The sequence below is a fragment of the Rhinoderma darwinii genome, chromosome 9 (assembly GCF_050947455.1).
Source record: "Rhinoderma darwinii isolate aRhiDar2 chromosome 9, aRhiDar2.hap1, whole genome shotgun sequence".
NCBI classification, from domain to species: domain Eukaryota; kingdom Metazoa; phylum Chordata; class Amphibia; order Anura; family Rhinodermatidae; genus Rhinoderma; species Rhinoderma darwinii.
This window is the reverse complement of record NC_134695.1, coordinates 15,754,683-15,826,771: the sequence shown is the minus strand read 5'-3', so window position 1 is coordinate 15,826,771 and position 72,089 is coordinate 15,754,683. Positions and strand designations below refer to the sequence as shown.

The 72,089-nt window shown below is 42.2% G+C and overlaps 2 long non-coding RNA genes and 5 other non-coding genes across 7 annotated transcripts in view; all 7 read right to left on the bottom strand.

The window, feature by feature from the left end:
• Positions 1-29,334: 29,334 nt before the first annotated feature.
• On the bottom strand, positions 29,335-32,171 carry LOC142660274 (uncharacterized). Its single transcript, XR_012850443.1, has 4 exons — positions 32,035-32,171; positions 30,847-30,977; positions 30,145-30,262; positions 29,335-29,575 (listed from the first exon to the last, which is right to left on the bottom strand). It is a non-coding gene; the product is annotated as an uncharacterized LOC142660274 (long non-coding RNA).
• A 34,142-nt stretch (positions 32,172-66,313) lies between these two features.
• Positions 66,314-72,089, bottom strand: part of LOC142660625 (uncharacterized) — a 12,712-nt gene continuing 6,936 nt past the window's right edge. Inside the window, exons 5-11 of the long non-coding RNA XR_012850540.1 lie at positions 69,953-69,997; positions 69,660-69,690; positions 69,451-69,489; positions 68,338-68,405; positions 67,327-67,371; positions 66,704-66,725; positions 66,314-66,505 (exon numbers count right to left, since the gene is read on the bottom strand). This is a non-coding gene — a long non-coding RNA (uncharacterized LOC142660625). The remainder of the gene's footprint in view (positions 66,506-66,703; positions 66,726-67,326; positions 67,372-68,337; positions 68,406-69,450; positions 69,490-69,659; positions 69,691-69,952; positions 69,998-72,089) is intronic.
• Positions 66,584-66,652, bottom strand: LOC142661331 (small nucleolar RNA SNORD31). Its single transcript, XR_012850698.1, has one exon. It is a non-coding gene; the product is annotated as a small nucleolar RNA SNORD31 (small nucleolar RNA).
• On the bottom strand, positions 67,436-67,508 carry LOC142661329 (small nucleolar RNA SNORD30). The gene has a single exon (XR_012850696.1). It is a non-coding gene; the product is annotated as a small nucleolar RNA SNORD30 (small nucleolar RNA).
• On the bottom strand, positions 69,352-69,417 carry LOC142661327 (small nucleolar RNA SNORD29). The gene has a single exon (XR_012850694.1). It is a non-coding gene; the product is annotated as a small nucleolar RNA SNORD29 (small nucleolar RNA).
• On the bottom strand, positions 69,553-69,620 carry LOC142661334 (small nucleolar RNA SNORD31). Its single transcript, XR_012850701.1, has one exon. It is a non-coding gene; the product is annotated as a small nucleolar RNA SNORD31 (small nucleolar RNA).
• LOC142661337 (small nucleolar RNA SNORD22) lies at positions 69,796-69,924 on the bottom strand. Its single transcript, XR_012850703.1, has one exon. It is a non-coding gene; the product is annotated as a small nucleolar RNA SNORD22 (small nucleolar RNA).

Genomic DNA, 72,089 nt, shown 5'->3' with positions numbered 1-72,089 from the left:
CACCTTAGCCGGAATTGCAGGGGAACAAATAGCTTGTTCTCAGGAAGGTTCTCGGGAGCAGAAGCTTGATCAGCCGCAATTTCGGAGACTAAGTCTGAATCCACAGACGATATGATTATACCTGGGGGCAAAATACAAGCGGGATCCTCCTCAGGAGGAGGGCTGGCCAGGAAGCTACGCAACAGAGCATCAGCTTTAAGATTTTTTGACCCAGTCCTATAGGTAACCACAAAGTTGAATCTCATAAAAAACAACGCCCATCGAGCTTGTCTCGGGTTTAGCCTCCAGGCAGATTCTAGGAAAACCAGATTCTTGTGGTCAAAAAGGACTGTTACCTGGTGCCTAGCCCCCTCCAGGAAGTGACGCCACTCTTCAAATGCCCATTTAATGGCTAAGAGTTCGCGGTTGCCAACGTCATAGTTTCTCTCAGTGAAGGAGAACTTCTGGAGAAGTAGGCACAGGGACGGAGATGGGTGAGAGACCTAGTACCCTGGGACAAGACAGCACCCACTCCCACCTTGGAGGCGTCAACCTCCATGATAAATGGCTCCATTTGGTTAGGCTGAATCAGCACAGAGACAGAGACAAAGCACCTCTTAAGGACCTCAAAAGCCTGGACCGCCTCCGGAGGCCAGTGGAGGAGATCAGCACCTTTACGAGTGAGGTCCGTAAGAGGCTTAGCGATGACGGAGAAGTTACCAATAAATCTCCTGTAATAATTAGCAAACCCCAGGAAACACTGTAAGGCCTTCAGGGAGGCAGGGCGGACCCATTCTGCCACGGCCTGAACCTTGGCAGGGTCCATACGAAATTCGTTAGGAGTGAGGGTTTGACCCAAAAATGGTATCTCCTGCACCCCAAACACACATTTTTCGGTTTTTGTAAAGAGTTTGTTTTTCCGAAGGGCCTGGAGCACCTTCCTGACATGCTCAATGTGGGAGGACCAGTCCTTGGAAAACACAAGTATATCATCAAGGTACACTACAAGAAATACCCCCAGATGGTCTTTTAAAATCTCATTTATGAAATTCTGGAAGACTGCGGGAGCATTACACAACCCAAAGGGCATGACGAGATATTCGAAATGACCTTCGGGTGTATTAAACGCAGTCTTCCACTCATCCCCCTCTCTGATTCGGATAAGGTTATAAGCCCCCCGAAGATCGAACTTAGAGAACCATTGGGCCCCCTGAACCTGACTGAAGAGATCAGAAATCAAAGGAAGGGGATATTGGTTCCTTACAGTGATCTTATTTAAATTTTGGTAATCGATGCACGGCCTAAGACCACCATCCTTCTTCCGCACAAAGAAGAAGCCAGCACCTACCGGAGAAGTAGAGGGGCGAATGGAACCCTTGGCCAGGCTTTCCTGGATATATTCTCTCATGGCTTCACGTTCAGGACAAGAGAGATTAAATATCCTACTTTTAGGGAGCTTAGCTCCTGGTACCAAATCGATTGCGCAATCATACTCTCTATGAGGAGATAACTCTTCGGAGGCCCTTTTAGAAAAGACATCAGCGAAGTCCTGAATAAACTCAGGTAGAGTGTTCACCTCCTCAACGAGAGAAACCAAATTAATAGAAAAACATGACGTCATGCATTCATTACCCCATTTAGTAAGATCCCCAGTATTCCAGTTAAACGTGGGATTATGCATCTGCAACCAAGGAAGGCCTAACATCAAATTGGACGATAACCCCTGCATCACTAACACAGAACACTGCTCCAAATGAATGGAGCCAACAATGAGTTAAAAAACAGGGGTATGCTGCATAAAATAACCATTAGCAAGCGGAGTGGAATCAATACCCACTACCGGGACAGGTTTAGGCAAATCAATTAATGGCATAGCTAGAGACATAGCAAATTCCACAGACATAATATTAGTAGCAGACCCTGAATCCTCAAAGGCACTGTCGGTGGCAGACCTTCCATCAAAAGAGCCGTGAAAGGGAAGCAAAATTTTATTAGGCTTTATGTTTGCGGGAAATACCTGTGCGCCCAAGTGACCTCCCCGATAGTCACTTAGGCGCGTAAGTTTTCCAGCTGCTTATTCTTGCGCCTAGGACAGGAGTTCAATAGATGCTTGTCATCCCCACAGTACAAGCAGAGACCATTCTTCCTGCGAAAATCTCTAAATTGTTGGGGAGACACTGAGGCCCCGGGTTTCATCTGTTCATCCGAGTTCTCCGTGGAAGAACGAAGCAACGGAACCTCTGGAGCCATCGTAGGGGAGCCAGAGGTGAAGGCACCAGACCGTTCAAGTCGTCGTTCCCTGAGACGTCGGTCAAGACGTACCGCTAAAGCCATAGCCTGATCTAGAGAGTCTGAAGTGGGATAGCTAACTAACAGGTCTTTCAGGGCGTTCGACAGACCCGATCTAAACTAGCACCTCAAGGCAGGGTCATTCCACCGAGAAGCTACACACCACCTCAACGGGTCTCTTACCCTGACATAAGGTCACCAGCTGACTCTCGGCAAAGGCAGTCTTATCAATCTCGTCATAGATAAGCCCGAGAGCAGAAAAAAATAGGTCAACAGAAGAAAGTTCAGGGGCGTCAGGAGCCAAGGAGAAGGCCCATTCCTGGGGGCCGTCCTGGAGCCGGGACCTAATTATACCCACCCGCTGGCTCTCAGAACCTGAGGAATGGGGTCTTAATTGGAAATAGAGTCTACAACTCTCCCGAAAAGAGAAAAAAGTCTTCCGGTCCCCTGAGAACCGGTCAGGCAACTTGAGGTGGGTTTCAAGAGGTGAGGTGAAGGGCACTACCTGGGTAGCATCACGATAATTGAACCTCTGAGCGAGGTCTTGGACTTGTAGGGAGAGACCCTGCATTTGCTGAGCCAGGGCCTCAAGGGGGTCCATAGTAGAGTCAGGGACCAGGGTAAGAAAAGGTATAGGGCCTGTGATTATATAATGAAACGGGGTAGGGAGACTGACAGGTGAGCCCTAATCTACCCGCAACTCTGCCTACTTGCACGGCCCGTACTAAGTGACGGCGTACAACTGGGCGACGGTCCCTACGCTCAATAAGTGCAAGACAGACAACACAAGACAAGGGTAGTATATTTCAGTGAAATATATATATAAAAACTGGATATTTATTGGAGAGCGCTACTTGATATGAAGAAAAGGCAGATGAGTAATCATGAGTTGATTTATTATGCAACGCGTTTCAACACAGGACATGCGTCTTCGTCAGGCAAAGAAATCGGTATCAAACCGGTACCTGGATACGGAAAGCTGCAACCTGGCTTCATCTAACAGACCTTTACATTAAGCTGTACCTGCCAGTACTAGCTTTTATGGTGAGCACTATCACCTATCTTTACTTGTCAGTACCCTATCCTTTAAGGTTTATCTTGCACCATGTGGCGCTGTGTACGTTTTTCTCTCTTCAGATAACACAAGACAAGGGCACACAGAAGAAAAAGGGGGAGGTAGGGGCAGTTGCCCACGGAAACACCGTGAGCAACAGGCAGTGGTGAACGAGCCGAGACAAACCAGGAGAGTACGAAGTAGCAAATCAGAGCAGGAGAATAGTCAGTCAAGCCAGGGTCAATAAGTAACAGCGGTCAATAAGGTAAATGGCAAGAATCGCAGAGCCAGGAAACCAGACAATCACAGGCAAGAAACATGCTGCAAGTGAGGGTAAAAATAGACCAAGGGCGGGAGCTAGTACCGTCAGGGCCGTTCTGTGATAGGTTCTCCCTCTCCGCAGCCTGCCAGCCTGAGTGGTAACAGATCGCATCACTCTAGCAGACCTTGGAGCTGATGAAGGCTGATTAACCCCGGGCGTCAACACAGAACCTGTGTCTGGCAAACCCTTTACACATAGTCTTAGGGTTCACACGCAAAGTCAAAAATGGCTGAAAATTACAGAGCTGTTTTCAGAGAACACAGCCTTTCATTTACAGCCGTTTTTGAAGTTGAAGACGTTTTTTGAGGTGTTTAGTTCTAGATGTTTTTGGAGCTGATTTTCCATTGACACAATGAAAAACATCTCCAAAAACGGCTCAAGAAGTGACATTCTCCTTTTTACGTGCCTTTTTAAAATTCAACAGGCAGTGTTTGTAGGCGTTGGGCTACCGATTTTTCAGGCAAATTTGGAGGCGTTTACCCCCCCCGAAATACGCCTGAAAACACAGCGTGTGAATATACCCTTAAAGATACACTGTCTCGGATATATATATATATTTTTATTTTTTTTTAGGGGGGTGGGCAAAACATGTCTTGTGGCACAAGACAGTCTGATTGGACAGTCTGATTAGTGGGGGAGATACGGGGTCTGGCTTAGGCCTTTTGTTACACACTCAATGTAAAATTGTACACTAGCTCGAAGCTGGCGTTGATTTCTTCTTTACATTACGCCTGTTACTGGCATAAATGATAGTAAAATTGTCGCCCCTTTCCGCAAAGCGCCACACACTTTTCAAAAAGTACCAAGCGCAGCATAAACTGCCCATAAACTTTCCCGCACTTTTGGGACTTTTCTATGCCAGATAAGAGACTTAGCAAGGTTAATAAATTCTCCTCTAAGGCTACAGACAGTAATACAATATTTTAATGCAAGGTTGTGTACACTCAGTGTCTGACTGAGGTACCTTGGACCCACCAAAGGAAATAATTATTGGGGGTCTACCCTTCAACTATATAGAAATAATGTGAACACTCTTAATTGTGTACTAAAAACGTGTGTAGTAAAACAAAGACCAATATTCCCACAATATAGTCACAGATATCAGTCCTACACAGGCATTCTGCAGACCATATACACTACCATTGAAAAGTTTAGGGTCACTTAGAAATGTCCTTATTTTTTAAAGAAAAGCCACAGTTTTTTTCATTGAAGATAACATTAAATTAATCAGAAATACACTCTCTATACATTCTTAATGTGCTAATTGACTATTCTAGCTGAAAACGTCTGGTTTTTAATGCAATATCTACATAGGTGTATAGAGGCCCATTTCCAGCAACCATCAATCCAGTGTTCTAATGGTACATTGTGTTTGCTAACTGTGTTAGAAGACTAATGGATGATTAGAAAACACTTGAAAACCCTTGTGCAATTATGTTAGCACCGCTGTAAACAGTTTTGCTGTTTTAGAGGAGCTATAAAACTGACCTTCCTTTGAGCTATTTGAGAATCTGGAGCATTACATTTGTGGGTTCGATTAAACTCTCCAATTGGCTAGAAAAAGAGAGCTTTCATGTAAAACTCGACACTCTATTCTTGTTCTTAGAAATGAAGGCTATTCCATGCGAGAAATTGCCAAGAAACTGAAGATTTCCTACAACGGTGTGTACTACTCCCTTCAGAGGACAGCACAAACAGGCTCTAACCAGAGTAGAAAGAGAAGTGGGAGGCCCCGCTACACAACTGAGCAACAAGACAAGTACATTAGAGTCTCTAGTTTGAGAAATAGACGCCTCACAGGTCCTCAACTGGCAGCTTCATTAAATAGTACCCGCAAAACGCCAGTGTCAACGTCTACAGTGAAGAGGCGACTCCGGGATGCTGGCCTTCAGGGCAGCGTGGCAAAGAAAAAGCCATATCTGAGACTGGCTAATAAAAGGAAAAGATTAATATGGGCAAAAGCACACAGACATTGGACAGAGGAAGATTGGAAAAAAGTGTTATGGACAGACGAATCGAAGTTTGAGGTGTTTGGATCACACAGAAGAACATTTGTGAGACGCAGAACAACTGAAAAGATGCTGGAAGAGTGCCTGACGCCATCTGTCAAGTATGGTGGAGGTAATGTGTTGGTCTGGGGTTGCTTTGGTGCTGGTAAAGTGGGAGATTTGTACAAGGTAAAAGGGATTTTGAATAAGGAAGGCTATCACTCCATTTTGCAACGCCATGCCATACCCTGTTGACAGCGCTTGATCGGAGCCAATTTCATCCTACAACAGGACAATGACCCAAAGCACACCTCCAAATTATGCAAGAACTATTTAGGGAAGAAGCAGGCAGCTGGTATTCTATCTATAATGGAGTGGCCAGCGCAGTCACCAGATCTCAACCCCATAGAGCTGTTGTGGGAGCAGCTTGACCATATGGTATGCAAGAAGTGCCCATGAAGCCAATCCAACTTGTGTGAGGGGCTTATGGAAGCATGGGGTGAAATTTCTCCCGATTACCTCAGCAAATTAACAGCTAGAATGCCAAAGGTCTGCAATGCTGTAATTGCTGCAAATGGAGCATTATTTGACGAAAGCAAAGTTTGAAGGAGAAAATTATTATTTGAAATAAAAATCATTATTTCTAACCTTGTCAATGTCTTGACTATATTTTATAGTCATTTTGCAACTCATTTGATAAATATAAGTGTGAGTTTTCATGGAAAGCACAAAATTGTCTGGGTGACCCCAAACTTTTGAACGGTAGTGTAAGTGAATACAGTGCAGTGAAATTCAGTGACTCACAGGTGACATCTTCTCAGATTGGAGTCGTTCATGTTCTCTTTTCTTCTTCATCCAGCCCAGAACGCCATGTTGACTTCTAGTCTTCTTGATCTCCAATGCCCAAGCGCGAACCACAAGATACGTCATGAAAGTGTTGATGTAACCTGTATACCACGTTCACGTGACCCAATGTGCCATGTCACAGCGTATTCAAATCATGGAAGCGTTCATTCTACATGACTACCGCCCGTCACGGCGCATACCTTAGATCAAAATTTCGACATATAACTAACTCTAAACCTCATAAGCTAATTTTCTTTAGCTATTATTCTAGGATGTACAATTCTATATTAAAATATTAGTCGTGTATACCCAAATCCAGCGATGGGTGAAACATAAAACAGTTATTTTTTTTATTTTCTTTTGGGAGATTGATGCCTCTTTCTCCAGGATAATGACATTGTATCTTATTTAAAGTTATTAATGAGGTCCAAATTTTTGGTCGTATTTGCTTTTGGCAACTCTGGCAATACTCTAATGAAAATTTTCCTTCCTTTTTTATGATTATTTTCTTAAAAATGGTTTAAGATGTATTGTACATTTGTTTAACCTGTATTTGCAGTTTATTCCCAATATTTTTTTGCATGTAAACGATTGAGTTATTAAAATTGATCATGTATCTTTAAATACCGGTGCTATATAAGCAGGTACTATCGTGAACATGATTTCCTGTCTCTGATGAAGTCCCAGCTGGGATGAAACGCGTAAGACATATGCACAGTGGTGAGAGACGTCATCACGTTTTCCTCAGGCGTGGTTACCTGTAACTCCAATATCAAGGCCCAAAAACTCTGAACTGGGCCTTATTGTTAGGGCTTATTCAGACGAACGTGTAATACGTCCGTGCAACGTGCGTGATTTTCACGCGCCTCGCACGGACCTATGTTACTCTATGGGGCCGTTCAGACTGTCAGTGATTTTCACGTAGCGTGTGTCCGTGTGTCCGCTGCGTAAAACTCATGACACGTCCGATATTTGTGCATTGTTCGCGCATCACGCACCCATTGAAGTCAATGGGTGCGTGAAAATCACGCCCAGCACTTCCGCAGCAGTATAGACTATGAATGAAAACAGAAAAGCACCACGTGCTACAAACATACAAACAGAGTGTCATAATGATGGTGGCTGCGCGAAAATCACGCAGCCGCGCATCATACGCTGCTGCCACACGGAGCTGTTATGGACACTAGGCATGAACGCTGCAGATTTTATGCAACACATTTTATTGTGGAAAATCCGTAGCGTATTACAGTGGCAGCAGAGGGGATGAGATTTTAACAAATCTCATCCAGACGCTGCAAAAATAATGGACCTGCAGTGCGGCTTTTTAAGCCGCAGCGTGTCAATTTATTCTGTGGGATCGCAGCTCCTCTGTTGCGGAAATGCTGCGGTTCTGCCGCAAAAATCACACATGAGAAAAAAAAAAAAGGCACTTTTTTTAAATTTATAAAAAAGTTTAGACTTACCCCGGCCGTAGTCCTGGTGACGCGATCCTCTATTCTTAGCGCAGCCCGGCCTCCTGTCATGACGTTTCATACCATGTGACTGCTGCAGCGGTCACATGGTCTACAGCGTCATCCCAGGAGGCGGGGCTACGTTCAGAAGAGAGAGATGCGTCACCAGGACTACGGCCGGGGTAAGTCTAAACTTTTTTTTCCCTGCAGGATTCCCGCAGCGGACATGCCTCACGAAACCTGCGCCACTATTTGGTGCGGTTTTGCTGTTGGAATTCCCTGCGGCTACCGGGGCGGATAAGCTGTGGAGTTTTACTCAGCATATCCGCCTAGTGTGTTCCTACCCTTATGATGTCGCTCCTGGAGCTGCTGCCGGTCTCTAAATAGGAAATTGGTCCAGTAGAATTTGGAATTATTTTTTTTTGTGAACCAGCTTAAAAAAATACAAAACTTTTGTGTTAGGGCCTGTTCACATCACCGTTCGCTTCCGCTCCGGGGTTCCGTCTGAGGTTTCCGTCGGGTGAACCCCGCAACGGAAAGTGATAGTGGACCAATTTCCTATTTAGAGAGCGGCAGCAGCTCCAGGAGCGACATCATAAGAGACACACTAGGCGGATATGCTGAGTAAAACTCCACAGCTTATCCGCCCCGGTAGCCGCAGGGAATTCTGGCAGCAAAACCGCACCAAATAGTGGCGCAGGTTTGGTGAGGCATGTCCGCTGCGGGAATCCTGCAGGGAAAAAAAAGTTTAGACTTACCCCGGCCGTAGTCCTGGTGACGCATCTCTCTCTTCTGAACGTAGCCCCGCCTCCTGGGATGACGCTATAGACCATGTGACCGCTGCAGCAGTCACATGGTATGAAATGTCATGACAGGAGGCCGAGCTGCGCTAAGAATAGAGGGCCGCGTCACCAGGACTACGGCCGGGGTAAGTCTAAACTTTTTTCTAAATGTAAAAAAGTACCTTTTTTTTTTTCTCATGTGTGATTTTTTGCGGCAGAACCGCAGCATTTCCGCAACAGAGGAGCAGCGATCCCACGGAATAAATTGACATGCTGCGGCTTAAAAAGCCGCACTGAAGGTACATTATTTTTGCAGCGTGTGGATGAGATTTGTTCAAATCTCATCCACTCTGCTGCGACTGTAATACGCTGCGGATTTTCCACAATAAAATGTGTTGCATAAAATCCGCAGTGTTCATGCCTAGTGTGTTCCTACCCTAAGGCCGGATTCACACGAGCGTGTGCTTTTTGTGTGCGCAAAAACGTGGCGTTTTGCGCATGCAAAAGGTCCATAACAGCTCCGTGTGGCAGCAGCGTGATTTTTGCGCAGCCGCCATCATTATGACACTCTGTAGCACGTGGTGCTTTTCTGTTTTCATTCATAGTTTATACTGCTGCGGAAGTGCTGGCCGTGATTTTCACACACCCATTGACTTCAATGGGTGCGTGATGCGCGAACAATGCACAAATATCGGACATGTTGTGAGTTTTACGCAGCGGACACACGGACACACGCTACGTGAAAATCACTGACAGTCTGAACGGCCCCATAGAGTAACATAGGTCCGTGCGAGGCGCGTGAAAATCACGCACGTTGCACCGATGTATTACACGTTCGTCTGAATAAGCCCTAACAATAAGGCCCAGTTCACAGAGTTTTTGGGCCTTGATATTGACTCGGACACTGCATCAGAATCAGCACCAAAAAACTTCCAAAACCGCCTCCCATTGATTTAATCTGAAATCAATGGGAGCCAGTCGCGGAAAAAAGAAAAAGCAGCACGTCCTTTCTTGCCGCGGTTCCGCCTCTGACCTCCCATCGAAATCAATGGGAGGCAGAAAATGCATTTTTCGCTGCGTTTTTTGTCTGCTGTCCTCAATCGCCGCAGGCAAAAAACGCAGCAAAAAACGCGGCAAGATAGTGTGGGCAGGTTAAAATCTGCCTCAAAATTCTTTAAGGAATTTTGAGGCAGATTTTTTTGGCCTGCAAAATACTCTGTGTGAACAGGGCCATACATAAACAGCACTTTGAGACATTTTACTCACTGTGTCAGAAGAGCTGCTCCCACTCCAGTCCTCGTCAGGCGATGTCTTCGGTCCATATGTCGTCCTTCACCTCCAGGCTCCAGAAAATGGCGGGGATCGAAGAACTCCTGCCGCCGCGCAAGAACTGGACTCCTCCCCCTCTCCTTACGCAGCTACGCTCTGGAGAAGAAGGAGGAGGCGGAGTCGGACGAGGAGGCGCTGGACGAGGAGGCCGAGGAGGAGGCGGAGGAGGAGGACGAGGAGGCGGAATCGGAGGCGGGCCAGCAGGTAATTAGACTGTGCGCCGCTGTCCTGGCTGTTCTTCGCAGTTGATTGGTCGCTGTACTTTTGGTGCGTGCGCACCGCATCCCTCTCGGTGGCGGGCATGAGCGGGTTGCTTTCCGGCGTGCCCGCTCGTTCGCGCGTGAGCGGTAATGAGCGCGATCGCGCGCGGTGTTTCGCGGCGGTGTTAGATGAGAGGGGGGCCCGCAGCTCACGGCGGTGTTTGACGAGAGGGGGGCCCGCAGCTAACGACATTGCTTTGGTGAAAAGAACCGGGCCCATTGCAGGGGCCTGTTTTTTTCTACCAAAGGCAAGTCGCGGCAGTTGCCGGGCCCCCCTTTCAATTAAGTTTGGCCGGGCCCCCTACAGTAGTACCCCTAATACCCCCCTGATGGCGGCCCTGCCTACTACCTACGAGGTATGAGACACAACACCTAGAGGATATTCATTGGCTGTTTTAAATCCGAAGCAAGGATTTTGCATGCACGCTACAACAGCCCTTACCTGTACCCGGGAATCAATTCATCCAGTTACGGATAAGGAAGCAAAGGAAAAATCCACTCGGTGTATGATCAGGGACCCGCCTGTTTGAAGGAATTGAAACGACCAACAGTTCGTTCCTTAAGTTCAGATGCACATGGCTGTTCAAGTTGTACTGAAAGTTCAATAAAGATAAAGACCATCCATGGACTGATCTGCACGCAATAGATGAGTATGCGAAAAATCTCTGTTGATCATCTATATTCTCATTGCTTATTCCTGGATGTGCCTAATTAATTTATTGTCTTGACCGGTCTGAATTTACCTGTGTTTCTTAGGTTGTAATTTGCTATATGCACCTTGCCGATATATCCTTTCTATATGTTTGATATATTCTTTTGTATTTTCTTGAGCATATTGATGCTTATATTTATATATATTCATTATTCTTCCTGGCCAGGTAGTTTTTAAATTGTTTTGCATTATTGTATATGCAATTGTGGGAATTGATTGTATTTCCTTTTCCCTCCCTCTCCCCCCCCCCCTTTTTTCTATGTATTAAACTTATTTTATATTACATCTATAGATATATTTATTATTTATATATCCATTATTTAATTTTCTTACCCAGATGAGTGCTGGTTTGTCCTGGATAGTGTTTTTGGTTTATTGTTCTTTGGTTTAGTTACTAGGACGGCACCTTGTGGCTCCCCAACCACAATATTCTGGGATTTTGGATATTTCCCTTTAATATATTCTTTGATAAAATAGTTTTCCATGAGTTTTGGACTGCGATGTGCTGCTGATCTCTCCTTTTGGGGGTAATATACAGGGAATATGGGGGTTATATAAGGGACTCCCATCATCCCTGTATATACCAGCCATCATCCCCATATATAACCTCCATTATCCGTGTATGTACCAGCCCACCATTATCTCGGTATAAAATCTCCATCACCCCTGTATATACCATTAGGGCGGGCACTGTCAGCTTGCTGTGGCGTGCGGGCATTGTGGCTAAACAAGAAGTAAATGGGGTGGGCATTGAGGACACAAGTGGACCAATAGGATGCCTGAAACTCCGGCATATGGGAGAAGTCCAGGAGAATCTGAAAATATGCCTCCTGATTGCTTAAAGGCTATGTACACCTTTGCACTGTTTGTTTTTTTAAAATTGCCTTGTATGTATTTTGCTAAATAAATCAAATTTCTAATTGGTCTACCATTTGTCTTCTGTACCTGCAGTGTATTTCAGTTTATGGCCAGCTGCTGTATTCAGTTATCTCTCTAAGGCCCTGTTCACACCTGCGTTGGTGTGTTTCGTTTGTTCTGCTCCGTCAATGGTACAGAACAAAGGAATAATGGAAGCAACGGTTCCGTCACACAACGGACACCGCCACCTGCCGACAGAACCCATTGACTTTAGTGGGTTCCATTGGCTTTCCGTCAGGCGGGGGGGGCCGTTATTTTACCAGAGACAATAGTGCAGATGTGAACGAGGCCTTATCCGTCAGTGATCACCCTAATGGCAAACTGAGCAGCTCCTCCTTTGCAGGCTAATGAACAAGCATTTACTGTGGAATGGTCCTAATTACTGCATACCTCCTAACTGTCCAGGATTCCGGGCGGTGTTACGCTGTCCCAAGCGGCCGGTGGTATCTCTTGGTGTCAACTGTATCTGCGTCCTCAGGATGCAGATACAGTTGAATCCAATGCTAATGTAAGGGATCGTCAGCTTCCTGCTTCTGTATTAGTACCGCTCGCTGAGGAATTCCCGGGCACAGCGCTACTTTAAGTGCGGAGCCCCTTGTCTCACTATCCATATATGAACATTGACGTCAGGGACTACTCCTGGAGAGGAATCCACTGCCTTTGCATTGCCGATGGTCTGGCCGTGGATTCCGCTCCTAGGCGGAACCCCTGATGTCACTGTCCATATATGTACAATTACATCAAGGGCTCCTCCTGGAGTGCAATCCCTGGCCACAGCGTGGCCGATGCTCTGTACAGGGATTCTGCTCCTATAGGGAATGCCTTACGTCACTGTCCATATATGGACAGTGACGGCAGGGGCTCCTCCTGGAGTGGATTCCCTGGCGGGGTGGCACCATCTACATGGGCACTGTGTGTGACACTATCTATATGGGCCCTGGCGCTTTATATGTGCGCACTAGTACTAGGGGTAGCTAAGGCGGCATTAAACTGTATGGGGGCAGCTATTTGTCATTATACTGTGTGGGGGGTCCTATGGGAACATAATACTGAGTGGGCTGAACCGGGTATGTGTGGGTGGAGATTATTTAGATTAGATACTTGAAAGTTGGTAGGTATGTTTACTGGTGTGTGCTGGGGCAGAGCGAGTGTGTCTACTCCAAATTTGCAGTATAAGGCAATGAGGTTGCTTTACCACATGCCAATGCTGCAATTTTGGGAATTGCTCCCTCTAGTGATCAGCACATGGAAATGTTATAAATTAGAATCTAATTTATAATATTTCCTGACTTGTGAAAAAATTTAAAAAATTAAAACAATGTGTAAACATTTATATACTAACCGTTTAACTGAAAAAAAAAATAAAATTCTAGCGACACATTGCCTTTAATACTGGCGTTTCATACACCAGTCCTATTAAACAGTTTGCCGGAGTAAGATGCAACACATTTATTAACAGGCGAACGACTCTTAATAAATGTGTCGCATCTTTTAGCTGCAACGCGGCCTGTCATCAGTACTTTCTACGTGCCGCGGCCTGCTGTACATTTAAAGTACATTTTTAAAATGTATTTTATTGTCTGATTGGGGGGCATACATTCTGATTGGGGGGAGGTATGGGTCTGGCACGGACCTTTGCCTTGTTACGCCCCCCAGAGATAAATCTGGGCTGCATTATACATATAGATTTCTGCTATAATTTACATCAGTTACTGGCGTAAATTATAGTAAAATTGTTGGCCATTTCTGCTATGCCCCGTTAATTTTTTGCCCCCCAAAATTTGGACATTTGCGCATTTTGTGCATTTTCTACGCTAGTAAACTGTTATAGAAAGGTTAATATATTCCCCCCAAAGGCTACAGACCGTAATACAATATCTTAATGTAAGGATGTGTACACTTAATTGTGCAGCAACGCTTGTTGTCTCCATTCTATGTCAGTGTGGGAAGTAGATGTCCGGCCTTATGATTTTGTGATAGACCCAGAATCCCAATCACCAAACCAAAGAATGCAAAATAAAGACACAAAACATTAGTGGGTGTTAAATGGTCAAAACTTTTATTATATTATATGACCAAACCCAAAATGGCAAACCTCCGACTCACGAAGAGTCACCCTCCAGCACGCAGGAAAGGAAAAACCCCCTGTGGGGGAAACCTCTAGGGAAACCATGGCTGGAGAATTGCCCTTCCTCTGGGCTTAGAAGGTGCCAAAATATAATTTGTAACAGAATTTGTACGTTTTCTCAGATTTTCAAGGAAAGACAATACAATGAACGAACAACATAAAACACATAAATCGGCTGATCTGGTTGGCTAGGCGGATATCTCTCTTCCTGGGCACCCATTAAAATTAATGGGCGATCCACGGATGAGACGGGTCCTCCAGATGCCTCCTTGTAGCATCTGTCTCCGCTTTGGCTAATAGAGGGGGATCTACTGCTGGAAACCCCCCTCTATTACAGACAACCCGTATGAAGAGGATGGCATCACTGTGATGAAGAAGTGGTCTGGAGTGAAGGGTTTCCCTGCTAGAACCTCCAAATTACATCAAGTCGGTATTGGTGGGGAAGTCAAGCTCAAGGTCCTCAGTCCCATCCAATATGGCGCTGAACGTGGCAGTAAAACCTTCTAATATGGAATCTTCTTTATGTCATAAACATTTGTATTTATGACATCATCACCTACATCATCATTACTACAGGAATTTATTACCACTGCACAACTCATACATTGTGACGTCACCCACAGTGGTCTGAAGTGTTAACCCTTTAATGACTGGCAATGTACTTAGTACAGATGCCATAAAGCTGAATAGAACATATCAGCGGCCATAAAGGAAAAGGGATAATGCAGGGAGCATCTCCGCACAAGAACAATCCATGACAAAGGGTTGTCCAGGATGAGATAACTTATCTGCTTTCTCCAAAAACCAGCACCACACCTTTCCATAGGTTGTGTGTGGTATTACAGCTCATTACCATTCACTTCAATGGAGCTAACCTGCAATACCAGATACAACCTGTGGATAGGTGTGGTGCTGTTTTTGGAAGAAAGCAGCCATATTTTTCTAATCCTGCACAGCTCCTGTTAGAAATAGTTAAAAAAAAGTGGTGGGGGGGGAGAAGGAGAAGAAGGGGAGAGGGAAAGAAGAAATTAAAAAAGGGAAAAAGAGGAACTCTGAGGTAAAAGAAATCAAACTAGACTGAAAGGAGTCTGCTGGAGGTGCCAGATGGAAAGACATATTTCTGCCATGGGGACCAGATTAGTTGAAATGTATCTTGAAGGGGGGCTTCAGAGAGTGGGTTTTAGCACCTTTCTGCCCTATGAAGTGCTGTTGCATTGAAAAACTATGCAGTTCTCCAAATCAGCGTCACAAAAACAAATTATTTTGTAAAAAATAAAACTATATAAATTTGGTATCGCCATAATCGTAACGACCCACAGAAACAAGTTATCATGCAATTCATGCCGCCCGATGAACACTGTAAAATCAAAACAGAAATGGCGGAATTACAGGTTTTTTTTCAAATCACCCCACAAAATGTAGGTTTTTTTAAATTTTTTTTAATACATTATATGGTACATTATAATTCACTGAGTATTGAAATATCTCATTTGTTTTCCCTAGTAGAATTAAATTTGTCACTGGTTCATATCATTAGTGATATATACTTTAAATATAACGATGCCACTATATTGTATTCAAACTACAACCTGCCTATGTGTTAATACACTGCAATAATGTCATTGCTCAATTCAAGTGCAAATGCACTAACATTGCCACTATAGACTCTGTGACTTGCTGGAGATCTAAGGTATGTGTACACATAAGCTCATAGTTTGCTTAGACCGGATATTATGCTGATTTTAGATACTTGGTTTTTATTTTGGATTTTACTATTTTTATATTTTTATTATAGATATTTTATAGTTTTTGTTAATCCAAATAATACAGCAGTAATCCGGATATGGGCTTTAAATACTCCCAGAGGTTTTCACACCCTTGGTATATTAGTTTAGCCTGGTAGATGCCGTTAGAGTATGTTCTCTCTCTGCTGCATCTATGTGTTATTGTTCTAGGACTAAATAGCTGCGCAGTATAAGAATGACAGGGCCCCCCATAGCAATCGCTTGGGGGACACATGGCATCACAGCCCCACATCATTTTTTATGATTCAAAAGGTTGGTGGTTTCTGGTTTGGTTTCTTCCTCCCCACCCCTCTTTTATTATTACAGTTGGTACTTACCTGCATGGGTCAGGTTGAGGTCAGCTGTACAGGAATGTACGAGCAGGTTCTGGAATTTTCCACCTTGCGCTCGTGAAGCCCGCGCTTTTTACTGATTGGATAATGAGCAGCAACGGCGGGAAGATTTCCTGTTTAAATTCTGGTGTCCGGCAGAGTTCCGGGCCGTTTGAAGAAGATCAAAACAAGCCATGGAGGACCTTATGCAACAGCTATTACAGAGAGCGGAGTCAGCGGGAGGTGAGGAATGGCTAAGAAGATGCCTTAATGTAGCAGAGCTGCCGCCGGAACAAGGAGGAAGACTACCACAGGATGTAACGGAGCGGAGTGAGGCGGTACTTACAGAGGAGGAGCCGGGCCTTACAGAGACTGACAGGAGGCCGACCAAGAGGACAAGGAGGAGCCGGGTAATTTACTCACCGCCTCCTCATGGCAGCAGGAGCAGAAGCAGTGGTCTTTAGTCGGCCAAAGGGCGGAGTTTTGCCTGTCAGCAGTCGGTGTCGTCAGAACGGCATGGGACAGTGACGAGGCAGAGTTTCCAGGGTCCTGCGGAGTCAGAAGGGCGGGAAAGCGCCTCACAGCAGCAGCGCAGTACAGCTTCCTCAGGACGAGCTGCACAGCCTAGAGAGGGATTTCGTCAGGACCAGCAGGGCTTAGCTCCACCTGCCGGTTCAAGGTCGGGAGAGAATCAGCCTGCAATGGACCCAGCGAGTGGTGAGATGAATGCTAACCAAAATGTCTATCTTTTTAATTTTATGAAGGTTTTATCAGATTTTATTACTAAAGCTGCAGCTCCTAGTACAGCAGCTGGAGTATGGAGTGAACAGAACAGCTCAGAGAGTAATGGTAATACTTCTGTCATTTTGCCACAGGTTTCTGAGTCTGTTAGTGTTGTTCCTTTATTAGACAGAGGTGCAGGAGTTGTAGAGACTTGTGTTAAGGAGGCAATTTCGTGTGAAGTGTCACCTTTAGGTTTTCATTTGTTGAAGAATATTAAAGAGCGCATTTGGCGTAATGAATTTATTGAAGTCTTAACACTATTGCCCTCAGCTAAGGAACATATTGTTCGTAGTGATAAGAAAGATGAAAAGTACGAGGATGATAGGAAGCGTAGTATGCCAAGATCTTTTAATAATTGGTTACTGGCGTTTTGTATTTATTCTGCAGTTTTAGGTGAGAAATATCCGGATAAGTGTTGTGGTTTATTTCAACATATTGACATTATTCTTGAGGCTTATCGCAATTTTGGCGGTATGGCATGGTACAACTATGATGAAATGTTTATACAGAAGTTGGCAATTTACCCATCCATTAATTGGGGGGTTAAAGATGTGGGTCTTTGGCTCAATCTAATGTTACCACAAAGAGCTGCGCCGGTTAAACAGCAAAATGCTGCTCAAGGTAACCTTAGGAAAGGGGTATGTTTCGCTTTTAATGAAACAACTTGCAAATGGTTTAGTAGTTGTAGGTATAAACACGAGTGTTCCTTTTGTGGGGGCGCTCACCCCATGTGTAGATGTTTCAAGAAAGCGAGTCAGTCAGCGCAGCAATAGCCAAGTACCAAGGAGTTGTTATCAAAAAGCATGGACGCCAGTGATGCTAATAAGAATGCGCCCATGGCTCGAGCGTTACCCAGACAGGGAGAAAGCGGAGCTCATTTTTAAGGGTTTCAATGAAGGTTTTGAAATCCCAATGTTTATTGGTCATGGCTGCTGCTGGGTTGAGAATTTGAAATCAGTAGATATGCATAAAGCTATTGTTAGGGAAAAGTTGTGTAAAGAATTAGAGTCAGGCAGGATCGCTGGCCCATTTAGTACTCCTCCATTTAGTAATTTCAGGTTATCACCTTTAGGTGTAGTTCCTAAAAAGGAGGCTTGGTCTTTTAGACTAATTCATCACCTTTCTTACCCGGAGAAGACGTCTTTAAATGACGAGATAGATAAAGGAAGAGCGTCAGTTACGTATGCTTCATTTGATGAGGCAGTGGCTTTATTAAGACAGTTTGGCCACAAAGCTCTATTAGCCAAGGCTGACATAAAATCAGCTTTTAGATTATTACCAGTTAAGCCTAGTGGCTTTAACTCTTTAGGTTTTCAGTTTGATGATGCATTTTATTTTGACAAATGCCTCCCGATGGGATTCTCAGTATCCTGTCATTATTTTGAAGCTTTTTCTACTTTTTTGCATTGGGTAGTTCATGAGCAGATGCCTGATGGAGGTATATTACATTATTTGGATGATTTCTTGTTTGTTGGTTACGCTGATTCGTTTTCATGTTTAGAGTTATTAGATACATTTATTGAAGTTGCTAGTTATTTTGGAGTTCCACTTGCTAAAGGAAAAACGGTTTTGCCCTGTTATTGTTTAGAGTTTTTAGGTATTGTTATAGATTCGGTTAATATGGAATTTAGATTACCAGTAGATAAGTTGTTAAAAATCAGAGTTTTGTTGGTTGAGCTGTTAGCAAAAAAGAAAACTACGCTACAGGAACTACAATCTTTACTTGGTTTATTAAATTTTGCTACCAGAGTTATTCCAATGGGACGCATTTTTTCTAAAAGACTTTATTTTGCTACGCGGGGTTTGAAGTCGCCTAGGGCTCATATCAGATTATCGAGATACTTGAAAGACGATCTGGGAATTTGGCTTGAATTTTTGAGCAAATTCAATGGTCACAGTTGCTGGCAGCAAGATTTTGAAGATTCAGATTCACTTTGTTTATTCACGGATGCAGCAGGTAGTAGTGGCTATGGAGCATACTGGTGTGGTAGATGGTCGGCAGAGACGTGGCCGGATTCTTGGATATTGAATAAAGTTAACAAGAATATAGTGTTACTCGAACTTTTTCCTGTGCGAGTTGCTATTGTAATTTGGGGTTTTGAATTTAAAAATAGAAGAATTTGTTTGTTTACAGACAACAAAGGAGTTGTATTTGCTATAAATACGTTGTCATCAAAATGTGATCTTACAACTAAGCTGTTAAGACATTTGGTACTGTGTTGTTTATCTTTTAAAGAGGCTCTGTCACCAGATTTTGCAACGCCTATCTGCTATTGCAGCAGATAGGCGCTGCAATGTAGATTACAGTAACGTTTTTATTTTTTAAAAACGAGCATTTTTGGCCAAGTTATGACCATTTTCGTATTTATGCAAATGAGGCTTGGAAAAGTACAACTGGGCGTGTATTATGTGAGTACATCGGGGCGTGTTTACTACTTTTACTAGCTGGGCTTTCTGACGAGAAGTATCATCCACTTCTCTTCAGAACGCCCAGCTTCTGGCAGTGCAGATCTGTGACGTCACTCACAGGTCCTGCATCGTGTCGGCCTCATCGGCACCAGAGGCTACAGTTGATTCTGCAGCAGCATCAGCATTTGCAGGTAAGTAGCTACATCGACTTACCTGCAAACGCCGATGCTGCTGCAGAATCATCTGTAGCCTCTGGTGCCGATGTGTCCTCGCTCGTCTGACACGATGCAGGACCTGTGAGTGACGACACAGCGTGATCTCTGTAGAACACGGCTGTGTCTGCACTGCCAGAAGCTGGGCGTTGTGAAGAGAAGTGGATGATACTTCTATACACAACGCCCAGCTAGTAAAAGTAGTAAACACGCCCCGATGTACGCACATAATACACGCCCAGTTGTACTTTTAATTTTCAACACGCCCAGTTGTACTTTTGCAAGCCTCATTTGCATAAATACGAAAATGGTCATAACTTGGCCAAAAATGCTCGTTTTTTAAAAATAAAAACATTACTGTAATCTACATTGCAGCGCCTATCTGCTGCAATAGCAGATAGGGGTTGCAAAATCTGGTGACAGAGCCTCTTTAATATATGGTTGAAAGCAAGTTATATTGAAGGAAGAAGTAATAATTTAGCAGATTCTCTGTCTCGTTGTCAGTGGCAGAAGTTTCGAGAGCTGGCTCCGGAGGCAGAGGAAGAAGGGATCCCATGCCCAATTCATTTGTGGGACTTGATCTGGGATTGATTTCTTCTAATATTAGAAATTCATTAGCACCTAGAACATGGGCTGAGTATTCAGCTGCATGGAATGATTGGCTTTCCTTTTGTGCAAATTTAGAGGTCGATTATTTACATGATGATGTTAGTTTATTTTTATTATTTATATGTGATTTAATTCAGAATGAATTTTCTGTGTCTTACATTTCAAAAATCCTGGCAGGAATCTAATTTTTTAGGAAATTGTTGGGTTCACAACAAATCAATTATTTTCCAGTCAAGCAATTACTGAAGGGTTATCGGAGGAATTTTTCTTGCTCAGATGGTAGGAGACCTATTTCTGTTGATCTTTTGAGTAAGTTGTGGTCTGTTTTGGAGCAGATTTGTTTTGACAGTTTTGAAGTTTGTTTATTTCGCACAGCGTTTGTAGTCGCCTTCTTTGCAGCATTAAGAATAGGTGAATTAGTATCAATTAATAAAAAAGTTAGTTCTGGTTGAGATTGTTAAGATGTTCAGTTGAGAAGTTCGTTGGTATCTATTTTCTTGAGAAAATCAAAAACGGATCAGTCTGGTCGTGGTTTCTGGATTCGTCTAAATAAGTTTGAAGGCTCTGAAATTTGTCCGGTACTAAATATTCAGGAATGGTTTAAAATTAGACCTGCAGTTACAGGCCCCTTTTTGTTACACCAGGATATGTCTCCATTGACTAGGTTCCTATTTACTTCAATTTTAAAGAAATTTTTAGTTTTGTTAGACTTGGGTGATTTTAAATTTTCATCCCATTCTTTTAGAATTGGGGCTGCTTCGGAAGCAGCCAGATTAGGTTTGGATGAATCAATAATTAAGCGTATAGGTAGATGGGAATCAAACAGATTTAGACTATATATTAGACCTGACTTGTTGATTATGAATTAATTATTATTTCCTTTAGGTAAAAAATTAGTGGTCTGGATAGTTGGCCACTCTTTTATCTTTTGGGCTCAGAAGAGAGCAAGCAAGCTAGCAAGCGGAGTTATTCAGAGAATTTATCTTTTGATCCGAATGTTTTTAATATTTTTTGGTGGGGTATAAGAGGATTACAATGGAAGAGAGTTATGGCTGAATTGAAGAAACTGAATTCGTCTTGGCCATGTCCGGACGTTTTAATAATTCATATCGGTGGTAATGACATTGGAAAAGTTAGGACATTAGAGCTAATTTGGGAAATGAGAAGGGATTTAGCTGTAATATAATGCATGTTTCCCAGTTCTGTTTTAAGTTTTTCTGAAATTGTTCCTCGATTATTATGGACAGGTAAGGTATGTTCATATTTAGAGAAAATAAGAAAGAGAGTCAATCGAGCAATGGAGAAGTATTTACCCTCTTTAGGGGTTTTTTCATACAGACATATTGATCTTGAGGGTTTTACATCAGGCCTTTATAGGTCAGATGGTATTCATCTTTCTGAAGTGGGGATTGATATTTTTAATTTAGGGCTGCAAAATATTGAAAAATGGCTGCGATGTTTGGGGGGCCATGTATCGATGATTCATGGCTTGTGGGGTTTAGTCTCCCAGCTAATGCTGGGGGGACTTGGTTCAATAATTTGATGATGATTGATTAATGAATTTTCAATAATTTTATGGTTATGTTGTATTGAATTATTTATTCTTGGGTAACCCTTAATAAACATCGCGGCCTATATTTCCAATTATAAAGTTGTGGTTGTCATTTATTTGTATGTTTATATGTTGGGGTTTGTGTTGCCATGTACAAGCAATGGAAGATAGTGAACTCGCTATACTCATTACCTTAGCGACACCAGTTGCATGTAGAAACCCAGTGAGGGAGGGAAATACATATTTCCCCTTAAGGCTTCATGCCCACTTCAGTCTTTTTCTTCAGGGTGCTGGCCGTTTTTCAGACGGCTAGCACACTGACCCATTCATTTCAATGGGGCCATGCACACTTCAGGTTTTTTGACGGTCCTGTTGCTCCGTTCCGACAAAAGTAGAGCATGTCCTACTTTGGTCCGAGAGTCTGTGACCGCAAGGTCCATGCAAGCCAATGGGGCCGTCAAAAAATCTGAAGGCACACGGAAGGCATCCGTGTGTGTGTGCAGAGGTACACATAGACAGATACTGCACTAATTGGCAGCCACTTCTCTCTGTCAGCACTGATAGAGAGAATATGTTGTCTTGGTGACGCGTCCCTCTTCTGACATCCAGTCTGACCTCCCTGGATGACGCGGTCTGAAACGTCATCTGAGGAGGCCGGACTTGAGGAAGAAGCACGCAAGCAGGGAGTTCTGGGTAAGTAGTAACTTTTTTTTTGTTGCAGGTTTTTTTTAATGAACCATTAATCTATATTGTGAGCGGTAGTCCCTGTCCAGGGTGCTGAAAGAGTTAAAGGGCTGCACTGATCGGCAATAACTCTTTCAGCACCCTGGACAGTGAGTACCGCTGGACAGGCAGTAGCATGTGCGGCACTCACAATATTGTGTTCATACACGGTACACGGAAGTGTACACGGAGCACACACGGGAAGCACACTGTTCCAATCACGGATAAACGGATCCGAGAAAAACGGCCGTGAAAACGGTGATGGAAGTGTGCATGAGGCCTAACAGCTATCACGTGACATGTCATTAACCCCTTCCCGCTCCTGGACGTACTATTAGGTCATGGTAGCTGTATCGTTCGCGCTCCATGACCTAATAGTACGTCTCGGGAGTAACGGCCATTTCGGCCGTCCTCCCGACACATACAGGAGCTGTGACAGCTGCTGTCTCGTACAGCAGCTGTCACAGCTCCTACAGCGGGAACCGATCGCTGTGTCACCGCTGATTAACCCCTTAAAAGCCGCGTTCAATAGAGATCGCGGCTTTTTAGGGGTTAAGCTGCCATCGCCAGCCTGCTGCACGATAGCGGCCGGCGATGGTGACTATGGCAACCGGACACCAAACAATGGCGTCCGGCTATGCCATCAACGGAAGCCTAGTGGGTCCTGACAAAGTCAGGACCCACTATGCTTGCTGTCAGTGAGTAGCTGACAGCTCTGATACACTGCACTACGCATGTAGTGCAGTGTATTACAATAGCGATCAGGGCCTCCTTCCCTCAAGTCCCCTAGTGGGACAAAGTAATAAAGTTTAAAAAAGTTTAAAAAAAAAGATGTGTGAAAATAAAAGTATTAAAAGTAAAAATCCCTCTTTTTACCTTATCAGTCCTTTATTATTAATAAAAATATATAAACAAACAAATAACTATACATAATTGGTATCGCCGCGTCCGTAACGGCCTGAACTACAAAATGATTTCATTATTTATCCCGCACGGTGAACGCCGTAAAAGAAAATAATAATAAACTGTACCAGAATCACAATTGTTTGGTCACTTCACCTCCCAAAAAATGGAATAAAAAGAGATCAAAAAGTCGCATGTACCTAAAAATGGTACTGATCGAAACTACAGTTCGTTGCGCAAAAAATAAGTCCTCGCACGGCTTTATTGATGGAAAAATAAAAAAGTTCTGGCTCTTAGAATATGGTAACACAAAAGTGAATGATTTTTTACAAAACGTATTTTATTGTGCAAACGCCATAAGACATAAAAAAATACTATAAACATCTGGTATCGCCGTAATCGTATCGCCCCGCAGAATAAAGTGAATATGTCATTTATAGCGCACGGTGAACGCTGTAAAAAAAAATAGAATAAAAAAAAATAGTAGAATTGCTGTTTTTTAGTCACCACGCCACCTAAAAATAGAATAAAAACTGATCAAAAAGCCGCATGCACCCCAAGAAAATACAATGAATTCCTTAAGGGGTCTAGTTTCCAAAATGGGGTCACTTTTGGGGGGTTTCCACTGTTTTGGCACCACAAGACCTCTTCAAACCGGACATGGTGCCTAATAAAAAAGAGGCCTCAAAATCCACTAGGTGCTCCTTTGCTTCGGAGGCCGGCGCTTCAGTCATTACCGCACTAGGGCCACATGTGGGATATTTCTCTAAACTGCAGAATCTGGGCAATACGTATTAAGTTGCGTTTCTCTGATAAAACTTTTGGTTTTATAAAAAAAATGGTATAGAGGATTTTCTGACAAAAAAAAAAATGTACATTTCATCTCTACTTTGCTCTAAATTTCTGTGAAACACCTAAAGGGTTCATAAACTTTCTAAATGCTGTTGTGAATACTTTGAGGGGTCTAGTTTCTAAAATGGGTTGTTTGATAGGTGTTTCTAATATATGGGCCCCTCAAAGCAACTTCAGAACTGAACTGTAACCTAAAAAAAAAAAAAAAATTAGGCAATACGTCGCTTCTTACATTATACTGATAATCAGCCGTGCCCACCCCGAGATGACCCCAGTTTTGACCGTTTGTATAAACGGACACCCCTATTAGACCGTTTCAGTGCCCGGTTTTCACAAGCATTCACCCCTGAGAAGTGTATTTCTATTGAGGAGTCCTTGGTACATTTTAAAGGGAGGGTTCAATTCCGCTAGTACCTGCCGGGTAAGAGGGCAAGGTATGGCGTGAAGATGTATAAGCTGTGCGAGAGTGCATCAGGCTATACCTACAAATTTAGGATATATGAAGGGAAGGACACCAGTATTCAGCCCCCAGAATGCCCCCCCTTACTGGGAGTTAATGCAAAAATTGTGTGGGATTTGGTGCACCCACTGCTGGACCAGGGTTACCACCTCTACCTGGATAATTTTTATACCAGCGTCCCACTCTTCAACTGCCTCGCTTCCAGAAGTCCTACGGCATGCGGCACTGCTAGAAGAAATCTGAGAGGCTTCCCTAAGACTCTGCTTGGGCAAACAAGAAGGGGTGAGAGCAGGGCACAATCTAGCAGCAACATATTGTGTGTCAAGTACAAGAGAGATGTCCTTGTATTGACAACAATACATGGCCACACCAGTACCCATGTACCAGTACGAGGTACCAGTACAGAGACCTCCAAACCAGACTGCATCCTGGACTACAATAGGTACATGGGAGAGGTGGACATGTCACATCAAGTCCTGAAGCCCTACAGCGCCATGCGGTGTGGTATAAGAAGCTGGGCGTGCACATCATACCGATGGCTTTGTAGAATGTGTATGTGCTACGTCGATGTGCAGGCCAGAGGGGAACTTTCCTGGAATTTCAAGAGGTGATTATCAAGAACCTAATCTTTAGGGACCAAGAAGGACCACCCAGTACTTCTGGAAGCGAGGCCACACGCATCGTACCAGGGCAACACTTTCCAGGAGAAGTTCCCCAAACTGGCAAGAAGGGAAAAAGTCAAAAGAGGTGCAAAGTCTGTTATAAGAGGGGGATAAGGGAGGACACAATATATCAATGTGACACGTGTCCCGAAAAACCAGAGCTCTGTATGAAAGAATATTTTTAAATTTATCATACATCCCTTGGTTTATAATTTACCCTGATGCACTCCGCACAGCTTATCCCCCCTCGTCTTTCCCCTCTGGGCCCTGCTGTGTGCCCAGGCAGCTGATAACAGACACACGTAGGGTTTTGCCGTACCCAGGAGAACCCACATTACAGTTTATGGGGTGTACGTCTCCGGTCAAAATGCTCACTACACCTCTAGATGAATGCCTGAAGGGTGTAGTTTTGAAAACGGGGTCACTTCTTGCGGGTTTCAACTGTACTGGTACCTCAGGGGCTTCTGCATATATGACTTCGCACCAGAAAATACCCAGTAGGCCAAATGGTGGTCCTTTCCTTCTGAGCCCTCCCATGGGCCCAAACCGCAGTTTATCACCACAAATGGGTTATTGCGGCACTCAGAACAAATTGCGCAACAGAATGGAGTATTTTGTTTCTTGTGAAAATAAGAATTTTTGATCACAAATGACATTTTATTGGAAAAAATGACATTTTTTTAATTTCACAGCCCAATTCAAATACGTGCTGTGAAAATACTGTGCGGTCAAAATGGTAACAACAACCATAAAATGGTCACTATTGGGGGATTCCTACTGTTTTGACACCTCAACACCTCTTCAAACCTGGCATGCTGCCTAAAATATATTCTAATAAAAAAAAGAGGCCTCAAAATCCACTAGGTGCTTCCTTGCTTCTAGGGCTTGTGTTTTATTCCACGAGCGCACTAGAGCCACATGTGGGACATTTCTAAAAACTGCAGAATCTGGACAATACATATTTAGTAGTGTTTCTCTGGTAAAACCTTCTGTGTTACAGAAAAAAAAATTAATAAAATTGAAATTCAGCAAGAAAAATTAGATTTGCAAATTTCCCCTCCACTTTGCTTTAATTCCTGTGAAATGCCTGAAGGGTTAAAAAACTTTCTAAATGCTGTTTTGAATACTTTGAGGGGGTCTAGTTTTTAAAATGGGGTGTTTTATCAGGGTTTCTAACACATAGGCCCCTCAAAGCCACTTCAGAACTGAACAGGTACCTTAAAAAAAAGGCTTTTGAAATTTTCTTAAAAATGAGAGAAATTACTGTTTATGTTCTAAGCCTTGTAACGTCCAAGAAAAATAAAAGAATGTTCAAAAAACGATGCCAATCTAAAGTAGACATATGGGAAATGTGAACTAGTAACTATTTTGGGTGGTATAACCGTCTGTTTTACAAGCAGATGCATTTAAATTCTGAAAAATGCTATTTTTATAAATTTTCTCTAAATTTTGCAATTTTTCACCAATAAACACTGAATATATCGACCAAATTTTACTACGAACATGAAGCCCAATGTGTCACGAGAAAACAATCTCAGAATCGCTTGGATAGGTTTAAGCATTCCGACGTTATTACCACATAAAGGGAAATATGTCAGATTTGAAAAAATGGGCTCTGAGCCTTATGGCCAAAACTAGGCTGTGTCCTTAAGAGGTTAATGTGTTTTAAACCTAACTCAAGAATCACAGATGCACCTTTCCAAGAGCAATCTAAACCGGTATATGAAATATGGATCAGGTTATATGGGCATGTTTTTGGGATCAAGTATTCAGTAACAACCCTCCACCTTTCACCAGTATGTGCCAATTTGTGCATGGACTTTGCAATATAGGATTCATATATATTGTAAACACAATGGGAGGGACTTATTAAAGAGAATTTGTCACCATGGTGTTATGCGGTCCTATCTGAGGCAGCATAAAGTGGTGTCAGACCCCAATTCCAGCGGTGCATCACTTAGGGTATGTTCACACGCTTAACAAAAAGCGGCTGAAAATACGGAGCTGTTCAAGGGAAAACAGCTCCTGAATTTCAGCAGTTTTTTGAGCAACTGGCGTTTTTGGAGCGGTTTTTCTATTGAGTCAATGAAAAATGGCTCAAGTAGTGACATGCACTTTACGCGGCCGTTTTTAAAAATAGCCATGTAAAAACCGCCCTGTAGGAACAGAACGCCGGTTTTTTCCATTGAAATCAATGGGCAGATATTTGGAGGCGTTCAGCCCCTGTATTTTTAGCAGTTTGGGGGGGGGGTTTACGGCCCGAATAACAGCTGAAAATAGCCCGTGTGAACATACACCTTACCTTGTAGTGTTCAGTCGTCTTCATAAAATCCATTTTCTACTGCAGCGCGAGCCGAGAACGTCCTGGGCTCGTGCTCAGGAGTCTGATATTCATGAGCTACAGCTAGCTCCGCCAACCCACCACTGATTAGCAGCTGTGGCAGAAAGCGGTCAACCAGCGGCCGGTGGGTGGGGGGATAGAATCAGCTCATGAATACGAGCTGCTGAAGTAAAGTTTATTTTAACAAAAACTACCGAACGCTCAAAAGTGAGTGATCGTGTTTGAATCAGGTTATGCTGACATCAGATAGGGCAACATAAACCTAGTCACAGATTCCATTTAAGACTAGGGTTTCATACACCAGTCTTAATAAATAAGGTACGTCTCACTCCAGCACACTTTGATTAAGATCTCTTAATAAATTCTCCCTAACTCTGTCCATCCGTGCGCCAGGAAGTCAAATTTACGCCATCTGGAGTAGACTTGCCATTCATTTATGCCAATTTCTGCCACAAATTATGATGAATTTGTCGTGCAGCGGTGGACTTGCCTGCTTCCACTATGTCCCTCCAACTTTTTTTCCTTTTTCACCTCTCGCTATTTTTCTGAAATGTTTGCACAAATAAGGTGTGCAACAAAATTAAAGTTTTTTTTCCCCCGCCACAATTCTGGTGCAGACATTAATAAATTCCCCCCATGGTATCCATACTATAACATATATGTTGTGTATGTTACATAATAATGAAATACCATGGCATCTGTGCTGCTCCTTTATACCTTATTCAGACGAACATTGAAATAGTCCGTGTGACAGCCGTCACACGGCCGTTCTTTTAACTGACCGCATGAAAGGTCATTGAAAAAAATAGGACATGTCCTATTTGTCAGTTCTCAGAGATCCCTCAATAGACTCAAGTCGTGTAGTTCAAACTCTGAATTATTGCCGGAAGTCCTGTAGCTTTTCTAATATTGAGGACTTGACTGAGAACTTTCTTCCTGTGCTGTTCGTGTCGGCGTGTTGTCAAGTGCATGACCGCAAGGGGCTGTCACATTGCCTATTGCTGGAATCCCCAAGCAGAGCGTCCGCTAACGCTTTGCTCTGGACTCCAGAACTGCTCCCGACATTTGGTCAATGACTTCAGGGGTTTCCGGTCGCTGGAGTTCCCGAGCAGAGCATAAGCTGATGCTCTGAAACTCTAGCGATAGGAAACAATTCACAGGGTTTGAACTGCACGATTTAGTACAGAGTTTTAATTTAAAGTACATTAGTAAGGGACTTCTTTTCACATAAATATTAACGCAATGCAATTTTTGGTCCCCAGATAACCCATTATTTTCACCCCTGAATCATATATGGTGTTTATGGAGTCCATTAGTTGCAGTGTAGATGACGCATGTAAAAGACCACGCGTATTATCTGTACAAGCGGCTTAAAAAACTAAAAATATAAAAATAAAAGTTTACACTACTGCTAGGTGTACGGGCACCCTTAAATATTAGTATTTTAAAATGTTATTTAAAGGAAAAATTATATTACACATTGATGAAAAGTTAAATTATGCAGTCCTAGTTTTGCTGCCCTACTGCTATATCTAAATACACTGACCAAAGCAGAGCGTTTCATTAGTATCCAGGACCAGGGTATATTCCTGTGGCAGGAACATTAAAAAGACCACAAAATGTTTTTTCTTTTTTTAATAAGGTAAAAGCAATTTTTATTTATTTAGTAATAGAAACGTGGAACAAATGTTTTTCAAAATCACTTAAAGCTATGTAAATAAAGTGTAGTTTCGATTTGAAATCTACATTTTTACTATTAAGGGTTAACATGGCTCAATTGTAGAAATTCGGAATCGGGTGCCACCAGGTCTCCGTGTTGTCTGCGTTCTTGATCCTGAAAATGGCGGATTACTACACAGCATAGCAGAAGTAGAGGTTTTCCCAGTCAGTGAGATCTAGAAAAGAAAGTTTAATTATCAATTCATTTAATCTCTTATTTTCCATATAATGGACACTACTCAGTGACAACTAAAGACAAGTTTTGCAGGAATCATCCACTGATTTGCAGCTGAAGACATATCGGTGCGCTCCACCTTTGTATAAAGACTTGTTCATCCATTAAGGTGAATAGTTAAACCATACCCATCGTTATTCAAACCACATCTCCACTAGATACTAACAAACTTGCCTCGTCCTCATCTTCTAGTTGCCTGTAGTTCCCTTACAAATCCAGAACTGAGAAAACTATTGGATAGCTGTAAAGTAAGCCACTATAACGGACTGCAATATACTATTACCCTGCTCATCTCAAATATTAAGATAAGCGCCACCTATTAACAATCTACCACCAATCCCCTCACAACCACTCCAATAACACAGAAAGGGCCATCCATAATGGGGGGTTATGGACCATTATACCTTTTAAGTGATCATGAATAGGCAGTTTGGGTACCAGCTTTGGATTGCCATTCTAAACTAATGTCAGGGACATAGGGACACAAGACAAATGAAAACTAATGCATACCATCTTGTTGCGGCTTGATGCCCTGGTGATGATTCAACGACTAGCATACCGCAGGGCAATGGTGGGTGGTTGTTCAGAGTCCATCTGAGGTCCACACCAGAGAATCAACGTTTCATGCCTGCAAGACAGAAAATAATGTTAATAAAACATGATATTTTCTAAGCGTCAAATGCCAACCTCTGTATAGAAAACAACTGGTTAGGACCACGCCACTACATAAATTTACAAGCATTACAGCAACAGGGATCACACTGGTTACTATAGTTATTTTAGCTATTTTCACATGGTGTTATACTGATAACCCCCCAATTATCAATACAACAAATCATGCTCAAAGTCGCCACTATCCTGCCGGGACTGGGGATTAGAAAGCGGAGCCCTAAGAAGGGGCCACAGCCAGAACGTTATCCTGGATGGGCGTAAGGAATGCAGTAATATACTGCATCAATAATAACTCGCTCGAGGGTTGACTATAGTTATTTTCACATGGTGTTATACTGATAACCCCCCAATTATCAATACAACAAATCATGCTCAAAGTCGCCACTATCCTGCTGGGACTGGGGATGGGCTTACAATGTCACCATGGAATTACATGGTGCATTGCCGTTTTACTATAACGGATGATTAATCTATTTTGTAGGTTATTAATCTAGAAATTATAATGTCTATAGACTTCATAAAATAAAGGGAGGAACCTACTATCTGAAAGCAGCTCCTTCCAGCTGGGCCAGTGAACCAATGACTGAATGTTGTAGAAACGTGGAAGTCGGATGTTTTCACCCTTTTTTAAATAACGGATGTTCAGCATCAGAAGTCTGTTAATGTTCCTGCTAAAAGAAAGAAACATAGGACGTTAAAAAAACCTATTATGCATTTTAAGTTTAAAGAAACTCCCAATAATAGCTATTATAAACGCATTATCATGTAAGGCTAAATTCACAATATCCTTGTATAATCCGTTACTCTGATCTGTAAAACGGATACAAACTAATTGTAATCAGTTTGCATCCATTAGGGCCTGTTCACATCAGCGTTCGCTTTCCATTCCTGGGTTCCGTCGGAGGTTTCCGTCGAGTCAACCCCGCAACGGAAAGTGAAACTGAAACCACAGCTTCTGTTTCCGTCACCGTTGCTAATGGGTCGTCACCATTCTGGCAGGTTTCCGGTTTTCCGACGGAATCAATAGCGCAGTCGACTCCGCTATTGATTCCGTCCTTAAAAAGGAAACCTGCCTGAATGGTGACGAATGAAACCATTAGCGATGTTTCCGTTACCATTGATATCAATGGTGACGGAAACGGAAGCTGTGGTTTCAGTTTCACTTTCCGTTGCGGGGTTCACCTGACGGAAACCTCCGACGGAACCCCGGAACGGAAAGCCAACGCTGATGTGAACAGGCCCTTATTGTGATTTCAATGGTATTTTTAACTGATCCGTTTTTAGATCAGAATAAGGATAAAAACGGATCAGAGTAAAGGATTATACAACGCAAGTGTGAACTTAGCCTAAGAAATTGCATTTACAAACGGGAACACACACATCACAGCAGTCTTACAGAAAAACTGACCTTGTTGCTCGAAGCAACCATGTTAACTAAAATGAAAGCTGCACTCTGGTTGCTGTGGGTAACCAGATCCATTTTTCTGTGAGGGTTTATTTAGATGGTAGTTAAATTTCTTTTTACCACAAAACAGACGCAAAAGGTAAAATAGCAGCATTTCGGTGAAGTTTCGTGGCAACTGTGGTATAACACTGTCTAAACAAACATTTACACAGTTGATAAATAAATCCATGGTAATACACTGGATTTCCTACACTTAAAGGCCATGTACACTAATAAATCAAGAAGGATTTTGCAACAACTATTAAATTGACTTATTTATTTACTTTTCAAGATACAGCTTCTATGTATTCTGTATATATAGAAATGGAATATTTTCTTCACAGCAGATTCCATCAGGTCAGGACCAGCTTTCGGCTTTGACGGAATACAGTATCTACGTACACAGGATACAAAGAAGCGGTCTCCTAAAAAGAAAAAAAAATGTAATATCAATTTAAAAGTTGTTGCAAATCACATAAAAATAATTAAAAATAAATAAATAAATAAAAATCGCTTCAAAAGTTGCACATAGCCTAAAAACACAAAGATCAAAACTGCATCTGCAAACCATATCGGCCATGTTCACACAGGGTGGCTACGCTGCGTAAAAGTATACAGCGTAACTCCTGCGGGGTCCAAGGCAAATTCCACCAAATGGCTGCTGCGGAAAACAGCAGGTAAAAAAAAAAAAAAAAAAACTTAGTTACTCTGGTCTCTGTAGTCATGGCGACGCATCCCTGTTGTCCAGCCTCCTGGGATGAAAATTCATGCATCAATCACATGGGATGAAACGTCATCTCAGGAGGCCGGCCTGGACGGAGAAGTATAGAGATGTGGGATAAGCCCATGCACACAACCATAGAATGGGATCTACAGCCCGCAATTACCGACCATTTCACTTCTATTGACATTGGACATTGTGGGAAGGCGTCCGGGCCGTGGAAAGCCTCAGAAAAAGATAGGACATGCACGATCTTGCTTTTTATGGACCGTGCTCCCATACTTTGTATTGGAACACGGGCCGAAAATGCGGGTAGCTGTCCATGGCCCCCAGCTGCCGGCCGTGCCCGTAATCGCGTACCATGATTACGGGCACAGTCGCGTGCATGAGGCCGGAGTCTAAACTTTTTTTGTTTTATGTGATTTTTGCAATGGAATTGCGGCTTTTCCGCAGCAAAAACTGCAACATTTGCGATTTCTTGCATGTTTTACGTTCCCTTTGAAACCTATGTATGACGAAAGCCCGCAACCAAAAAAAACTGTGAATCAGCAACATAAAGTGACATGCTGCGGCTTAAACGCAGGCAACGCAGGTTCATTTATGAGCTTGTTTTCTGCAGATTTTTTACGCAGTGTGTGGATGAGATTTGTTCATACTTTATTATGTTGCAGATTTTCAGCAATGAAATAAGTTGTGGAAAACCTGCAGTATTTATGCTACGTGTGAACATACACTAAGGCTACATGCACACGTTGCGTATTTTGATCCGAAAAATTCGCACCAAAGCTCAGGAAATTTGCAGATAAAAGGCCTTGTTCACATCTGACTTGGGGTCCCGTTCTGACGGAGCTTTCCGTATTAACGGGACTCTGAACCGACACAGACGGAACCCAGAGGCTTCCATTTCCATCCCCATTGACGGATCTGTCACCATTGAAATCAATGGTGATGGTAACGGAAACCTCTGGGTTCCGTCTGTTTCGGTTCAGAGTCCCGTTCTGACGGAAAGCTCCGACGGAACATCAGAACGGGAACCCAACACAGATGTGAAAGACGCCAGAGCCGCACCTAACCGCACGTTTTTCGATGCATTTTTAAGTTTTGATGCGTAAATCTGTGCGTTTTCATGCTGCGGATTTTGGAGGCGTTTTTCCTCAGAACTAGGCAGGTACAATTCGCAAGCAGAAACGCAAGATAAATTGACATGCGGTGGATTTTAAAATACGCATTTCAGGTCAATTTCTGTGCAGGAAAAAACCGCAGCGTGTACATGAGATTTCTTGAACTCTTATACACCTTGCGGTTACTGTATTACGCTGCGGTTCTGCCGCACACAATATGCATCATGTGCATTAAGCTTAAGGGTATGTCCACGCTTAACAAATTACGGAGCTGTTTTCAAGCGAAAACCGCTCCTGATTTTCAGCCGTTTTTTAAGCAACTTGCGTTTTTTGCGGCAGTTTTTCAATTGAGTCAATGAAAAACAGCTGCAAAAGAAGTGACATGAACTTTTTTACGTGGCGTTTTTTTTATGCGCCGTTATTTGAAAATGAGGTGTAAAATAACGCCCCGTCGGAACAGAACGCCATATTTGCCATTTAATTCCAATGGGCTGATGTTTGTAGCCGTTCCGCTGCCGATTTTTCAGCCGTTTTTGGGATGTTTACAGCCCGAAAAACCGCTGAAAATAGTTTAGCTCAACCACATGTGTTCTCTACGCACGCACGCACGCACGCACACGCACACAGACACGCACGCACACTATTTATTGAGAAGCCTGAAAATAAACTTTGTAATAAAATTATTAAAGGCTATGTACATCTTAAAAATTTTTTACAAATATCTAATTGTGTTTGGTGCAAATTTCCAATAACTTTCAAAAGTTACTTTTAATTTTTCAGATATAGCTGCTTTGTATCCTGTATACAGAGCAGCTGTATTCTGCACTGAGACTTGAATCCGTCTGGTCCTGCTCAATCTAAAAAACTAATTATTATTTTCAAATAAATAATTAGAACTTTTCACCAATCACACCGATACGGTTTTAAAAAAAATAATACGTTTTCAAAAGGTGTACATAGACTTTAAAGATAACCCATACATGTGCAGCACAAATCCTGGGGCACTTCACTTTTTTATTTCCTCCTGTTATTTAGATATCGGTGCCGTTATATTTGGCGCCAGATATTTAAATAACCCCCTGAACTGTCAATGGGGCCGTGTAATTGGCGGCTTTTTAAAAAGGGAGGCGATTTCAGACGTTTTTTGCCACGGTTTCCAAAATGGTTTACAAGCAAAAAAAAAAAAAAAAAAACCTGTGTGAACAGGGCCTTAATAAAAACACCACATTTTAATCCCGAACCTCAGGGTTATCCAGTTATGGCAGGTAACATGGCCAATGCAGTACAGTATTTGGACTCATTACAAAACAACCACCACGTGACCGCTTTGTAAACAAGAGACAGCGCGGCATAGACAGTTGAGAAGGTAAAGCTTAGTTTGCCGTGTTAGAACCTGGAGAGGTTTCACCACAAACAAAGTACTCTTTTTTGCTACGATCGCGGCAAATCCTTGTAGTTTTTCAGGGAATTGACGAAAATCTGGGCAGAATAGCAAAAAAAAACCCGCGATTTTCGTCAATTCGCGGCAAAATGGTGCGGTTTTCCCGCGATCGCGAGGGGAGGGGGGTACAACTTATTTTTGACCGCAACTTGAATGCCCCTATTGCCGTTACAAAATACTGTATTCCTAGCTGTGCCATCATAAATCTTACACAATATAAAAGTATAAATCACTGGTGTAAATGCAAATATGGCAGCACGTAACAGCAGTGGGCACGTGGAGCGGCATTATACAAATACAATTCTCATTATAAGGCACCCGGCGAGTCCATAAAGCAGCTGTATTTAACATGAGATGGCCACACCCCCTCCCAAGCCGGCATTACAGCACCCTTTCAATGCTGAACACATTTTTAGCCTGTGTTCACACTGAGTTTTTTAGCAGGAGGAAAATTCTGCCTCAAAATTCAGTTTGATATTTTGAGGCAGATTTTGACCTTCCTGCACGGCGTTTGCCACGTTTTTCGCGGCGTTTTTCGCTCGCGCACATTGAGTGCTACGGGCAAAAAACTCTGCCAAATACGCTTCCTCTGCCTCCCATTGACGTCAATGGGAGGTCAGAGGCGTAACCGCGCAAAGATTGGGCATGTCCCTTCTTTCTCCCGCAAGGCGGTTTTACCAATCGCTGGAGATAACCGCCCCCTCCTCCCATTGAGGCATTTTCGGCCGGTTTTTGACGAGTTTTGCGGAGCAGTTTCTGCGCCAAAAAGCTTGTCAAAATACTCTGTGTGAACAGGGACTTATAAACTCATACATTACGTGCGGATTTGCCGCGCGTAATCCACAGTGTTAATTAAGTAAATGAGATTTCAAGTAATATTATCTACACTTTGCGGAATTGTACCGCACGTAAATTGACCTGCGGTGCGTATTTTAAAATCTGCAGCATGTCAATTGATCTTGTGTTTCCGCCTGCGAATTGTATCTGACAAATTTATTAGAAACATTGCCCCAAAAATCCGCAGCATTAGGGTATGTTCACACGGCAGCCTGCGTTACGGCTGAAATTGCAATTTCAAACGTAATGGCAAGTGCAGGCGCTTTTCGCTGCGTCCATTACGGACGTAATTGGAGCTGTTTTTCCATGGAATCAATGAAAAACGGCTCCAATTATGTCTCAAGAAGTGACAGGCACTTTTTTGACGCGGGCGTCTTTTTAAAATGACCGTCGGCACAGAACATCGTAAAACCCATTCGCTTTTGAGCCGTATTTTCGGACGTAATTCGAGGCTCTAGAAACATCCCAAAAAGTGACATGCACTTCTTTTTTGCGGGCGTCTTTTCACGTCTTTTTAAAACGGCCGCATAAAAAACGCCCTGTCGGAACAGAATGCCGTATTTCCCAATGAAATCAATGGGCAGATGTTTGGAGGCTTTCTGCTTTTGACATGCCAGCTGTTTTTCGGGTCGTTTACGACCCAAAAAACGGCCGATAATAGCCCGTGTGAGCATACCCTCGCGCTTCATGCACACTTTGCGGAATTTGGTACAGAAAATTTGCATGAAAAACGCAGGTAAACGTAGGTAATTCCGCAGGTAAAATCCGCAGATACGATTTTATATGCGTTTTTAGGTGCGGTTATTACATTTTGATGCGGAAATAGGTGCGGTTTTTATGCCTTGGATTTTGGTGCGTTTTTTTTAAAATAACTAGTCAGATACATGTCGCAAGTGGAAACGCAAAATAAATTGACATGCTGTGGATTTTAAAATACGCATGGCAGGTCAATTTATGTGCAGAAAAAATCTGCAACATGTAGACGTGATTTATTGAAGTCTTATTTACTTTGCTTGTACGGTTTTGCACTGTGGATTTGCCGCACGAAAATATGCACGGGAAATCCGCACTTAATACCCATCGTTTGTGTTTGGCCTAAGGGTATGTGCACACGATAACGCCAATTCAGGAGAAAACAGCTCCTGCATTTCAGACGTAATTGCTCGTACTCGCGTTTTGCGAGGCGTCAATTACGGACGTAATTTGGAGCTGTTCTTCATTGGATTCAATGAAAAACGGCTCCAATTACGTCCCAAGAAGTGTCCTGCATTTCTTTGACGAGGCTGTTATTTTACGCGCCGTCTTTTGACAGCGACGCGTAAAATTACATGTTGTCGGCACAGTACATCGGCAAACTCATTGAAATGAATTGGCAGATGTTTGCCGACGTATTGGAGCCGTGTTTTCAGGCATAATTCGAGGCGTGAAACGCCTCCATTACGCCTGAAAATAGGTCGTGTGAACCCAGCCTGAGGGTCCATTTACGCATTGAGGTTCATCTTCGTTTAGAACCACAGCAAAAAACGCAGCACGGTTTCGGATGCTTTTTTTCGGTGCAGTTCTAACCGCAGATCAACGATCAACCACAACATGTGAATGGACCCTACGGCTAAATTCACACATAACTTAAATATTGCGGAATTATCGTGTGCCAATTCTGCAGCATATTTTAACAAATCTAATCCACACGCTTCGTAAAAAATATGTGAAAAAAAAAGTGTGGAAATCGACTTGCGATGCGGATTCTCAAAAACATTATGGAAAGTCCAAACAGAAAATCCCGTAGTAATTATGCTATGTGTGAACTTTTTTGGCCACACGGTCAAAAAACCCACCAATAATCGCAGTAAGCGGTTATTTCGCGAATTGCCACTCTTTATGATGCAGTTTTTGTGTGTGAATATTTTACTTATGAAACAAATTTATTTCACAAGATTCACTTGTGTAAAATCACACAGGCAAAAACCGCATCAGAAGCTGCAGCAATCTGCAGTAAAACGGCGTGCGGTTTTGCCACAATTTTTTCACTGCGCAGCCAAAAATGTGTCATCTAAATGCACCCTAAGGGTACATTTACATGAGCCGTTTTTTTCGCTGTTTAATTGAGCTTTTTGCCTCAATTTTTGGAAAATCGGTACGGTATTTAAAAAAATGGAACAGTGCGGTAAAAAAAGGTCTGATGTATGCACCCTTACAATGAGATATAGGGTACATGAGTCAGTTTTATCAGTATTTTTCATCGCACTGCGCCGATTTCGTAAAACCCATGGTGTATTCGCTGGGATTACTAAAATTGGGGCAAATATCACAATGCAAACGGTTTAACGGCGAATTGCCGTTGTTTTGCGTCATAGGGCCGACATCAACAAGTTTCATTCATTATTTCTCATAATTATTGATATTTAACCCCTTGAGTACCCAGCTCATTTTGGCCTTGAGGACCAGACCCATTTTTTCAAATCTGACATGTGTCACTTTATGTGGTAATAACTCCGGAATGCTTTTACCTATCCAATTGATTCTGAGATTGTTTTCTCGTGACATGTTGTACTTTAGGTTAGTGAAAAAATTTTGTCGATAAATTTATTGCTTATTTGTGAAAAACACCAAAATTTAGAGAAAATATGAAGAAATTATGATTTTTCACATTTTAAATCTATCTGCTTGTAAAACAGATAGTAATACCACACAAAATATTTACTATTTCACATCTCCCATATGTCTACTTTATGTTTGCATCGTTTTTTGAACATCCTTTTATTTTTCTACGACGTTACAAGGCTTAGAACTTTAGCAGCAATTTCTCAAATTTTCAAGAAAATTTCAAAAGGCTATTTTTACAGGGGCCGGTTCAGTTCTGAAGTGGTTTTGAGTGCCCTATATATTAGAAACCCCCATAAAAAACCCCATTTTGAAAACTGCACCCCTCAAAGTATTCAAAACAGCATTCAGAAAGTGTTTCAACCCTTTAGGCGTTTTACAGGAATTGAAGGAAAGTAGAGCTGAAATTTGAAAATTTCATTTTTTTTTACAAAATTCATTTGTAATACATTTTTTTCTGTACCACAGAAAGTTTTACCAGAGAAACGCATCTCAATATTTATTGCCCAGATTCTTCAGTTTTTAGAAATATCCCACATGTGGCCCTAGTGTGATAATGGACTGAAACACAGGCCTCAGAAGCATAGGAGCACCTAGTGGATTTTGGGGCCTGCTTTTTTTAGAATATATTTTAGGCACTATGTCAGGTTTGAAAAGGTCTTGTGGTGTCAAAACAGTGGAAACAGCCCAAAAGTGACCCTATTTTTTAAACTACACCCCTCAGGGAATTTATCTAGGGGTATAGTTAGCATTTTGACCCCACAGGTATTTTGCTATGTTTATTGGAGTTAGTCTGTGAAAATTAAAATCTACTTTTTTTCTGGAAAAACGTAGAAATTTCGAATTTTTGCAAGGAATAAAGGACGAAAAGCACCCTAACATTTGTAAAGCAATTTCTCCCGATTACGGCAATACCCAATATGTGGTAATAAACTGTTGTTTGGACCCACAGCAGGGCTCAGAAGGGAAGGAACGCCATTTGGATTTTGGAGTGCTGATTTTACTGGAATGGTTTTCGGTGCCGTGTCATGTTTGCAATGCCCTGGAGGGACCTAAACAGTGGAAACCCCCCAAAAGTGACCCCATTTTGGAAACTATACCCCTCAAGGAATTTTTCTAGTGGTATAGTTAGCATTTTGACCCCACAGGTTTTTCGCTGCATTTATTGGAATTAGTCTGTGAAGATGAAAATATACTTTTTTTTCTGAAAAACGTAGAAATTTCGAATTTTTGCAAGGAATAAAGGACAAAAAGCACCCCAACATTTGTAAAGCAATTTCTCCCGATTACGGCAATACCCCATATGTGGTAATAAGCTGTTGTTTGGACCCACAGCAGGGCTCAGAAGGGAAGGAACGCCATTTGGATTTTGGAGTGCTGATTTTACTGGAATGGTTTTCGGTGCCGTGTTATGTTTGCAATGCCCTGGAGGGACCTAAACAGTGGAAACCGCCCAAAAGTGACCCCATTTTGGAAACTATACCCCTCAAGGAATTTTTCTAGCGATATAGTTAGCATTTTGACCCCACAGGTTTTTCGCTGCATTTATTGAAATTAGTCTGTGAAGATGAAAATATACTTTTTTTCTGAAAAAACATAGAATTTTCACATTTTTACAAGGAAAAAGGGAGAAAAAGCACCCCAACATTTGTAAAGCAATTTCTCCTGATTACGGAAATACCCCATATGTGGTCATAAACTTCTGCTCAGAAGGGAAGGAGCACCATTTGGATTTTGGAGCGCAGATTTGGCTGGAATGGTTTTCAGGCGCCATGTTGCATTTGAAGAGCCCCTGAGGTATTAGTACAGTGGAAACCCCCAAGAAGTGACCCCATTTTGGAAACTACACCCATTGAGGATTTTGTTTTAGGGGTGTAGTGAGCATTTGGACTCCACAGATGTTTCATAGAAGTCATAAACATTGGGCAGTGAAAGTGAAAAATTGAATTTTTTCCAATAAAAAGTTGATTAAGCCCCAAACTTTTCATTTATACAAGGGGCAATAGGAGAAAGAGCACTGCTCAATTTGTTACCCATTTTCTCTTGATTACAGCAATACCCCATATGTGGCTGTAAACTGCTATATGGGCACATGGCAAGGGTCAGAAAGGAGGGAGCACCATTTGGTTTTTGATCACAGATTCTGCTGGAATATTTTTCAGGCATCATATTGTGTTTTCAGAGCCCATGAGGTACCAATATAGAGGAAACTCACAAGATGTGACCCAATTAAGAAAACGACACCGCTCAAGGTATTCATCTAGTGGTATAGTGAGAAATTTTACTTTTCAGATTAGGAATTAAAACAAAATTGGTAGAATTTTAATTTTTTATTTATTTTACAAACGCGTGGGTTTGATGAAACATTTTGGGGATGTATCAAGCACCAATGAGAAAAAAAAAGAACTCACAATTCATTCATTTTTTTTTCCTGTGTTCATTGATACCCTATATAGGACCTTTTTGTATTGAGGCATACGGTGAGGCCCGGAAGTGAAGGTGTACCATGAGGCTCTTCAAGGCTTAGTTTTTGCTTGGGTGATTTTGGGCCACCATGGTGGTATTCATCTAGGGGTATAATGATTTTTTGTTTTGTTTTATATATCCAATTGGTGCACAAGTGGACAATTTTTAAATGAAGGTGACATAAAATTTAAGATGAAGTTTATATGGACATCCTGAAAATGGCATGAAAATAATTAGTAGTCCACTGAAGAATGGTAAATTCTGAAACATTCTTTCATGCAAAGCCATGGTTTGGAGGGGCAAGTGCTGCATTGATATATTGTATCCTTTCGGATACCCCTCTTCGCGCACACGCGACATCGTTTTTGTGGATGGCTCTTTTTTTCCGTTGGGGGGACTTCACTGGGGAAGTGCTGGCCAGGGACAATTCTATTTGCCTCACTTCCTGAAGCCCTGCTACTCGCTCCTTCCTCTTGGTCTTTAAAAATTAATTTTTTAATTACTTTTTCAAGGTACTCGAGGTACCTAGAACGATTGCCAGCACTTCGGTACAAAATAAAAGAATTGAGGAGGGCCATTTCAATTAAATATACGGACAGTTTTTTGTACCATACTTTCGTCTTTCGCATGGCACAGTATGGCTTCATTAGTTGATCTCCCAAATCCACCCCTCCCATATGCTTGTTGTAGGCCTGTATGCATACAGGCTTTGAAACAGTGCTGCTTGTTCCACGCACTGAAACTGGGCTTGTGGTGTTGCCATGCATGGTGGAGAGCATGAGGACCTCTTTTTTGTCCCTGAATTTTACCAGGAGCACATTTTCATCATATCGTGCCCTGGTTTTGCCAACTGACAGTTTCTCAGCAAGAAAAGGCTTTGGGAGGTATTTTAGATTCCTGCGAGCAGTGCCACAGGCCATTGTTTTCCTGTATATGTGGTACCCCTTATCCATCAGAGGATGCAGCAGGTCCCACACTATTTTACCGTTTGTGCCAAGAACTGGGGGGCACTCTGGGGGACTAATCTGTTTGTCTTTCCCCTCGTACACACGAAAGGAGTGTGTGTATCCAGACTGGCTCTCGGACAGTTTATATATTTTTATGCCATATCTGGCTCTTTTGTTTGGCAAGTATTGTCGGAAATGAAGCCGTCCTTTGAAATGGACTAAAGATTCATCAATGGCTATGTTTTTTTCAGGAACATAAACTTCTGCAAAAAACAAATTAAAATATGTGATGATGGGCCTAATTTTGAACAGCCTATCAAAATTTGGATGATCCGGGGGGGGGGGGGGGGCACTGCTCATTGTCAGCAAAGTGCAAAAACTTTAAAAGGGCCTCAAAACGTTTTCGCGGCATCACAGCACGGAATACAGGTGTATCATACAAAACATCTGTGGACCAATATGATTTGATAGTTGGCTTTTTTACAAGGCCCATGTGGAGCAAGAGCCCCCAGAAGGTTGCAATTTCATTTGCATTGGTTGGGTGCCAAGCTTGGGTTCTGGCATAATGGGATGTCGGATTTTTGCCTAAGAATTGTTGTGCATATAAATTTGTTTGCACAACCATTAGGTCAACTAAAGTATCCGAAAAAAAACATTTAAAAAAATCTATTTCCTGAAAGTCAGTTGGATTTATTTTTATGCCAGGGGCAGAGGTAAACTCAGGAATTTCAGGTGTGTAAGAGGTAGGCGGTAGCCATATGGGGTCACTGGTGCTGGGGTCACTTGTGCTGGGCTCATTCGGATCACTAGCCCTGCTTCGTTTCTGAGGGGGTTCCTCATCATCACTGGAGGAGGATAACACAAACTCAGATCCACCCTCACTGGCGCTTTCTGTATCGGAACATAAAATGGCATATGCCTCCTCCACGCTAAATAGACGAGACATTATGGGTGTGTAATAACACTGCACTAACCCTGACGTGCAAAACTAAATTCCTGAACAGTATTGGCAAGGAAACTGTGACGTGCAAAAGTAGCACACAAAATTACTACTAAACTACTAAAAAATTTTTTGTATTTTTTATTTTTTTGTTTTTTTTTGTTTTTTTATATTTTTTTTATGAAGAACTAAAGGATAGGGCAGTAAGGAGGGCTGATGGGCACTAAAGGGGGCTAATATACTGATGGGCACTAAAGAAAAGTATTATATAGGTTTGATTGTTACTAGGGAGGACTGATGGGCACTATAATGAGCAGCAAAGGGGGCTGGTGGGTACCAAAGATTGCTGGTGGGCACTAAAATGGCTGGTGGGCACTAAAGATGGCTGGTGGGCACTGGAGAGGGCTGCTGGGCCCTAATGGGCACTAAAGAATAATATTAGTTATATTCTGAGGGATGATGGGCACTATAAAGGGCAGATGGGAACTATAAAGGGCAGATGGGCACTATAAAGGGCAGATGGGCACTAAAAACGATGTTTTTTCACTGTTTTTCAACTGTATTTCTGTCACTCTCCGATCTCCTGACAGTTCTCACAGAAATGAGGAGATCAGAGACGCTGACAGGAGCTTTCTCCGGTTTCCTACGTCATAGATAGCTGTCATTGGTCAGTCTCTAAAGACTGACCAATCACAGCAATCGCCGACATCGGGGCATGCAGATCTGTCCCCAGCCCGGCAACAGAGGCGGTCAGCTATCACTGACAGCTGCCGCCATGTCGCTATCACTTTGTGATTTCACATAGTGACAGTTTGATCCTTCGACGTAATAGTACGGCGAAGGTACGCTGGCATATGCGGCCAGCGACGTACTATTACGGCGAAGGTACGCAAGGGGTTAAAGGGGTTTTCCAGCCACTAAAAATTGATGGCCTATCCTCAGAATAGTCCATCAATAGCTGATGGGTCAGGGTCCGACTTTCGGGACACCCGCCGATCAGTTTTGAAGGGGCCGCAGTGCTCGTACGAGCGCCGCTTCTCCTTCATTTCTTCTTGATCACTGTGAATAGTCGGCACACATTTAGCAGCGATTCTCAGGTATTGCAGCCTTTTCTCCCATTCACTGTGCGGTGTTTACAGGTGAAACACATTTATTTTACAAGTTTCACCTTTAGGGTATGTGCACACACACTAATTACGGACGTAATTCGTGCGTTTTTGCCCCGAATTACGTCCGAAAAAAGCGCCTCGATAGCGTTGACAAACATCTGCCCATTGAAAGCATTGTCTGTTCACACGAGGCGTATATTTACGCGCCGCTGTCAAATGACGGCGCGTAAATAGACGCCCGCGTCAAAGAAGTGACCTGTCACTTCTTGGGGCGTAATTGGAGCCGTTATTCATTGACTCCAATGAATAGCAGCGCCAATTACGCCCGTAATGGACGCGGCGTTCAAGCGCCTGCACATGCCGTTACGGCTGAAATTACTGGGATGTTTCCTCCTGAAAATATCCCCGTAATTTCAGCCGTTACGGACACTGCCGCAGTGTGAACATACCCTTAAAAAAACGCACAAGGAAAAACTCACCGGAAATTGAATTTTTTGCCACGATTTTTAATGCATTTTAACCCCTCCGGTAAAAAACGCCTCATCTAAATGCACCCTAAATATAGTGGTCTTGGGTTTTCTGTTTGTGCCCTCTGAGGGTAAGTCCACACTTAGCGTAAAGACTGGCAATTTTTTTGTGGAAGATCCGTAGCATATTACAATAGCAGCAAAGTGGATGAGATTTGAACAAATCTCATCCACACGCTGCGTAAATAATGAGTGGAAAAAAGGCTCAGAAATTGACCTGCAAGGCGTTTTTTTAATCCACAGCATGTCAATTGTATTTGCATAATCGCTGCTTTTTTGTTGCAAAGCCGCAATTCCGCCGCAAAAAAACGCAACAAAAAAAAATCTTGTACTTATACAGAACTCTGTGCTCCTTCGTTCAGGCCGGCCTCCTGCAATGACATTTCATCCCTTGTGACGGCTGCAGCCTGTGATTAGCTGCAGAGGACACATGGGATGAAACGTCATACCAGGATGCCCGTCTGCAGGACGTCAGAGGATAAGTGTGTATTTGTCTTTTTTATACGTGCAGTTTTCCGCAGCGGGAATTCCGGCCTAAATACTGCACCACAATTTGGTGTGGTTTTTCGTCTGGAATTCCCTGCGGCGGACACAATGTGCTTTTACGCAGTGTATCCGTCCTGTTTGAACTTCGTCTGAAAGCTTAGTGTGAGCATCTGGCTTACCCCGGGGCGGGCTATATATGTGTGTTTGGAGGCTATATGAGACATTGTTGTATATTTTGATGGCTCTGAGGCCCCATGCACACGAACGTAAAAACGCCCGTAATTACGGGCCCATAGACTTCTATTGGCCACGGGTACCTCACCGTATGCTTACAAGGTTCCCGTGCCGTAAAAAAATATAGAACATGTCCTATTTCAGGCCATAATAACGGCACAGGCAGGCCCATAGAAGTCTATGGGGGCTCCCGTAATTATGGGTGGCTACGTGTGTGCACCCGTAATTACGGGAGCTCTGCTAGGCGACGTCAGGGGATAGTCACTGTCCAGGGTGCTGAAAGAGTTAAACGATCGACAGTAACTCTTTCATCACCCTGAACAGTGACTACCGATCACAATATAGATCAACCTGTAAAAAAAATAGAAGTTCATACTTACCCGGTTAACATTTTATGAGGTATTTGTCTTCAGTGGCACAAACTGGGCATAACATATAGTGCACTAAAATGGCATATCAGTGGAAAATTTTAATTTTCACTCTGCACCATCCGCTGCGCATTAACCCCTTTGCGCACCACCACATAGCATGTCGTAGTGTGGGGGGTGATGTATGGAGCAGGCTCACATGAAAAATAAAGAATTTAAAACGGCAAAATCGCTGTTTTTTGGTCACCTTGGATCTACCAAAACATGTAATAAAAAGTGCTCAAAAAGTTGAATGTAACAAAAAATTTTACCAATAAAATCAACCGCTCGTCCCGCAAAAAATAAGCCCTCACTCTATTGACGAAAAAATAAAAAAGTTATGGCTCTTGGAAAGCGGGGAGGGAAAAACGAAAAAGCAAAAATGGATCAGTCCGGAAAGGGTTAATTACTTTCTAATGAAAAACCATTTATGACCACATGTGGGGTATAGCCATACTCGGGAGAAATTGCTTTACAAATGTTGGGGTGCTTTTTCCTCCTTTGTGAAATTGAAAAATGTCAACATTTTAGTGGAAGAAATGTTAATTTTCACAGCCTAATTCTAATAAATCCTTCAAAAGACTTTTGGGGTCTAAATGCCCACTATATCCCTATATAGATTCTTTAAGTGGTGTAATTTCCATAATGGGGGTCACTTTTGGGGGGTTTCCACAGTTTTGGCCTCTCAGGGGCTTTGCAAATGCGACATGGCACCCAAAAACCATTTCAGCTAAATTTGAGCTCCAAAAGCCAAATAGCGCTCCTTCCCTTCTAAGCCCCGGTGTGGGCCCAAACAGCAATTTATTACCACATATGGCATATTCATGTAATCGGGAGAAATTTTTTACAAATGTTGGGGTGCTTTTTCTCCTTTATTCCTTGTAAAAAATAAACATGGCTACCTTTTTTCTGAAAAAAAGTAGATTTTTACCTTTTGCTGAATTCATTGGAATTATTCTGTAAACAACTGTGGGGTCAAAATGCTAACTTTACCACTAAAAAAAATTCCTTGAGGGGTGTAGTTTCCAAAATGGGGTCACTTTTGGGGGGTTTCCCCTATTTTGTTCCCTCCAGTGCATTGCAAACTCGACACGGCACTGAAAACTATTCTAGCAAAATAAAAAATCCAAATCGCGCTTCTTCCCTTCTGAGTCCTGCTGTGGTTCCAAACAGCAGTTTATTACCACATATGGGGTATTGCTATTATCGGGAGAAATTGCTTTACATATGTTGGGGTGTTTTTTCTCTTATTCCTTGAAAAAATTAAGTTTCTATGTTTTTTCAGAAAAAAAGTAGATTTTCATCTTCATATACTAATTCACATAAATTTTGCAAAAAAACTGTGGGTTCAAAATGCTAACTATACGCCTAGATAAATTCCCTGATGGGTGTAGTCTCCAAAATGGGGTCACTTTTCGGGGATCTTTATTGTTTTGGCCCCACAAGACCTCTTCAAACCTTACATGGTGCCTAAAATATATTCTAAAAAAAAGGAGGCCCCAAAATCCTCTAGGTGCTCCTTTGCTGCTGAGGCCAGTGTTTCAGTCTATTAGCACACTAGGGCCGCATGTGGGATATTTCTAAAAACTGTAGAATCTGGGCAATAAATATTGAGTTGCATTTCTCGGGTAAAACTTTGTGGTACAGAAACAAAATGTATTACAAATAAATTTTGGCCAAAAAAAAATGAAATTTGTAAATTTCACCTCTACTTTGCTTTAATTCCTGTGAAACGCCTGAAGGGTTAAAACAATTTATGAATGCTGTTTTGAATACTTTGAGGGGTGCAGTTTTCAAAATGGGGTGATTTATGGGGACTTTGTAATATATAAGGCCCTCAAAGCTCAGAACTAAACTGGTCCTTGTAAAAATAGCCTTTTGAAATTTTCTTGAAAATATGAGAAGTCGCTGCTAAAGTATGTAACGTCCTAGAAAAATAAAAGCATGTTCAAAAAACGATGCAAACATAAAGTAGACATATGGGAAATGTAAACTAGTAACTATTTTGTGTGGTGTTACTATCTGTCTTTCAGGCAGATACATTAAAAAATTTTAAAAATGCTAATTTTTGCTAATTTTCTCAAAATCTTGGTGTTTTTTACAAATAAATATTGAATTTATCGACCAAATTTTCACTAACATAAAGTACAATATGTCACGAGAAAATAATCTCAGAATCACTTGGATAGGTAAAAGCATTCCCAAGATGTTACCACATAAAGTGACACATCTCAGATTTGAAAAATCGGCTTCGTCCTGAAGGCCAAAACAGGCTCAGTCCTGAAGGGGTTAATCAACAGAAAAATAAAAAAAATTATGGCTCTTAGAATTTGGCGACACAAAATACATTTTATTTTTTACACTTAGGTTTTTACTTGTAAAAGTAGTAAAATATAGAAAAAGTTATATATATTTGGTATCGCCATAATCGTATTGACCCGCAGAAAAAAGTTAACATGTTTTAATTGCACAGTGAATTCCGTAAAAACGAAGCGCAAAAAACAAAGGATTCGCTGTTTTTTTCATTTTCTACCCAACAAATATTTTTTTCCCTTTTCCTAGTACATTAATGTGGCACAGTAAATGGTGCTACGAAAAACTACAACCCGTCCCGCAAAAATCAAGCCCTCATAGGACTATATAGACGGAAAAATAAAAAAGTTATGGCTTTTGGAAGGTGAGGAGGAAAAAATGAAAATCTGAAAAATGCCTGCAGCGGGAAGCGGTTAAAGAACCAGTCTGTGTTGTTTACCCCTTAACGCAAAATGATGTGTCAGATACGTCATGGTGCGGGGGGTGATGTATGGAGCGCTCACGCGATGTGCGTGCTCCATACGCTCCAGGTGTCAGCTGTGTATTACAGATGATACCCGGGACTACTGGCCAGGAACAATGATCGCTCTTTTCCTGGCTGTTTAATCCCTCAAATGCTGCAGCCAATCGTGACTGCAGCATGTGAGGAGTTGAAAAGATGGGGCCCTCTCCGACAGCTTAAAGTGTAGCTAAACGTTTAACAAACTTCTGACATGTCATAGTGACATGTCAGAAGTTTTGATTGGTGGGGGTCCGAGCACTGAGACCCCCACCAATCGCTGCAACGAAGCAGCTGAAGTTCTCGTGTGAGCACTCAGCCGCTTCTTTTCTGTTTTTTCTGTTTGCGGAAATCAATGTGTCGGAGGACGGACTCCATAGAAAGTCTACGAGCCTATACTTCGATACATTTATTTCCGGAAAAAGCCGAACAGACACGAAGCGTCTGAGCGCTCACACGAGTGCTTCAGTTGCGTAGTTTTAGCGATTGGGGGGGGGGGTCTCCGTGCTCAGATCCCCACCAGTCAAAACTTCTGACATGTCATTATGACATGTCAGAAGTTTGTTAAACGTTTAGCTACACTTTAACAGAAGCGTGTGGAAATTGCAATATACTGCAGTACATTAGCATTGCAGTGTATTGTACCAGCGATCTAACAATTGCCGTTTCAAGTCCCCTAGAGGGACTAATGAAATTTGTAAAAAAAAGTGAAATATAGTTTTTATTAGGGAAAAAAAAACCTTTTCCCATTTTTCCTCTATAGTCATGTAAAAAATAAAAAAAGTTCACAAAATTGGTATCGCTGCATCCGAAAAAGTCTGAACTTTTAAAATATGGCGTTATTTAACGCGCATGGTGAACCAAAAAATATTTAAAACACCAAAATCGCAGTTTTTTTGGTCAACTTAGCTGTAAAATTATTTGATTAAAAAGTGCTAAAAAAAATTAGTATGTTCCAAAAAATGAGACCGATAAAACCTACAGCTCGTCCCGCAAAAAATATAAGCGCTCAAACCGCTCAATCGATGAAAAAATAAAAAAGTTATGGCTCTCAGATTGTGGCTACACAAAACAGGTTTTTTTTAACAAAAGCCGTAAAATCAAAACGCAAAAAACTATGGAGGAATCACGTTTTTTTCCAATTTCAGCCCGCAAATAATTTTTTTTCAGTTTACCAGTACATGGTATCATCTAAAGTACCATACAAATAGAAACTACAACTCCTCCCGTAAAAATAGAGTGGTTATTGAAGGATTCTTTTTTGCGAGAGGAGTTGTAGTTTTTATTGGCACCATTTAAAGTACCATATAATGGTTGAATTGGAAAAAACTGAGCTTCCTCCATGGTTTTTTGGGTTTAGTTTTTACTGTATATATTTACCTTCTCTTATGGTAAAAGTAGATTTAACATCTACTTTTACCTTAAGATAAGGTAAATATGTACAGCCCCAGAACCAAGCTCAGTAGATATATACAGCACGAGAACCAAGCTCAGTACATATATACAGCACCAGAACCAAGCTCAGTACATATATACAGCACCGGTACAAAGCTCAGTACATAAATACAGCACCAGAACAAAGCTCAGTACATATATACAGCACCAGAACAAAGCTCAGTACAAACATATACAGCCCCAGAACCAAGCTCAGTACATAAATACAGTACCAGAACCAAGCTCAGTACATAAATACAGCACTAGAACAAAGCTCAGTATATAAATACAACACCAGTGTCACCATCTGTGGGTGTGTGGACCCAATGAGCTGCACCACCGTAGCGGGATGGCAGTTGGCCAAACTACAGTCTACCAAGTTAATATATATAGTCCAAGCACAGGGGTACCTGTGATAGTCCAGACAGTAGCAACGGTTAAGCACAGATGGGATCTTGATGGCAGGTAATGCAGATGAGACGGATGACACCAGACATGGTGTAACACAGCAGATGTAGCAGATGGCAGAACTCGACTTCAACACTATAGCACAGTAACAACTACAACATGGGATACAGGTAGCAGGGCATGGGAACAACGGGAACAATATAACACTAAGGGACCATTTGCAAGACTAACAGAGGAATACGAACAACGCTCAGGCAATAAGCAAAAGGGCAGGGCCCTACTTAAGTCCAGGGTGATTATGTGGTAATTAGTGATGTTAAACATGTGCGCACTGGCCCATTAAGGCCGGGCGCGAGAGTGTGCGCGCACCCTACGAGACACAGCAGAGTCGAGCGGAAGTGAGCGCTGGCGTCTCCTGTGGAGGAGATGCGGATCAGCGCTCACAAGTCCATGGCTGCGGACGTCGGGGGGTGAGTAGTCCCAACGGCCGTGCATGTTACAACTAGATCCAAGCTCAGTACATAAATACAGCTCCAGAACCAAGCTCAGTAAATAACTACAACACCAGAACCAAGCTCAGTACATAAACACAGCACCAGTACAAATACAGCTCCGTACGGAGATAATTTAAGTATAAATACAACACCAGAACCAAGCTCACTACAAATATACAGCCTCAGAACCAAACTCAGTACATATATACAGCACCAGAGCTAAGCTCAGTACATAAATACAGCACCAGAACAAAGCTTAGTACATATATGCAGCACCAGAACAAGCTCAGTACATATATAAAGCACCAGAACAAAGCTCAGTACATAAATACAGCACCAGAGCAAAGCTCAGTACATTAATACAAAACCAGAACCCAGCTCATTGCATAAATAGCTCTGGACTTTCAGAGGTGTAGTAATACCTTCCTGGTATATAAGGATGTAATTTTAAGAACCAGTTCGGGAGAACCGGGGTGATCTGGACCCCCTTTCAGCCTCGGGACCTGGGCACGTGCCCAGATTGCCCTCATTGTAATCCGCCCCTGCACATATGACTCTGACGCTGCTCAGCATCGACTATGTACGAGCGGCGCTGAAATGCTGATGAGAGACGGAGGGGAGAAGAAGAGCGGTGAGGTGAGTATGTGTTTTTTTTATGTTATAAGAGACGTGGTAGGGATGCTATGGCGCATGTCTGCGGTCATTGCGGCACAATTTTACTGCACGGCCTAGCAGAATAATGCAACACAATTATTAAAATCCTTTTGCCTCTTAATAAATGTGTCGCACTTTACTTAAAAAAAAAATTCTATTAGGACTGGCGTATAAAAGTTAATAAATTGCCCCCTTTATTATTAGTATCAGTGACTGGTAAGCATCCGGATAGATTCTAGTTGAAGGATCACACGCTGCAGTAATATCTTTTCACAGACATTGGCGTTATATAGAAATACATAGCATTTACAAGGAATGTATTCTCACACCTCCTTCTTATTTTTCTTTTCCAGGTGTCTATTTCCAAGTTTAGAGAATCAAGATGGTGAATGCTCCACAGCTCAGTTCACACCGAAACCGCATCGGAATCAGCGCCAAAAAAATGCCCCAAATCTCTTTCTTGGAGCGGTTTCCGCCTCTGACCTCTCATTGAAATCAATAGGAGGCAGAAAAAAACCGCGGCACTGGTTAGAAGCTTTTTTTGCATTTGATGAATTTATAAGACTTTGTGGCTGGCGTTGGAGCCGTTTAGGTATTGTGATTGTCATGGGGCAGTTGGGTAAAAGTATGTTTTTAGTCTTGTGTGAGGCTGATAAAGTGTAACTAAACTTTTAACATATCAAAGTGACATAGCAGAATGTTTGATCAGTGGGGGTCTCAGCACTGAGACCCCCACCGACTGCTACAGCGAAGCGGCAGAAGAGCTCCTCCAAGAACAAGAACTCCAGAAGAAAACTCTTCTGCAAACAGCAACCAAACCGCATCTGACCGGGGAAATCCAACTCAAAATCACTTTATTACCAGAACTGTATGAATTATTTCTATCACACCTACTTTACTTAGTCATAATACTTTCTATAGGAATTTTATCAACATTAAAGCTGGGTTCACACGAGCATGTTACGTCCGTAATGCATGGAACGTATTTCGGCCGCAAGTCCCGGACCGAACACACTGCAGGGAGCCTAGCATCATAGTTATGTACGATGCTAGGAGTCCCTGCCTCGCTGCAGGACAACTGTCCCGTACTGTAATCATGTTTTCAGTACGGGTCAGTAGTTCCAAGGAGAGGCAGGGACTCCTAGCATCGTACATAACTATGATGCCAGGAGCCCGGCTCCCTGCAGTGTGTTCGGTCCGGGACTTGCGGCCGAAATACGTTCCGTCCATTACGGACGTAACATGCTCGTGTGAACATAGGCTTAAAGTGTAACGAAACTTTCAAAAAACTTTGACCTGTCATAGTGACATGTCAGAAATGTTGATCGGTGGGGGTCCCAGCACTGAGACCCCCACCGACTGCTAAATTGAAGCTGAAGGGTGAGCGATGTACTGCTTAGTTTCTGGTTGTCTTCCCTCTGAAAAATGAGCAAAAGGTGTACAGACTCAGACTTTGCATTTAGCCCGTACAACGCTAGCTCAGCTTTCCGAGGACATTTGGACGTTCTAACAGTCCGTTGTCTACCTCTGGCCATAGAGTAGTGTTTCATCTACAGTGAAGGAAATAAGTATTTGATCCCTTGCTGATTTTGTAAGTTTGCCCACTGTCAAAGACATGAACGGTCTAGAATTTTTAGGCTAGGTTAATTTTACCAGTGAGAGATAGATTATATTAAAAAAAATAAAAAAAAATAACATAGTCAAAATTGTATATATTTATTTGCATTGTGCACAGAGAAATAAGTATTTGATCCCCTACCAACCATTAAGAGTTCAGCCTCCTCCAGACCAGTTACACGCTCCAAATCAACTTGGTGCCTGCATTAAAGACAGCTGTCTTAAATGGTCACCTTTATAAAAGACTCCTGTCCACAGACTCAATTAATCAGTCTGACTCTAACCTCTACAACATGGGCAAGACCAAAGAGCTTTCTAAGGATGTCAGGGACAAGATCATAGACCTGCACAAGGCTGGAATGGGCTACAAAACCATAAGTAAGATGCTGGGTGAGAAGGAGACAACTGTTGGTGCAATAGTAAGAAAATGGTAGACATACAAAATGACTGTCAATCGACATCGATCTGGGGCTCCTTGCAAAATCTCACCTCGTGGGGTATCCTTGATCCTGAGGAAGGTGAGAGCTCAGCCGAAAACTACACGGGGGGAACTTGTTAATGATCTCAAGGCAGCTGGGACCACAGTCACCAACAAAACCATTGGTAACACATTACGCCGTAATGGATTAAAATCCTGCAGTGCCCGCAAGGTCACCCTGCTCAAGAAGGCACATGTACAGGCCCGTCTGAAGTTTGCAAATTAACATCTGGATGATTCTGAGAGTGATTGGGAGAAGGTGCTGTGGTCAGATGAGACTAAAATTGAGCTCTTTGGCATTAACTCAACTCGCCGTGTTTGGAGGAAGAGAAATGCTGCCTATGACCCAAAGAACACCGTCCCCACTGTCAAGCATGGAGGTGGAAACATTATGTTTTGGGGGTGTTTCTCTGCTAAGGGCACAGGACTACTTCACCGCATCAATGGGAGAATGGATGGAGCCATGTACCGTCAAATCCTGAGTGACAACCTCCTTCCCTCCACCAGGACATTAAAAATGGCTCGTGGCTGGGTCTTCCAGCACGACAATGACCCGAAACATACAGCCAAGGCAACAAAGGAGTGGCTCAAAAAGAAGCACATTAAGGTCATGGAGTGGCCTAGCCAGTCTCCAGACCTTAATCCCATCGAAAACTTATGGAGGGAGCTGAAGATCCGAGTTGCCAAGCGACAGCCTCGAAATCGTAATGATTTACAGATGATCTGCAAAGAGGAGTTGGCCAAAATTCAATCTAACATGTGTGCAAACCTCATCATCAACTACAAAAAACATCTGACTGCTGTGCTTGCCAACAAGGGTTTTGCCACCAAGTATTAAGTCTTGTTTGCCAAAGGGATCAAATACTTATTTCTCTGTGCACAATGCAAATAAATATATATAATTTTGACTATGTGATTTTTTTTTTTTTTTATATATAATCTATCTCGCACTGGTAAAATTAACCTAGCCTAAAAATTCTAGACTGTTCATGTCTTTGACAGTGGGCAAACTTACAAATCAGCAAGGGATCAAATACTTATTTCCTTCACTGTATTACAGGCGAGTGTGCAGCTTAAAGGGGTTTTTCCATCTTAGACATTTATGGCATGTCCACAGGATGCGGGTCCAGCTCTGATGTATGCCATAAATGTCTAAGATGGGAAAAACTCCTATAAAATGCTCCATTTGTGGCAGGGTAAGGAAGGACACTCTACTTGCCGTCAGATCCACCAAATTAAAGGTAGCGATGAATGGGGTGATAAATGTTGTAGCCAGATGCCCCTTACATCCCGGCTAGTAACAAGGTATCATCATTATTTTGAGGTGTTCCGGATGTAGAAATCCCTATGTGTAATGACAATGACGTTATCGAGCCCAGTATATTTTGTTTGTCAGTATGTTACACAATCTTTCTGGTTATCAGCAGTGTCCATGAAAGTCTCCCCTGAAATAAGGCTCATTTTTGTAGGGTTTGTGTGGGCAGGGTTTTAATATTTTTGCTGTGAGTGGCGCAGTTTAGTTGACGCGTCTCCTTTTCTTTTCCTCTCTAGTGATTTGGCCAGAAGTCACAAGTCAGTGTCCGGCTATTTTCACTACTAGTGATATCACTTTGTGTCATAACTTGGCGCATGTGAGGTCTCTATTGAATGTGTAATATTTTTCCTGATGGATGATATCAGATATTTGGTGTCCTCTCTAGGCCACACTTAGGCTCATGTTATAAATGAGATGTAAATGTTCCACTGAATAGATTGTAGAATGGTTTTCTGTTATACAGATGTGAAGGAGAGCGCTATTTCTTCTAGACATCTGATCTTTGGTGTGATTGGTGAATAATTTAGGGGCTGTGGTCAGAGACAATTCTATGATACTTGTGACTTCTAGTCAGGGTGGGGTGGTCGGTGCGACCTCTTGGATAGGAAGACTTGAGGTAGGATCTCTAGTTTGGCTCCGCAAAATGTACCCCAGAACGGATTTAATTGCCCCTTAAAAATGATTTGAGTTTTATCAGAAAGCAAGCACACTAACTTCTCTTTACTGATTCAGTACATCTATAGCATATACCAGGAACGTATTATAGCACCTCTTTCTTTTCTAGATGTCTATAAGTGAAGAGAAGCAAAATATAGAATCCTCCAGTCAGCGGCAATGGAGGAATCAGAGGACTGGTAATTAATATTATTATTAATTACTGATAATTATCAGGCTGGTTTCTAGCTCTGGATTACTCAGAGGTGTAATTCCCAAGTGCAGGCTAAGATTTGAACAACGAAGCTACTGCAGTCCTAGTACTTGTAGCAGACGCTGAAATAGTAAATTAGAATCACTCGGAAACAACCGCCGGTTCCCAGGTGCATACCTTCTTCTACAGCAATGTGACTGCGCATGCGCAGTAGCGCACGCTGAAATACAGGTTTAGAATAAGCACTTGGGAACAGTCGCTGGTTCCCGGGTACATACAGTCTTGATGAAATGCAAGTTTAGTAGAAGCACTCGGGAACAGTTGCCAGTTCCCGAGTGCAGGCGGGGACTTGGGCAGCGCTACTGTTGCGCATGCGCAGTTGCAGCTTCAGGCTGGTAGTCACACCAAGCACTCGGGAATAATTGGAAGTTCCGGAGTGCAAACGAAATAAAGCGCGTTCATGAGAATATTGAAAGCAACCACAAAGCCATACTACACTCAGGATGTGTCTTCCCCCCCCCCCCCCATAGCGAGAAGGAATGGGTTATGGTCGGATCCAAGGGCAACCAATAACACAACAAAACTTCTGCAACAAAGGCGTTGAGTACATAATGGCATGGCTTTATAAGCATTCACACATGGCCGACCTGGGAGCCTTGTTTAGGCACCTGGTTGCCATGGCACCTATCAGAAACCTGCGATTGCGCTGATGGTGACAGAGGAAGCCCCCGCCATCTGTTTACCCAGGTAGATGCCCCACTATTGACCACAACAACTGAGGGGTAACGTGCCAGGATCTATGCTATTTCCCGCACCATCCAAGTACTGTACATTTACGGTACTTTGTGCTAACTGCATGGCGCTGTAAATATGTCACCCAGTGGTTAAATGAGAGAAAGCTGACATCAATACCGTGAATTTCTAGCTTTATAGGAGGTGCCACTGTAAGAAAATAAACAGTATGCAACCCCCAATGGTAGCCTCTATCTGTGGTGCACGGCTACCCACCTAGTGCTGCACATGGAATAATACAAGGCGTTTTTGGGCATGTGCAGTAGCCTGGGGCTGTTCTGCTTATATGTACCAAGATGATGAAGCAAGTGGAAAGTTGCAGAACTTTTCATTATACGAAAATTAAGCATCTAGTTACGGAAAATCCCTATTATATTGACATTTTATAGAGATCAGTGGTAAAATAGTGGCCACTCGGGGGCACAAATATGGATAACCAGGCCTGTACCTCTAGTTGTGCCTGTGACAATGCATCACCCCCATCTTATTCTTAAGGACCATGAAGTGTTTGAGCTTTCTACATGGACCTAACAAGCGTTCTGCTGGGGTCACTTATCTACACATATTCAGGGCGGAGGGGTTGTAAAACGGTGGTGCCTTGCTGGGGGCTCCACTACATAAATATCCTGCAGACTGTCTGGAAACAAAATGTACTTCTCAGTCATATGTATGTATGTAGCATGTCCTCACTGTATATACTGTACTCCCTCTTTACTGTCCTCATATATACTGTATATAATGTACAGTTCAGTTATATGTATATATGGGGCGTGTCCTCACTGTATATAGTGTACTCCCTCTTTACTGTCCTCATATATACTGTATATAATGTACTGTTCAGTTATATGTATGTATGGAGCATGTCCTCACTGTATATACTGTACTCCCTCTTTACTGTCCTCATATATACTGTATATAATGTACTGTTCAGTTATATGGGACGTCCTCGCTGTATATAGTGTACTCCCTCTTTACTGTCCTCATATATACTGTATATAATGTACTGTTCAGTTATATGTATATATGGGACGTGTTCTCACTGTATATACTGTACTTCCTTTTACTGTCCTCATATATATGATGTATTGTTCAGTTATATGTATATATGGAGCATGTCCTCACTGTATATAATGTACTCCCTCTTTACTGTCCTCATATACTGTATATAATGTACTGTTCAGTTATAGGTATATATGGGACAGGGTCCGCTCTCTAATCAGGATTTTTAAGGTGGTATGAATAAAACATTATCCCCTACTATACCTTTTCCTGTAATATTATAATAAATATAGGATTTTTCTCTTTCTAAACAGACTCTGCTCACACTGGACAACATGTAGGGCTCTGATGTTACGTCATCGCCATAGAAACTGTTCGGTTTCCAACCATCGAAGAACGGACAACTAACCGGTAACTAAAAGCTACTCCCAATGTATTAATGTCACTTCTGTATGGACAGGTAAGATTTGTCTAACCCCTTCAAGGGGTTTTCCCATGAAGGACATTTATGACATATCCACAGAATATGTCATAAATGTCACATAGATGCGAGTCCCACCTCTGTGACCGGCGCCTATCTCCAGAACGAGGCCCCCTAAACAGTGGCGGATAAGGTAGGACATAGGCCCTGGGCTGTTACCCAAACTTGGGCCCCCCTACTCTTCCGTCGCCCTGCCGCGCCGCAACTATTGTTAACACTACCTTTTTGTGCAAGCATTAACAGATTGGTGTTACAATTCCCCTTGTCAAAGGGCTGCGTCCCTACATACTGACAGTATCACACTGTGCAGGGACACATCCTCCTGACAAGGGGAATGGTAACATGCATTTGTTTATCAGTCCTGGACTGCACAAAGACATTTTGTGAAAGACAAGGATTTCCTATAAAAACCATGTCAGGAGAGGTGACAGATTCTCTATAAATCTAGTGACTCACAGAATGTAAAGTAAAGCACCACATACACAGTGCCCCCTGTAGATAGCGACACACACACGGCCCCTGTAGATAGCGCCACACACACGGCCCCTGTAGATAGCGCCACACACACGGCCCCTGTAGATAGCGGCACAAACACGGCCCCTGTAGATAGCGCCACAAACACGGCCCCTGTAGATCGCGCCACAAACACGGCCCCTGTAGATCGCGCCACAAACACGGCCCCTGTAGATCGCGCCACAAACACGGCCCCTGTAGATAGCGTCACACACACGGCCCCTGTAGATAGCGTCACACACACACGGCCCCTGTAGATAGCGCCACACACACGGCCCCTGTAGATAGCGCCACACACACGGCCCCTGTAGATGGCCCCACACATACGGCTCCTGTAAATAGCACCACACACAGCCCCTGTATAGAGCTGAGCGAACTGGGACAACCGAACCCGGTTTCGGTCCGAACATCGGGAAAAATTCGGTTCGCAGCGAATCCGAAATTCACCGTGCAGATTCAGTGCTGCTGTGATTCAAAAAGAAAAAAAACAAAAAATATTTTCCAAAACATACCAGGCACTCTTTGGGATAAGAATAATTTTGTATACATTTTTATTAAATTCCATATAAAAATATATTTTAAAGATTTTTCATATATAAATATATCTCTTTCCTCTTTTATCCATAATACAAAGATTTTTTATAGGAAAAGAAAAGGGTTTGAGAAAACACATTTGTTTCCAACTAGATGTACATAATTTAAAAAAAAATGTCTCCTGGCCAGGATACCAACACAGACTTTTATAACATTACTTCCATTAATTTATCCCCCTCTAAACACAATGACATGTCATGATGAGATATCTAGGTAATAGGTGTTCTATACATAAGCCATAATCAGACCCATATAAGAGATTAGCTATAAGAACCGGTTCTGGAGATTTTTTTATCCAGACACCATTGGTCTCCGTTCACACTTGCGCTTTTTTTCTTTTTACTCCTTTTCTAAATTTTGGTCCGAAACCAACAGAGACAGTTCCTCTTATATGATAGCAATGCAATTGTATATAAGGAGTTAAATATTCATCTTTAAAGAGGCTCTGTCACCAGATTTTGCAACCCCTATCTGCTATTGCAGCAGATCAGCGCTGCAATGTAGATTACAGTAACGCTTTTATTTTTAAAAAACGAGCATTTTTGGCCAAGTTATGACCATTTTTGTATTTATGCAAATAAGGCTTGCAAAAGTACAACTGGGCGTGTTGAAAAGTAAAAGTACAACTGGGTGTGTATTATGTGCGTACATCGGGGCATACCCTGCTCCAACTTTACCTCGTCTGCCAGAGCTGCTGTGGTTCTTTAACCCCTTAGTGACCACCAATACACCTTTTCACGTGAGTCACTAATGGGCATTAGGCTAGGCTGACGTGAAAAGGCGTCTAAGTCTAAGTCCTGCACGGGTCTCCCGTGCAGGCAGGAGCCGGGGCTCTGCTGTCTGATGACAGCTGAGCTCCTGCTCCAACGCCCGCGATCGAAGTTTACTTCGATCGCGGCCGTTTAACCCGTTAAATGCCGCCGTCAAAAGCGACCGCGGCATTTAACTTTGTTTACAGAGGGAGTGAGCTCCCTCTGTCACCCATCGGCGGCCCGCGAATGAAATCGCGGGCCTCCGATGGGGTGTCATGGCAGCCGGGGGCCTGATAAAAGCCCCCAGGTCTGCCCTGGACATATTCCTGTTAGGACGCGCCGGAGACACAGCCTAACAGATTGCCTGTCAGATTTACACTGACAGGCAATAATGCTCTGGTATACGAAGTATACCAGAGCATTATAGCAGCGATCGGAACATCGCACAGTAAAGTCCCCTAATGGGACTAATAAAATCAGTCAAAGTGAAATAAAGATTAATAAAAAGTACAGTAAAAAATAAATAAAACCATTTTTTTCCATAAAGTGTAAAAAAAAAAAAAAAAAAAAGTACACATATGTGGTATCGCCGCGACCGTAATGACTCCATTAATAAAGTTAATGTCATTTAAACCGCAAGGTGAACACCGTAAAAAAAAAAAAAAACGCAAAAAACCATGGCGAAATTGCAATTTTTTTCCATTGCCCCCCCAAAAATAAGTCATAATAAAAATGAAATCAATAAGTCCCATGCAACCCAAAACAGTACCATTCAAAACTACGTCTTGTCCCGCAGAAAACAAGCCCAAAAAAATCACTACATTGATGGAAAAATAAAAAAATTACGGCTCTTGGAAAGCGACGAGGCAAAAGCAAATAATTTTAATTCAAAAGTGTTTTTATTGTGCAAAAGTCTTAAAACATAAAAAAACCTCCACATATGTGGTATCGCCGTAATCGTACCGACCCATAGAATAAAGGTAACATGTTATTTACGTCGCATAGTGAACGGCGTCAATTTAAAAACGCATAGAACAATGGCGAAATTTCAGGTTTTTTTTTAATAATCTCCCCCTAAAAGGTTAATAAAAGTTAATATAAAAATTATATGTACCCAAAAATGGTGCTATTAAAAAGCACAACTAATCCCGCAAAAAACAAGTCCTCATACAGCTATGTAGACGAAAAAATAAACACATTATAGCTCTTTGAATGCGACTATAGAAAAACAAATAAAATAGCTTGGTCATTAAGGGGTTAATGCTTCCCCTCTGCTACTCTGTTGACCCTGAAAATTCATGTGATGTTTTGCAATGGTACAGTACCACATCCAAATTAACCCCTTCCCGCACCTTCGCGTAAATGCACGTCCAGGTGAGCAGTAACTTCGCGCACCTGGGCGTGCAGTTACGTCTGCGATTTAACAGTTAACCAGCGGCGGTTAACTGTGCAGGGCGTCTGCCCTGCTCTCCCCGTTGCCGAGCAGCAGCCTGTCGCCGCTGAAATTGGCAATTAACCCCTTAATGACCGGGTCATTTTGCACGTTAATGACAAAGGATTATTTTTTGTTTTTTCACGGTCGCATTCCAAGAGTCGTAACTTTTTTTTTTTATTCCGCCGACATAGCCGTATATGGGCTTGTTTTTTGCGGGACGAGTTGTATTTTGTAATTGTACCATTTTTAGATGCTTACAATATATTGATTAACTTTTATTAACTTTATTTTAGGAGAGAATTGAAAATAAGCCGCTATTCCAGCATTAATTTTCACGTTATAAATTTACGCCGTTTACTATGCAGCGTAAATAACATGTTAACTTTATTCTATGGGTCGGCACGATTACGGGGATACCAAATATGTAGAGGTTTTATATGTTTTTCCTAAGTTTGCACAATAAAAACCCTTTTAGAAAAAAAATTGTTTTTGCATCGCCGCATTTCAAAAGCCGCAACGTTTTTATTTTTCCGTCGATGTGGCCGTACGTGGGCTTGATTTTTGCTGGACAATGTGTAGTTTTCATTAGTACTATTTTGGGGTACATAGGACTTAGATTAACTTTTATTTTATTTTTTATGGGGGGGGAATGGGAGAAAAGAGAGAATTGTGCCGTTTTTTGCGTTTTCTTTGGACGCCGTTCATCCGGCGGTTTAATTAATGTGTTCATTTTATTGGTCAAGTTGTTACGATCGCGGGGATACCCCATATATGTGTGATTTGTTTTGACAGTTTTACTAAATAAAACCACTTTTTGGGCCAAAAAAGTAGTATTATTTGACTGACTATTTTTTCACAAACTTTATTTAACTGATTGTCATTTATTTTTTTTTTTAAGTCCCATCAGGACACTTCACTATGCGATCTGTTGATCGCATATATAATGCTGTGGTATACCGAAGCATTATTGCCGGTCAGTGTAAATCTGACAGGCAACTTATTAGGTCATGCCTCTGGCACCGCCTAACAGGCAGATGCTGAAGACAGACCTGGGGGTCTTTGTTAGACCCCCGGCTGTCATGGAAACCAGACGGAGCCCCACGATTTGTTTGCGGGGGCGCCGATCGGGTGACAGAGGGAGCTCTCTCCCTGTCAAACACATTAAATGCCGCTGTCACTATTGACAGCGGCATTTAATGGGTTAAACTGCCGGAATCGGAGCGCGCTTAGATTCCGGCAGTTGCAGCAGGAGCCAGGCTGTGTATAACAGCCGTGCTCCTGCCGCTGATCGCATGGGTACGCTGTCAGTGCCCGCGCGATCACAGGATGGATATATCCGTGCTCCTGCGCAAACTAGCAGCTGCTGAGGACGGATATATCAGTCCTTCGGCATTAAGGAGTTAAACCCTTCGACGCGGTGGTGGATTTCAATCACCACAACGAACAGGTTTACAGCGGATCGGCAGCCCACCACATGCATTTGCAGGGGCTGGCGATCCTTATCATGGCAACCAGAGGCCAGACAATGACCTCCGGGTTGCCATGTACGGAAGCCTCGGAGGAGCAGCCTCTGGCCGGTCCTCCGATGCTTCCTGTCAGTGTGACAGTTACGTCACACTGACAGTTAGAACACATTACACTACGTGTGTAGTGTAATGTGTTCTAGCAGCGATCAGAGCTGAAAGTCTAAGTGTCCCCTAGTGGGACAAGTTAAAAAATAAATAAAAATGTTTTAAAAAGTGTAAAAATATAAGTTAGAAGTGACAAAGAATGCTTTTTTTCCTATAAGTCTTTTATTATAGGCTAAAAATTAACGTTAAAAAGAGTACACATATTTGGTATCACCGCGTTTGTAACGACCCCAACTATAAAATAATATTTTTCCTGCACGGTGAACACCGTGAAAAAAAATAAAACGAAAAACTGCCCGAAATTTTTTTGGTTACCAACCCTCCCAAAATATACAATAAAAAGTGATCAAAAAGTCGCATGTACACCAAAATGGTACCAATACAAACTACAACCCATCCCGCAAAAAACAAACCCTTACACCGCTTTTTTGACTGAAAAATAAAAGTTATGGCTCAATATGGTGGCACAAAAAAGTGTTTGTGCAATAAAATCACTTATTTATAAAATAAACGCTGCAAAACATAAAATTATATACATATGGTATCGCCGTAATCGTATTGACCCGCAGAATAAAGTATAATGGTCATTTATAGCACAGGGTGAAGGCCATAAAAAAAAAAAAAAACTAATAAAAAAAAGTCAGAATTGATGGTTTTTTTGGTCACCTTGCTTGCCAAAAAATGGAATAAAACGGGATCACAAAAATTTCTGGTACCCCAAAATGGTACCAATGAAAACCTGCAGATTGTCCCGCAAAGAATAAACCCTCACACAGCTCCGGTGGTGAAAAAATAAAACGTTCTGGCTCTCAGAATATGGCGATGCAAAATGTGCAGTGTCCAAAAGCAGATAAGATCGGGCGCCATTTATCAGTGCGACACCGGCCACATATCTGCAGATTATTTATTTACCAGTAAAACCCCAAACCAGAACTACCAAGCTACATCTGCGCACCAAAAGCCAAATGGTGTCCCTCCCTTCTGAGCCCTGCAGCCTGCCCAAACACCAATTTACGTCCACAGATATGGCATCGACATATCCGGGAGAACCCTATTATTTTATGAGGTATTTGTCTTCAGTGGCACAAACTGGGCATTAACATGTAGTGCACTAAAATGGCATGAGTGGAAAATTTCAATTTTCACTCCGCACCATGCACTGCGCATTAACCCCTTCGCGCACCATGACATAGCATGTCTTAGTGGTGGGGTGTGATTTATGGAGCATCTCCCGTGAAAAATAAAGAATTTAAAACTGCAAAAATCTCAGTTTTTTTGGTCACCTTGGCTCTACCTAAAAATGTAATTAAGTGCTCAAAAAGTTGTATGTACCAAAAAAATGGTACCAATAAAACCGAACGCTCGTCCCTCAATAAATAAGCCCTAACACCGCTCTATTGACTGAAAAATAAAAAGTTGTGGCTCTTGGAACACGGGGAGGAAAAAAACTGAAAAGGAAAATAAAAAATAGATCAGTCCAGAAAGGGTTACTTTCTAATGAAAAACCATTTATGACCACACGTGGGGTATTGCCGTACTCAGGAGAAATTGCTTTACAAATGTTGGGCAGCTTTTTCCCCTTTATCCTTTGTGAAATTGAAAAAATGCAACATTTTAGTGAAAGAAATGTTGATATTCATTTTCACGGCCCAATTCTAATAAATCCTGCCAAAGACTTGTGGGGTCTAAATGCCCACTACATCCCTAGATAGATTCTTTAAGTGGTGGAATTTCCACTTTTGGTGTGGGGGGTTTCCACTGTTTTGGTACCTCAGGGGCTTTGCAAATGCGACATGGCACCCAAAAACCATTTCAGCTCAATTTGAGCTCCAATAGCCAAATAGCGCACCTTCCCTTCTAAGCCTTGCTGTGGGTCCAAACAGCAGTTTACCGTATATGGCATATTTCCGTAATCGGGAGAAATTGTTTTACAAATGTTGGGGTGCGTTTTCTCCTTTATTCATTGTAAAAATTAAAACCGGCTATCGATTTTTACCTTTACAGAATTCCAATGAATTCAGCAAAACCATGGGGTCAAAATGCTAACTTAACCCCTAGAAAAATTCTTTGATGGGTGTAGTTTCCAAAATGGGGTCACTTTCCAGGGGTTTCCACGATTTTGTTCCCTCCAGTGCATTTCAAACGCGACATGGCACTGAAAACTATTCCAGCAAAATCAAAAATTTAAAAATCCAAGTGGTGCTTCTTCCCTTCAGTCCTGCTGTGGGTCCAAACAGCAGTTTATTTCCACATATGGGGTATTGCTATGATCAGGAGAAATTGCTTTACATATGTTGGTGTTTTTTCTCTTTTATTCCTTGGAAAAAAAAAAAAAAAAAAATCTACATTTTTCAGAAGGAAAAAAAAGTAGATTTATCTTCAAACTAATCCAAATAAATTTAGCAAAAAAACTGGGTTAAAAATGCTAACTATACCCCTAGATAAATTCCCTGAGGGGTGTAGTCTCCAAAATGAGGTCACTTTTGGGGGGGGGGGGGGTCTTTGTTTTGGCCCCACAAGACCTCTTCAAATCTGACATGGTACCTAAAATATATGTGAAAAAAAGCGCCCCAAAATCCACTAAGTGCTCGTTTGCTGCTGAGGCCGGTGTTTCAGTGCATTAGCGCACTAGGTCCACACGTGGGATATTTCTAAAAACTGCAGAATCTGGGCAATAATTAATAAGTTACATTTCTCGGGTAAAACCGTCTGTCGTATAGAAAAAAAATGCATTACAAATGAATTTTGTGAAAAAAAAATAAATTTGTAACTTTCACCTCTACTCTGCTTTAATTCCTGTGAAATGCCTAAAGGGTTAATACACTTTCTGAATGCTGTTTTGAATACTTTGAGGGGTGCAGTTTTCAAAATTGGGTGATTTATGAGGACTTTTTAATATATAAGGCCCTCAAAGCCACTTCAGAACGGAACCTTTTAAAAATAGCCTTTTGAAATTCTTGAAAATATGAGAAATCGCTGCTAAAGTTTTAAGTCTTGCAACGTCCTAGAAAAATAAAAATGTTCAAACGATGCCAAACTAAAGTAGACATATGGGAAATGTTAACTAGTAACTATTTTGTGTGGTATTACTATTTGTTTTACAAGCAGATAAATTTAGAAAAATGCTAATTTTTGCAATTTCTCCAAATCTTGTTTTTTTTTCAAATAAATATTGAATTTGTCAACCAAATTTTTTCACTAACAAAGTACAATATGTCACGAGAAAACAATCTCAGAATCGCTTGGATAGGTAAAAGCATTCTGGAGTTATTACCACATATAGTAACACATGTCAGATTTGAAAAGTCGGCTTCGTCCTGAAGTTAAGGGAGCTCAATGCTCATTTTTTAACAAGTATTTGTAAAGGTAGACTGGCTAGGTGCTGGATTTTACACACCTGAGGCAAACCATAGCAACTAAAAGACCGGAAATAAAAAAAATACCCCAACTTTTGTCAATAGTTTATTTAACATATGGTCCACAAAGTTCTGTTAGGGACAAGATCCTCCATCTTCACCAACTCAATTCACCAGTAGATCCCCATTTTAGACTTGTGTTCAACAGCTGGGCACGTAAGGACTGAACCATATGGTAGCTGCAGATGCGTCTGTTCAGGTTTTTCAGCATCAAGGTCAGGGAAGCTGTGAGAGACACAATGTTATCTGAAGTTGTTCCATTCAAGACCTAGAAATAATGGCTGATAACATTTCTATAACCATGTAGCTCAGAAAGTACCAGTCAGTCACAGATATCAGACTGGGGCGGTATAACAAATCATCCCAGCCTCCCATGAGAAATGTTCATATATGCCTTGTCAATCTGCTATAGCCGACACTTACCCAAGCTCTGACATTTCATGGCCTGCAAAGGGAGAATTGCACATTAGACAGTTCAAGATTAACAAAATGGATCACTCAAAACTAGGGGGTCTCATCAGGATAGCGACGATCCTTGTCACAGCCAACACAAGTGCCAGCTCAGGGTATAGTGGAATATTCATCACTGGAGTCCCTTTACAAATCTAATTCTCTACCTTTATCCAAGCAAACTACAACCAGTTTTCATATCTACAAAGAGTTACCCTCATGGTATGAAAATAAGTCTTAATGGGCAGAAGATGTAAGCCCCATGCATGCTATAATGCAGTACAAAACTAGAGCCTTCAGTCATCTATGAAACCTAATTTTACTGAAGGAGCCTTGTATGCAAGATGGTTGAGTGGACTTTAACCGAATAAACCAAAAACTAAAGTTCAGCCTTTTATTGGTTGCCATAGGCATAGAAGTCGAGGAAACATTTTGTACAGATGGGTCAATTGAGGCAAAGACTGAACAATCTTATATTCAATGCAGATATCAGGAATGGTAGTTTGTAGTGCAGTCCCATAAAGTATATGCAATAAAGCCAGCCAAGTTTAACTGCTACTTCAGCTATGAAAGTCAGGGATTAAACAAGTCCTTACCAGGGCAAAGCAATCCAGTCCAGCGCTGCAGTCACCATTCTCACCCTGAAAGAGGAGATCATTACAAGTTGTACAGAAATAAACAGTTGGAGGAAATTCACAAACTCCAAGCTGTCAGAAACAGTAATTCTCATCAGAGCTATTCAGACGAACGAGATTCCATTATTAAACTCATCATTTCAGCTGGAGAGAAGACACCTTGGGACTCAGTGTAGTTTACATACAGAAGTGTGCCTGAGGAGGACTTGACAGTACAATAGTAGTAACATGGGCCAGAAAGCAGACCACCCAAGAAGTGTGATTATAGCAAAGTGCTCATAGACATTAAGAAAAAAAACGAACTAGTTTTGCTTGTGATACAGTAACTACAATTTTGACTACTTAATGTAGTGCAGATTCTCTGAGAAGACTACTCTGGTCTTAGGCCCTGTTCACACCACTGATGTTTCCTAAAGATAGACATCCCAGAACTCATGCTGAGTCCTAAACATAGATAAGCAGATTCGGCAGAGAATCCCCGGCAGAAGTCCGGTTGACAGATTTCTGCTGCAGTATGTATGGCATTTCGATTAGCCCTATTTAATGGGCCTAGTGTGGCTTACTAATATGTTCTCCGCCTGAGAACAGGTCTAGAAGTCGTATGTTACTCAGAAAGGTGGACTGCAATTCAACCTGCCTCCTTGAAAGCAATGGGAGGCTTTACAAGCAGACTTCACACCGATTCCAAAACAGAACACATTGGAATCTGAGTATTCTGCCTTTTGAAGAGGCCGAAGTGTGCTGCTCATTGAAACCGAATTTACCTAAACTTGTGACCCAGATTTCAGCCCTGCAAAGCTAGCCAAGCAACCTTTTAGTTGGCAAAGAAACGTTTGCCCAACAAACATCTTGTTTCCATATTAGGTGTGGCTTTGTGATAGAATACATAGTGGTTGGATGATCATACCTGAAATATAGTAGGCCATGGTGAAAATGAATGTAGTTTATATGTGGTGTGTAGTAAAGACTTACCAGTGAGTTCAGCTCCAAGATGTAAATTGCTTGCGGAGATTTAATTCATTCTCCGGTGCAGTGGTATCCTGCAGGAAAGATTAGTTAGACTTTTTACAGAGAGAACCTTTCACCTGCCCATACATGTGCAGGGCTTCACACACACTGTCTCACTTGAAATAATCGTTCTAATTTCCTCCGATATTTACATATCTGCGCAGTTATATTTGCCACCCGATATGTAAATAAGCCCCTGAACTTTCAATGGGGCGTTAGTATCTAAACGCCAAGGGGGCGTGATGTCTCCGTTCTGACACTGTCCAATCAGCTACAGACAGTGTCAGGGCAGGTTGCACTGTTTTCCCTCCCGCGAGAACAGACTGGTGGTTCTGCAGAAAGCGTACTGTCAGTGTTCTTGTGGGAGGGAACAGCGCAAGCTGTCCTGACACGGTCCTAAGCCGGGTGGACTGTCAGAGCGGAGACATCACATCCCATTGCCATTTGGAGATGCCCCATTGACAGTTCAAGGGCTTATTTGCATAGCGAGTGCCAAATATAACAGCACAGATATGTAAACGGAGAAAATTTCAAGAGACAGTGTTTGTGAAGCCCTGCACATGTATGGGCAGGTGAAGGTTCTCTTCAATATACAAGAATGAATGTTGTAAGGCACCGATCACTTGACATCTGTTTACATAACTACAGTAACCCATAATGTAACAATTCTGGAACATCTTTACTGAGAACTCTGCATTGTACTGCTCCTTGGTTATTCCTCCTAGAAATTTGTGATAAAATAGACTGGCAAAACTAGTAATACCCAGTTGTCAATCAATGCTGACAGTGAGGTGTACCTCTGACAAAGGTGAACAGTTACACCCAGTTGTGAATTTATTCACATTGCCAAGACAGAGGAATGGTACAGCGCAGAGTTCTAAGAAAAAATGCTCCAGAATGTTATATTGTGGGGAAATACAAGTATTTACTACAACAGACATGTCAGTAGGGGTGACCGATCCGCTTTAGAGAACAGAAACTGCTCAGAAGTTCACACATTTTCATTAGGATATCAAAGTGAGCTAGTTCAACTCATCATTGCAGGTGCTCTCAGTGAAGGAGTGTATAGTTACCTACCCATTATGTAGTGGTGTGGAGCCATCTTCTCCAGTAACCCTGCAAGGACACTCAGTTTAGGATTCTACTTTACTCTTGAAGTCATTGCCAAGTTTTACGGACAGAAACTCAGTGTATACCAGTCAGTCATGGAATATCAGACTGGGGCGGTAAAGATCATCATAAGTGTCACAGCTACAAGCAAAGTCAATAAATGCAAAAGGGGTTACCTGGCAAAGTCAATGCAGAGGCCGAAAACACCTATAAAAGTAAAAAAAAATATTAGTAATAAGCAAATCCTAATTAGCTGGTCTAACAATATCCCAAAATCTACCATGGCAATACAGCTATTACTACACGTACACAACCCTTGTCAGACTGTTCCTGCTGGAACATTACATCCTTCCTCTCCTACTGATAGCACCAGTGGGTTCACCTTTTCAGGCTCTGGCACCATACAGAAGGTCGGACATGTGGGAGGTATCATCATTTGGGCAGGAGTACTGAATAAGTAGCAGTTTACCTAGCACCGATGTTCTTTTGGAAGGCACCCGACGACATGTTCACACTGCAGAAAACAAATTCAGAGTTACAATAAATTGTATATTCCACATAAAACTGAGCCGAATATAAAGCATCTAAGCTCCATCAGAACTCCACCATGCTAAGGATGTTCTTCACAGTAGTTCAGACGAACGAGACTTCATAACATCATCATTTGGAGCATACATTGTGGACAGAAGTCAATCCTAACAAATTTGTCCTTATTTAAAGATGCTCTGTCACCAGATTTTGCAACCCCTATCTGCTATTGCAGCAGATAGGCGCTGCAATGTAGATTACAGTAACGTTTTTATTTTTAAAAAACGAGCATTTTTGGCCAAGTTGTTTCCATTTTTGTAGTTCTGCAAATGAGGCTTGCAAAAGTCCAAGTGGGTGTGTATTATGTGCGTACATCGGGGCGTTTTTAATACTTTTACTAGCTGGGCGCTCTGAGAAGTAACATCCTCTTCTCTTCAGAACGCCCAGCTTCTGACAGTGCAGATCTGTGACGTCACTCACAGGTCCTGCATCGTGACGGCCACATCGGCACCAGAGGCTACAGTTGATTCTGCAGCAGCATCAGCGTTTGCAGGTAAGTCGATCTTACCTGCAAACGCTGATGCAGCTGCAGAATCAACTGTAGCCTCTGGTGCCGATGTGGCCGTCACGATGCAGGACCTGTGAGTGACGTCACAGATCTGCACTGTCAGAAGCTGGGCGTTCTGAAGAGAAGTGGATGTTACTTCTCCTCAGAGCGCCCAGCTAGTAAAAGTATTAAAAACGCCCCGATGTACGCACATAATACACACCCACTTGGACTTTTGCAAGCCTCATTTGCACAACTACAAAAATGGTCATAACTTGGCCAAAAATGCTCGTTTTTTAAAAATGAAAACGTTACTGTAATCTACATTGCAGCGCCTATCTGCTGCAATAGCAGATAGGGGTTGCAAAATCTGGTGACAGAGCCTCTTTGGGAATTGGGAAATTGAAAAAGGTCTGTGGGCTGAAATTTAAGTCTCACTGTGCGGTAAAAATGCCAACTTATTATTCTACATCTCAAGACTAAAATATAAAACTTAAATCTGGTATCACTAAGACAAAAAACTATTTGTAAAAATATAAATTGTTTTGCATCACCATTCTGAGAGCCATAACTAACTATTGGTCAATTGAGTGGTGTGAGGGCTTATTTTTGTGGGGACAAGCTGTAGCTAATATTGGTACATAAATAGTGATAAACTTTTTTTATTTTATTTTTTTAGAGCCCAGGTGCCAAAAAAAAAAAACTGCAATTTTGGAGTTTTAAATTCTTTAGGCAATCACTGTGCACAATAAATTAAGTTTTACTTTATGCTGCAAATTGGTGCAATTACAGCGACAACATAGTTACTGTGGTGCTAACCGACTTGCCCTCTTTCTACCACTTCCACTTATTGCTCTCGACCAAAGCCTCAGGAGGGGCACTTTCAACTCCTTGTTCTTGGATTCTGTCCCATTTCCTAAGTTGACTCTGCTAGAGGTTTTCCATTCTTCACTTATAGCTAAAATGGGAGGTTGATGCAGGGTGGTGTGAACCTCTTGCAGCAACACCCCATGTATTTTTACTTATTTGTTCTAGTCTGTAGGGATTTCCCCTCTGTTTAATAGTACTCTATTCACTTATATTCTGCTTTTGATTGCTGTTAGACACTAGTCCTGTCTAGGTACTGGTTACCTTTTTAATAAATTGGTGCACTAGAAGACTTCACTGGCACTGGACACATTAGGTGGACATACTGAGTGGGAATCGAACCACCATGGGGTGCCATAACATGCATTGGCAATATGCAGATAGGAGCATTAACTGAAAATGAAATCAATAAGCGTGGGACAACTCCTTTGAGCGGCATATAAAATCTATGAAGTCAGAAAAAGGCAGTCATACACTGGCAAGTCAATTGTCTTTGCTTATGAAAAGATCACCCAGTTAAGGCTTTGTTCACATCTGTTTCACATCTCGTCCTTTCAGAGCTTTCCATCAGGGGAACCCGTGAACGGGACCCTGATGCAAATGTCTAAACCACCAGAAAGTAACATGCATCGCACCATAAACTTTTATAGGAAAACTAGGATAT